This window comes from Myotis nattereri (assembly GCF_964212035.1).
Source record: "Myotis nattereri genome assembly, chromosome: 16".
Taxonomy (NCBI): domain Eukaryota; kingdom Metazoa; phylum Chordata; class Mammalia; order Chiroptera; family Vespertilionidae; genus Myotis; species Myotis nattereri.
The window spans coordinates 53,776,635-53,835,209 of record NC_138091.1 but is presented as its reverse complement, the minus strand read 5'-3'; the positions used below and the strand labels follow the sequence as shown (position 1 = coordinate 53,835,209).

The following is a 58,575-nucleotide window of genomic DNA, read 5'->3' as shown; positions in this document are numbered from 1 at the left end:
GGGTGGCCTGGGTGGGTGGCCTGGTGGGGTGGCCTGGGTGGGTGGCCTGCGGGGGGTGGCCGTCTGCAAGGCTGAGCCCCGGAGCTGGCACTGTCTCACCAGGAAAGCGGGGTGGAGACCACCCGTTCAAGGCCAGTCCTGGAGAGAGGGGGTGGCTTGCAGGCAGTGTCATGGGCCAACCTCATCGAGGGCCAGGGCTCATGCCCCATCCACGTTCCCCGGGTCTCTCTGGCCACCCTATTACACGTGTGGGTTCCATTGTCCTGAGTGGGACGCTGGGGGTCTCCCAGCCCCAGAAGGAATCCAAGGAGGGGGGAGAGAATCACCAACTAGGCCCAGCACCCCGCGAGCAGAAGCGGGTCATGAAGAGCAGCAGCCCCCACCTGGCCCCCACCCAGGGCTCAGCTCCAAGGCTCTGCCACCCTCCGGCCCAGGGAGCTCCTGTCTGAGGCAGTCTGGGGAGGGCCCAGGGCACTGTGTGCTGGTTCCACTGGCCTGGACCAGGGAGCAGGCCAAGCCCTCAGTTTGCAGAGGAGGAAACTGTCCTCTGGTCTCACCTCTATCCCTGGAGCTGTGTCCCCATGACCTGGGGTCAGAGCCCAGCTGAGAGCAGTCCCTACACTGGGCTTGAACTTTGACCTCCACCAAACTCCCAGTCCAGCTCCCAGGCCCCTCCACAGAGATGACCTCCACCGGGGAAGGGGAGTTCCAGCCTAGGAGGCGAGCCAGGCATGAGTGACCCCCAAAGAGGCGGCCACACACGGGAGATCAATCCAGCCTGAAGGAGCAGGCCGGGGCAGACACTGCCGCGCCCCAGGTGACGGAATGGCCGTGTGAGTTAGTGAGTGAGTGGAGCCCACTCGGGGAGGGGCGGGAGGACACTGCGGAAGGTCAGCCCAGGTTGTGCGTGGAGACAGCGGGGCCTGCTGGTGAGCGGACCCACCGACCGGAAGGACAGGGGCCGGGCTCAGATGCCGTCCCGGCCTCCGGTGAAGGTCAGGTTAAAGCCCAGAGGTGCAGGGACGCTCCAGGACTGAGCGGGAGAGGAGGGAGAGCGGGGACCAAGCCCTGGAAAGGCCGTGGTCAGGGCTTCTTGTCCCCGCTCCGGACACACACCTGCTCCAGGCAGGCCCGCCCCAGGCGCCCGCGGGGAGAGTCCACGGGCCGAGGGGCTCCGGGAGGAAGCCAGCGTGCGGCCAGGAGGGCCCGGGCCTCCCGTGGGGGTAGAACCCACAGGGCGGGAGGGTGAGGGTGACGGGGTGGGGACGCGAGGGGGGGCGCTGAGCCTGGCACTGAGAAAGCGCTGAGTCACGTTCAAGGCGAACGGCCCCCGGGGGGGGGGGGGGGCGGGAGCCAGACCTTCCCGGCTGGGGCTGCGGGCTGTGAGAATGTGCCCCAGGGTGGGGGGACGGGGTGGTGGGAATCCGCCCGGGTCGGCCACGGGGCGCGGGGGCGCGCGGGGCGGCGGGGGCGCGCGGGGCGGCGGGGGCGCGCGGGGCGGCGGGGGCGCGCGGGGCGGCGGGGGCAGATGGCCCCGCACCTCCGCGGAGGCTGTCGGGCGCCGGCGTCTTCCGTTGCCTGGAGCCGCGGGGCCGACATGCCGCGGGTGGCACCGCTGACACTGCCTCGGCCGCTGGCTCGGACCCCGCTCCCGGCCGGTGGGGCCGTGGGGCAGCGGAAAGAGAGGCCGGGGCGCTGGCCCAGCCACATGCCTCCTCGCGCCCCGAGTTTTCTCGCTTATCGGCTTCCCCCCGCCTCCACGTCCGTCTCCGCTCCAGGCCCGCTGGCCCCTTATCCACCTGCCCTCCGTCCGCTCCTCTTCCCTGCACCCCCTCCCCGGACAGCCAGCTCGCGGGGCGCGGCGGACGCGCACAGGCGGTGTCGGGCGCCCCCTCGTGGCCGCCTCAGGCCCTCCCCGCCCGGACTGGGGTTCAGCTCCTGGGTTAGCGGGGGAGCGCGCCCCCCTGCGGCACAGCCGCGTCCTCAAAACCCTCCCAGAGGCTTCTGGAAAGCAGCAGGGGCGTCCTGGAGCCTGAAGATGCCCCAAGGGAGAGCAGGCGGGGAGGGCAGGAGTCAGCCGCCACGTGGGACATACTCCCACCTGCTCCCGGGGCCTGCCCTGCCCACGGTGACAGGTGGGGGGACTGGGGTGCACAGAGGGAACAGCGACTCTCCCCGCAGCTCTGCGAGGTGTGCCTGCTCCCTGCGAGCATGTTCCGGTGATGCTCAGGCCCCGGAAGCTCACAGCTGCCTCCAAAGGCGCATGAACCTCCTTCCTCTCGACTCCCCACTCTGGGAACACCCCCTCCCGCCTCCCCCCCAGGTGGTCTCATCCCTGCGGTCCTCCCTCCTTGCCCCTGCCCCTCCCTTGGCCTCCTGGGTTTAGCCATCACTTAGTTGTTTGTTTACTTGCTCATCACAGATGTGTGGCTCACCCTCCGCAGGTGCTGGGCAGCCCAGGCCTTCCTGTCACCCTCCTGACACCGCCTGCCCCCGCAGCCTAGCTTTCCTCTCACTGTTGTCACTCGGCCTTTGCATCTCGCCTGCCTTTGATCTGCCCTCAGCGGGGTCCAGCCCCGGCCTGTGCGCCCTCCCTCTGGGCTGTGGGCCACTTCACAAGCTCCGCCAGGAGGCCCTGGTCCAGCCTGCCAGCCCTCCCTTTCCCGGGTCACACTTGGCCTCCATTCCTCAAGGGGGCATGTCCCCTGGGGACACCCCCAGCCTCTTTGAGGACCTGAGTTCAAGCCAGTTTACTCAGGGGGATTCAATTTGCAGTTGGGAAAATGCTTTTAAAGCTCACCTGGAGGGGGAGAAAAAAAAGGTGTACTCTGAAGTGAACATGCAGGCTCCAGGAAAGGGTATATTTTGTTGTTGTTAATCCTCACCCTAGGATATTTTTCCATTGCTGTTTTTAGAGAGAGTGGAAGGGAGAGAAGGAAGGAGGGAAGGGAAGAGAGAGAGAGAGAGAGAGAGAGAGAGAGAGAGAGAGAGAGAGAGGTTATTCTGTGTATAATATGCCTGGGTTTGTATAACTCCATCCAGAAAGTTATAACTGTGGTTCCTTCTGAGACAGAGTAACCGCCTGGGGGTCAAGGCAGAGGAGGGCATATGTACCTTCTTTGCAGTTTGGATAGAATTACATTGAATTTTAAAACATAGTTTTAAAGCCAAATTGTAGCTTTGGCCGGTGTGGCTCGGTTGGTTGGAGCATGGTCCAGTACACTATAAAGGTGGCGGGATCGATTTCTGGTCAAGACACATGCCCAAGTTACACGTGTGGGAGGCAGCCGCTCAATGTTTCTCTCTCATAATGTTTCTCTCTCTCTCTCTCTCCCTTGCTCTGAAATCAATATGTAGCCTGGCCAGTGCGGCCCAGTGGTTGAGCATTGACCTCTGAACCAGGAGGTCACGGTTCAGTTCTAGGTCAGGGCACATGCCTGGGTTGTGTGCTGGATCCCCAGTAGGGGGCGTGCAGGAGGCAGCCGCTCAATGATTCTCATCGATGTTTTGTGTGTTTTTTTCATCTTCGATGTTTCTCCCTCTCCCTCTCCCTTTCTCTCTGAAAATTGAGAAAATTTTCAAAAATTGCAGGCTTGACCCCACACGCGGCTGGAAGCACACTAGAAGCTTCCTTTGCTCTCTCTTCCGTAAGAAAGTGCGCAACAGCTGTCCGCTCCTGGGCCTCCTTTCATTTTATATATAAAAGGGTTTCAAGAAGAAGAAGGAAAAAAACCACCCCTCTGACCACTCTGTCAGATGGCATTGTTGATGGCTGGTGGTTTCTAAATGAAACAAAAAAGAATCTATTTTTTTTTTATCATTACCAAAAAAAGGGAAAATTTGTTTTCTTAGAGGTGTTAGCAATAGAGAGGGGACTTAAGCTCACAGTCTAGAAACTAGAGAAACTTGAGCATCCCTTGTACTCTGAAAATGTTTTCCTTTTTTGCAATGCATCTCTCATCTTTATTTTTTTAAAATATATTTTATTGACTTTTTACAGAGAGGAAGGGAGAGGGATAGAGAGTTAGAAACATCGATGAGAGAGAAACATTGATCGGGTGCCTGCTGCACACCCCCTACTGGGGATGTGCCCGCAACCAAGGTATATGCCCTTGACCAGAATTGAACCCGGGACCCTTCAGTCCGTAGGCCAACATGCTATCGACTGAGCCAAACCGGTTAGGGCCCTCTCTCATCTTTAAATGTGTAATCCCAGGGAGCAGACCCTGCTGTGGCTGTTGAGTCGTAGCATGCACATTTCCAGTATGGCCGGGCCGCCAGGAAACATGAATCTGGAGGGATGTTACCCTTGGTACACGGGGGAGCACAAAGCCTGGAATTAGGAAGTTACCAAAGAAGGAACTCTGTTCCTCCCTCCGCCCTCCTTCCCTCTGGAAAGGGAGCCTCAGGCGCAGAGGGGGGCTCGGCTACGGTGGGCAGCCTGGTGCCCTGCACAAGGTGGCGAAGCAAAACCCAGGCTCCGCACCTGCAGTTGAACCACCGCTTGCTCCTCTGCGGAAGCAGCTTGTGCCGAGTCTCGCTGGGGAATTACTGCATCAGTGTCTCCCCTGCATGCCTCACACTGGGCTGAGCATGAAGTTAAATTCATCTTTTCATTCTGTCTTTTTTTTTTTTTTTTCTAGCTATGGTGGTCATAAAAATAACCTGCTTTCCACAGTGGCTTTTCTTTCTTTCTTTTTTTAAAAAAATATATTTTATTGATTTTCCACAGAGAGGAAGGGAGAGAGACAGAGAGTTAGAAACATCGATGAGCGAGAAACATCGATCAGCCGCCTCCTGCACATCTCCTACTGGGGATGTGCCCGCAACCCAGGTACATGCCCTTGACCGGAATCAAACCCGGGACCCTTCAGTCCGCAGGCCGACGCTCCATCCACTGAGCCAAACCGTTTAGGGCCACAGGGGCTTTTCCTGACCATCAGATTGGCAGCTTTGCAGAGCAACAAACCCGCCTGGGAGGAGGGCGGGAGCAGATGTCCCCGCAGCTGCGTTGACTGAGGCAGCGACCCACTGAGCCTGCTTCCTCCGCTGCTGTAGGGACACAGCGCCGGTCCCCACCCGGAAGCTTACCGCGAGGATTAGCCAAGATGGGGAGCGGAACGGGTGACAGCGATGGCAAACAGGGCTCTCACTACATCGCAGCTGGCTCCCAAGTTACACCTGGTGCAGGAAATTTGAGAAAATGCAAAAAAGCGCACACAGCCCTGACCAGTTTGGCTCAGTGGCTAGAGCGCTGGCCTGCGGACTGAAGAGTCCCAGGTTCGATTCCGATCAAGGGCATGTACCTTGGTTGCGGGCACATCCCCAGTTTGGGGTGTGCAGGAGGCAGCTGATGTTTCTCTCTCATGGATGTTCCTAACTCTCTATCCCTCTCCCTTCCTCTCTGTAAAAAATCAATAAAATATTTTTTAAAAAAAAAAATGCAATGCGATTGCCCTAGCCGGTTTGGCTCAATGGATAGAGCGTCGGCCTGCAGACTGAAGGGTCCCAGGTTCGATTCCGGTCAAGGGCATATACCTTGGTTGCAGGCACATCCCCAGTAGGGGGTGTGCAGGAGGCAGCTGATCAATGCTTCTTTCTCATCGATGTTTCTAACTCTCTATCTCTCTCCCTTCCTCTCTGTAAAAAATGAATAAACTATATTTATAAAAAATATTAAAAAAATGCAATGAGATTGTATAAAGTTGAAAGTATCTGTTCATTGTATGCATGTGTGCATAACCCATAGACACAGACCATAGGGGCGGGGGTGGGCTAAAAGGGGTCAATTGAGGGAAAAGGGGGACATAAGTTATACTTTCAACAATAAAGATTTCGGGCGAAAAAAGACAGTATTTGTTCACAACCATAAAGGAGTGCCTTCCCTAGACATACAAAGCACGATGCTAGCGATATACTTTCCTGAGCGTCCACTGTGGGCGGGGTGTGGTTCAGGGAAGTGAAGCGCTGGGCGCGGCTCTCCCCGCTGGTCCGCGGGGCCACCCTTGGCCACACCCAAGATGGCTGCGTCCCCAGCCCGTTTCCGGGCCCCGCGGAGCACTTCCGCCTGCCACTCCCAACATGGCCCCACCAGTGCGCTCGGGGGGCGGGGCCAGGAGCGGAAGTGGGTGTAACGGGGACGGAGGCCGAGGAGGGACGCACGCCGACACAAAACACTGGAAGGGGAAGCGGCGCGGGGCCGCAGGGATGATTCCCCCGCAGGAGGCGTCCGCCCGGCGGCGGGAAATCGAGGACAAGCTGAAGCAGGTGAGACCGGGGCGGGGGCGGCGGGGGCGGCGGGGAGGGAGGGCGCCGAGGCCCGGCATCCCCTCTGGAAGGAGGCGGGGGGCAGAGGGGGACTCGCTGCCAGGAGCTGGGCTCGGGGCGAGGCCGCGGGGCCGGGCCGCGGTGACCGGCAGCCGCGGGCTTCTGGTGATGCCGCCCCTCCGCGCCCCCAGGAGGAGGAGACGCTGTCCTTCATCCGAGACAGCCTGGAGAAGAGCGACCAGCTCACCAGGAACATGGTGAGTAACCCTCACTGGGCGGGGCTGCAGGCCTCAGACCCCGCAGGAGAGCTCGGCGACCTGGCGGGTCCGGTCCGGTCCGGTCCGGTCCGTAAGGCCTGGGGTTCTGGCCTGGGTAGGAATGGTATTGGGTGGGTTTCTCCGGCAGCAGTGCGGCGGGCGTGTCCCTTACTCGTCGCCCTCCCCTGGCCCGCCTGCTCCCTGAGGGTGCTGCTGCCCCGCTGGCCTGGGCTTGGTCTCTCCACGCCCCCGCCTTCGTCTCCTGCAAACACTTAGTGAGGCTGACTTGGGTGGGCCGGGGACGGGCGGAGGGCAGGGGTGGCACTTCTGAGGCTGCTGAGGGCAGACAAGACTCAGCCGTCTCCCTCCCCCAGGGCTCTGGGGTAGGATGAGCTCTGAAATCGGACAGATCCGGGATCTAGTCCTCACCCTCCACTTGTCTGTGTGTGGCTCCTGGCAGGTAACTCTGAGCCTCAGTTAACTCATATGATAAGACAGGGACAATGCCACCCTCCCCCTGTGGCTGTGAAGGTCATAGGAGCCAATCCATGGGGACCCATCTTGGTCAGCACCTGGTATACAGTAGGTGCTCCACAAATATGAGGTTTCTTCTTTATTTCCAGAGGGGACTGTAAAGCACAGGTGGAGGAGATACAAGCTTGGTGTATGCATGGAGTAACACAGTCATGGAGTCCTAGTACCGTGGTCGGCAAACTGCGGCTCGAGAGCCACATGTGGCTCTTTGGCCCCTTGAGTGTGGCTCTTCCTAAGCCTTAGGAGCACCCTAATTAAGCTAATAACAATGTACCTACTTATATAGTTTAGGTTTAAAAAATTTGGCTCTCAAAAGAAATTTCAATCGTTGTACTGCTGATATTTGGCTCTGTTGACTAATGAGTTGGCCAACCGCTGTCCTAGTCCTTATGTGGTGAGATTCGCCCTTAGCGAGAGAGGCTTTTGCAAGTGCCAACGATGCATTTGAGGTGACTCCATATGCAACTACGCCCTGTTCGGTCTAGGAAAGCCTCAGAAAGACCAGACATTGAGATTTGGCTTCAAAGGGTGGAAGGGAAACCATCCGGGGTGCTTATCTTGGGGGAAGGTCCTTGGTTGCTTGCCTTGCCTTCGAATCAAATTTCATCCAATGTGTTTGGACCACCTCCTATGTGCTGAGGACACGGGTGAACAGCTGCACCCCCGGCCCTTCCCTCGTGGAGCTTATTGTCTAGAAAACCATAGAAAAAGCAGCGAAGGCCAGAGACCTGGGGGTGCCTGGGAGCCTGAGAGCACGTGTCCCCCCCAGGTGTCCATCCTGTCGTCCTTTGAGAGCCGCCTGATGAAGCTGGAGAACTCCATCATCCCCGTGCACAAGCAGACAGAGAACCTGCAGCGGCTGCAGGAGAACGTGGAGAAGACTCTGTCCTGCCTGGACCACGTCATCAGCTACTACCATGTGGCCAGTGACACCGAGAAGGTCATCAGGGAGGGGTGAGCTAGGCCAGGAGGTCACACTCCTTTCATTGTGTTGTTTTTTTTTTTTTGTAATTGACTTTTTGTTTTATTTTTTGTTAATTTATTGTTGACATTCTTGATGCCTCCCGGACCAGCGGCGTAGAAGGGGAAGGGGGTAGAATATATTTGAGCCTGGAGTCCCCAGTATTCATTCTCTTCTTCCCCCTTCCACATGGGTCCTGCTCTTCCTCTTCCCTCTAGCCAGGCTGACACAGCTCTGTTCCTTCCCAGCCCCACAGGGAGGCTGGACGAGTACCTGGGAAGCATGGCCAAGATTCAGAAGGCTGTGGAGTATTTCCAGGACAACAGCCCAGACAGCCCAGAGCTCAACAAAGTGGTAAGGGGCCAGCCGGGTAAGGGGGGAGGTGTGGGGACATCAGTCCCTGCCCTGGTCTCCTGAGAGACTGAACCAGCTTAAAGGAGAATGTAGTGGAATAAACGTAGTACTAATATAGTACACATACTGTGGTCCTGAAGTACTCTACCTCGGGAATCACAGATATACATTTAAAAAAAATTTTTTTTTATTGATTTCAGAGAGGAAGGGAGAGGAAGAGGGAGATAGAAACATCAATGATGAGAGAGAATCATTGATCAGTTGCCTCCTGCATGCCCCACACTGGGGATCCAGCCCGCAACCCGGGCATGTGCCCTTGACCGGAATCGAACCTGGGACCTTTCAGTCTGCAGGTCGATGCTCTGTCCACTGAGCCAACCGTCTAGGGCTACAGATATACTTTTTTTTCAAATATGGAACGCTTCATGAATTTGTGTGTCATCCTTGTGCAGGGGGCATGCTAATCTTCCCTGTAAGCTGCCAAAGCGAGCACCAGATATACATTTTTATTGCGTTTGCATAACTTAACAAGTTTATAAATTACTTTACAATATAAAGTTTTCTTAAATATATTTTATTGATTTTTTACAGAGAGGAAGGGAGAGGGATAGAGAGCTAGAAACATCTATGAGAGAGAAACATCGATCAGCTGCCCCCTGCACGCCCCCTACTGGGGATGTGCCCGCAACCAAGGTACATGCCCTTGACTGGAATCGAACCTGGGACCCTTGAGTCCGCAGGCCAACGCTCTATCCACTGAGCCAAACCAGTCAGGGCAACAATATAAATTTAACATTTGATTTTTAGAAATGCATTTGGGGTTTTCTTATTGTGGTAAAAAGTACATAATATAAAACTTATCAATCTCACTATTTTTATTAAAAATTTATTTTTATATTACAGTTGACATGCAATCTTATTAGTTTTAAGTGTAGTGATTAGACATTTATGTTCCTTATGAAGTGATCACCCTTGTAAGTCTAGTACCTACTTGACACCATACATAGTTATTACAATATTATTGATTGTATTCCCGATGCTGTATTTTACATCCCTGGGACTGTTTGAATAAACACCAATTTGTACTTGGTAATCCCTAACCTTTTCCATCTATCCCTCCAACTCCCCTCCCATCTGGCGACCAACAATTTGTTCTCTGCACCTGAGCATTTATTTCTGTTTCATTTGTTTATTTTGTTTTTTAGATCCCACATATAAGTGAAACCATACGATATTTGTCTTTCTCTGTCTGATGTATTTCATGATTTTGTATGAACATGTTTCCAGTTCTCTTATATGTTCTGGATACCTGTCCTTTATCAGATATATGATTTGCAAATAATTTCATTCTGTGGGGGTTTTTTTACTTTTTTTGATGGTATCATTTACAGCACAAAAGCTTTTAATGTGACAGTTCAGTTGATCTAGTTCAGTGATGGCGAACCTTTTGAGCTCGGCGTGTCAGCATTTTGAAAAACCCTAACTTAACTCTGGTGCCGTGTCACATATAGAAATTTTTTGATATTTGGAACCATAGTAAAACAAAGATTTATATTTTTGATATTTATTTTTTATATTTAAATGCCATTTATCAAAGAAAAATGAACCAAAAGAATGAGTTCGCGTGTCACCTCTGACACGCGTGCCATAGGTTCACCATCACTGATCTAGTTCTTTCCTTGCAAACCCTTTTCTAACAAGAAGACAGATTGGTAGTGCAGTGAGAAGGTGATCAGCCAGTGTTCATTCAGCATCTGCTTATACAGCCCTGGGTTTCACCTGTGAGCATCCAGTTAGCGAGAACCTGAGCGAAGGAAGGACCAAGGAAGGTCTCCTGCCTTTCTTCTCTGGGTTCAAGGAAGTGCAGGCAGAGGCGGGGAGGGGCGGGCGAACCGAATGCTGCCGCTGCAGTGGGCCCTCCTCCCCCCTCCCCTCGCCCCTGCAGAAGCTGCTGTTCGAGCGGGGGAAGGAGTCCCTGGAGTCGGAGTTCCGCAGCCTGATGACTCGGCACAGTAAGGTGGTCTCCCCGGTGCTCATCCTGGATCTGATCAGTGGGGAGGAGGAGCTGGAGATCCAGGAGGAGGTGCCGCTGGAGCACCTGCCGGAGGGCGTGCTCCTGGACGTGATCCGCATCTCCCGCTGGCTGGTGGAATTCGGCCACAACCAAGGTGAGGGGCCGGCCAGAGGGCCAACATCAGGGCAGGCCCAGGGGGAGGGGCAATTTTTTTTTTTTTAATAAAAAGTTTAGCCATGGCCGGGTGGTTCAGTGGGTTGGAGTGTCGTCTCGTACACCAAAAGGTTGTGGGGTCGATTCCCAGTCAGAGCACATACCTAGGTAGTGGGTTCAATCCCCAGTCAGGGTGCGTACAGGAGGCAACTAATCGATGTTTCTGTCTCACGTCTATGCTTCTCTCTCTCTCAAATCAATAAAATTTAATAAAATAATTTTGTAATGGCCAAAGATAATAGTGTTTTTTTCATTCACTGACATTTGTTGTCTCTGTGCCTCCTATAAATTATTCACATCCTTTGACTCCTTACCTAATCTTTATATTTTTTATCTGAAAATACTTAGCTTCAGAACTTAAAAAAAATCATCAGTTCTATTGGGGGATACTTTCCCTTTAAAGACTTTGCCTGATTTGGGGCAAGGCCCCGTGGGTGGCTGCGAGCCCGAGGAGGTGCTAGAAGGGGTTAGCAAGTAGAAATAGTGGGCGCACTGCCGCCCCGCGGAGCTGGTCTAGAGGGGAAAGGCCGGGACCGGCTGCCACAGGCCCATCGCCTCATCTCTCCTCAGATTTCATGAACGTCTACTACCAGATCCGCTCCAGCCAGCTGGACCGCTCCATCAAGGGCCTGAAGGAGCATTTCCGGAAGAACAGTTCTGCCTCTGGGGTTCCCTACTCCCCCGCCATCCCCAACAAGAGGAAAGATACGCCCACCAAGAAGCCCATCAAGCGGCCAGGTGAGTCCCCACCCCGGTCCTTTAAGCTCCAGCCAGAAGGCGGTGGGACCTGCGTTGCTTTTGGCCACCCTGGGGTTCGCAGCGTCCACCCCTCCAGCTGCAGGCAGACAGGACAGAAAGCCAGTGTCTGCCCCCCAGCAGGGCCCCCCCGAGGGTCTCTTCCTGCTGCTCAGCAGGGTCTGGGAGGAGGGAGGGGCGTCAGAGATGTGGAGAGGCAGGGGAATGGGGCGCAGCCAGGGCAGAGCCCCTTGCTGGGCCCCTGCTCCTCTCCTGCTGTCCCGCCAGGAGGCCAGGCTGCGACAGCCAAGCTCGGGGGATGGGACAGGGCAGCCTTCACCTCCCAGCGAGCCAGGGCGGCTGGAAGTGGTGCATGGCTGAGAAGTGGGTGGGAGACTTTGTACTTTCACAGTCAGCCCTCGAGGAGGAAGCGCGCCCGGCTTTCAGGCCGCACTGCGAGTTCGTGCCTGTGGCGGGCCGTAGGGGGAGGGTGCTGAGGGCGAGAGGCCTGGGCCGTGGGTTGTGGTGTTCTGGGTGAACAGCGCACATCCTTGTCCCTGCATCATGTCCCCACAGTCTGTGCAAGTAAACAGTGTCCCGTGTGCACCCACAGCTTGGCAGGCCTGGGTTCAAGCTGCAGGCACTGCCCCAGGGGTGGCCTGCGGGACCCGCCCCAGGGAGAGGCTGGGTGTAGAGCTTCCCCCTTCCTCTGTCCGGCCCTGCCTGCCCTGCCCCTCTGAGGGTGTCTGTTCGCACTCCTTAGGGTTTGGAAACGTGGCAGAGCAGATGCTGCCCTGGGGGCACAGCCAGGAGAGCGTTAGGGAAGGTGGGGGACCTGGAAGGAAGGCACTGCCTTCTCCCCTCCAGTGTGGGTGCCTGGGCCGCTCCCCCAGAAAATCCGTGACTCCACTGGGCCGGCGGGCTTGGCCGAGGCTGCGGCTGCTGCAGGCGGGCCGCCCCGTCCTCTCTGCGCCTGTGTGCTGAGCAGGGGCTGTGTCTGGAGGCCGCCTGGGCCAGCGGTCTGTGCTCAGTTCCCGTCCGTCTCTTCTCTGATGGCCCTGGGAGGCCCTGGGATCCAATGTGCTCTGCCCTGGGGTGCTGGCCGCCCATGCAGGGACAGGGCCTTCCGGGAGGAGGGCTCACCGTGGACTGAATTCCTCCTTGGCTTGTAGACCCAAGAGGGAAACTAGCTGGGAGGTCCCATGCTCCTGTGGGGGTTCGAGGGTTGTCCGGAGCTGGTGGGCTCAGGACTGGTGTCGGGACTAGGGAACCGGGCCTGGGACATCTGTTCTGTGGGGGGGAGAGGAGCAGGGAGAAGTTAGGTGGCCATGAAGCGCCAGCCTCAGCGCTGTCCATGGCATTTGGGTGCCTGGTGGTCTTGGCAGCTGCCAACAAGCAGCCCCGCTTCACACCCATGCCCTGTGCGGGCTGGGCTCCCGCTCGGCTGCGGGGCGGAACCTGAGGTGCTCCTTAGCGCCGCTCACCGCACAGGGAGGCAGATGCGGAGCTGGGGCCACGTGTTTTTAGCGGCTAATGGTGGCGTGGTGCGAACAGGATGAAATGAGCCCCAGGCCCTGCCTCTATTCACCCGCGCTCCTGGGGCGCGAGGCAGGGGATGGGCTGCGGCTCAGGGCAGAGGCCCTTGCAGGCGGCGCGCTCGCTGTGTGAGGTGCTGGTTTATTTCCCACATGCTCTGCCCTGCGGTGTCTCGTTCCAAGTGGCTGACCCGCGGCTGCAGATGCTGCAGTTTGTTTTTGTTGTTTTGACTTGTGACACTGTTGTTTTCCCCGTGCCAAGAGCATGCGCCCTTTCCTACTGGCCTCCCGGCTCTCTGTGAGGCTCTGTTGGCCCCTCTCGCCCTTGAGCTTTTGCAGTCGCTTTGGTGGTTCGGGTAACCTCAGTGTGTGGGCCAGGCTGCCCCCGGGCCTCCAGCCTTCATCCTGGCACTGCCCTCCCGGGGGGCTCCTTCCCGTCTCACCAGCTCCCATGCTGCTTTCTGACTGCCGTTTGGCTACTTGCCAACACTGAGCATGCCCAGAGAGCTGTGCCTGGCGCTCCGCGGGGCGCAGGCCTCCCAGCCTCCAGGTGCCCGCGCTGTCTTGGGTCGTAACTCCGGGTGTGAGAGCCCAAGCCTGTTTGGATTTCGGGGGTTCTTTTTCCTGGGGCTCCTCTTGGTGGACCTTTGCCCACCTCGTCTCCTTCACCCTCCACGCACCCTCCAATGAGCTCAGTCCAGAACAGAGGGTCAGCAGCAGGACGGGAGGCCCCAGGGAATGTGTCCACCCCCTTCGTCTCCATCTGCTGGGTCCCCGGCGGCCTGGGGAAGGTCTGCTGGGGGAGGCGGGACTGGGCGTGCTCACTGTCGGGGGGCTGGGCGTGGGCTGGGCGTGGAGGGCCGCTGCTGTTTTCTCTCACTCGTTTCCCAGGTCTTATCTCCTCTCTGTGTGGCTCTGGTGACAGGGACGATCCGTAAGGCTCAGAACCTTCTGAAACAGTATTCCCAGCATGGTCTAGATGGGAAAAAGGGGGGCTCTAACCTCATTCCTCTGGAAGGTAATCACCCCGTGTTCCTCTCCCGTTCCCTCCTCCTCCGTCGTGTGTTCACTCCCGCGGCAGGGCAGAGCCTCCAGCCCCAGGAGGGCCTCGGGGGGAACCCTGAGAGGGGACGGGTGGGGCTGCCCGTCCCTGTGCCACTCGCTCCAGCTGGCGCAGGGACAGGTTTCGTGGCCTTGGCCTGGTCCTGTCTGGCTGATGGCAGCTCTGCCCTCCCTGGGGCTCCCCTCCCTCTCCCCTCCCTGTCTCTGTCCTTGTCTCCTGTTTGAACTCAGAGAGAGTTCTTGGCCGTGGGCAGCCCTTTCATGCTGAGATCAGCGTGGCAGGACCAAGCTGGCCTAGGCCTCCTGGTCACCCCAACTTTATAAGGGGGAGGGGGTGCAGCAAGGGGACAGGCAGCAGGTCGGCACATCCCTTTCTCATGTCAGGAGAATAGCCCCCCCGCCCCTGGAGGACCTGGCCCTCCTCCCTAAGAATGAGCTGGGGACGAGAAGGAGGCTGTCCCCAGTCCCTCACAGTGACAGTTCTCTAACTGGGTCTCCCCATGTCCGGCAAGATCACCCCCTGGGGCCAGGCATCAGCCGCTCCACGGCTGCCAGAAGCCCCTCAACTCTCCTTGGCCTCGCGGCTTTCTCTTGGCCTCCGGGCTTGGTCCGGGCGCTGCAAGTCAGGCTTGAAACGGCTGTTCCCAGGGTGGCCTGCGGCAGAGGAGGGGCTCAGAGCCCCTCCAATGCCCCTCCCCGACACCCCCTCACACCCTCCGGAGATCGAGGGCTTCTTCCCGGTCCCCGAGGCCAGCCCGCCCGGCCCCTGGATAAACGCTGCTTGTGTTTGTGCGGCTGACGTCTCGCTAGGTCACCAGCATGATTCCCGAGTTAAGCACCTGTCCGAGGCCCTGAACGACAAGCACGGGCCGCTGGCCGGTGAGTACGCAGCCCAGCCCAGCCCAGCCCAGCCGTGGGCAGCCGCCGCTGCCTTCCCAGCAGCCACCAGAGGGCCCAGAGGATGGGCCAGACCTGTTCTCTCTCCTTCCATCTCGCTCTCCTTCGGGCACGAGGTCTCCTTGCCGCCCTCCAGCTGGGAGTGTGCACCCGGCTCTCAGGGCCCAGGCCAAGGGGAGAAGTGGCTTCTCCTTGGACGGCGGGCAGAGAGGGGAGGTGGCTCCCTGGAGGGCAGGGAGCCCGACACCAGCTTCACCAACAGCTCCGACTCCGGGGAGCCCGTTCCTGGGCGCATAGCACTAGGTCCCCTGCCCCAGCCTCCAGCCATGGGATCCAGTCTCCTCCTGGGGCAGCTGATAGCCAAGGAGCCCTCCCTCTCTGGGGCTCACGCTGCCTCTTAAACTTTAACCCTGTGCCAGCTGGCCTCATAGGCCGGCGCCCACGGCCTTCCTACAGGTTCCGGAAGCCTGGCTGGGCTGGCCACCGCCCTCGTAGGCCCAGCGTTTTCTGAGATGGCTGTCTCCTTGGTGGACACTGCCACCTGCCCCCCAGCTGCCCTCTTTCCGTACAATCCGGACTCCTCAATCCTAAGGCCATCCCCTCTCCAGGGAGTCCATTTAGGGATCCTCCTCTTCCCCTTTATCTGTCGCCCACACCTGCACCTGGCAGTCGGCCATAAATCCCGCCCGTGGCAGAGCTCAGAGTGAAGCCAGGACAAAGGCTGGACCCCAGCCATTTCCCCTTCAGCCGTGGGGCCTGCTGGCGTCCTCAGCTCTCTGCCCACACAGTCTCCCTCCTCCCCGTCTGCGGCCAGTCTGGACCCCGGCCGGGAGCTGGGGAGACCCTCACCCCGCAGCAGGGAGAGGGCTGTCCGCAGCCCAGCAGCTCAGCGCACCGCTGTCCCGCAGGGAGAGACGACATGCTGGACGTGGAGACCGACGCCTACATTCACTGCGTCAGCGCCTTCGTCAAGCTGGCACAGAGCGAGTACCAGCTGCTGGTGGAGGTCATCCCCGAGCACCATCAGAAGAAGACCTTCGACTCCCTGATCCAGGTGCTGCCCCGCCCGGGCTGGGGCCTTACAGAGCTGTCACCGCAGCGTGGGCCTTGCCTGTGTCTGTAGCCTCCAATACAGCCACCTCCTCCCCCGCGTCCTGGGCATCTGTCCTGGCGGTGTGTCTGGTCGGCACTTCCCATCAGAAGCGCGCTGCCTCCCCTCACCGTCCCTGGGAGCCAGCTCTCGCCTCTGGCCCCCTAAGCCATGTCCTCACCCTCAGGATGCACTGGAGGGGCTGATGCTCGAGGGGGAGAACATCGTGTCCGCTGCCCGGAAGGCCATCGTCAGACACGACTTCTCGGCAGTGCTCGCCATCTTCCCCATCCTGCGGCACCTCAAGCAGACCAAGCCCGAGTTCGACCAGGTGCTCCAGGTACGTGGTCGGCGAGGCGCTTGGGGGCGTGGGGAGGAGGGTGACAGAGGCATCCCCTGGGGGAGGGCAGGGGAGCAGCTGGAAGGAAGGGGCTGCACGCCCACTGGCGGCGGGGACAGTGGCAGCTGTGCCGCTCTGTGCCGCTCAGGGAACAGCCGCCAGCACCAAGAACAAGCTGCCCGGCCTCATCACCTCCATGGAGACCGTTGGTGCCAAAGCGCTGGAGGACTTCGCTGACAACATCAAGGTGATCTCCCTCCTCCCACTGCAGGGCCGCCTGGCTGTGGGCAGGGGGCAAGCTCTGAGCGGGTCGGGTCTGCCGGAGGGATGACTCCTGTCAGCACCCATCGCCTCCCTCTCTGGGGGCTCCAGGCCTGAGGCACCTGCCCCCCGCCCTCGTTTTCTGGCATGTGCATCTTGCTCCCCTTTGTGCCTTAAGGGTGTCCTGACACCTGTCTGCCAAGAGGTGGCGCCAGGATCAGGCTGAGGGGCTTGGGTGAGGTGGGGCCTCCTTGGGAGCTCCTCCAGGGAGTGGCTGTTTCCACAGAATGACCCGGACAAGGAGTACAACATGCCCAAGGACGGCACCGTGCACGAGCTCACCAGCAACGTATGTGCTGCCCGGGACCCGGGGGGGTGAAGGGGGGCCTCACCAGAACCTCGAAGTGCTGAGCACACTCAGCAGACCCGGCCTGCCCTCGAAGCCCGAACCCAAAGTGGGATCAGAGTGTGCAGCCACCGTTTTCACTCGGCAGCCCCGGGCCCTGGACGTGCCCTGTCACACAGGGTGTGCGGTGGGAGGGACCTGGCCTCTGGTCCTGCCTTGACCTTCCTGGCCCCTTCCCCACACAGGCCATCCTTTTCCTGCAGCAGCTGCTGGACTTCCAGGAGACGGCAGGTGCCATGCTGGCCTCCCAAGGTACTTGGCCCCTCCCAGTGGGGCCCCCAACCCCGTGCCTCCCTTCTCCTTCTGCCTGGAGAGGTGGGGTTAGGCCCCCAGCGGCACTGCCGCCTCTGGTGGAGATCGCCTGCAGCCTGTGCAGTGGGGTGGCGACGTGGCCTGTGGCCTGTGGCAGGGCCCGGCTGAGCATTAGCAGAGCCGGTTTGACTGCCTTTCCCGCCTGACCTCTGCCCCTAGGCTCCCTCTGGAGGGCACTCTTCTGCCCCGCCCTCCGTCCGATTCCTACCCCTTCTCTGTGCTCGCCTGTCCCCCCAGTGAGTCTCACACAGTGGACACTGGGAGGCTGGCATCTCGGGGGCAGCCTGGTATCTTCCTGAGGTTGGCACAGGAGGGTACACGCATTTCCAGCTGTTGCAAGCACTGAGACCCAGCCCGGTGTGTCTGGGCCCCGGGCCCCGCTCCTCCATCTGAGGGCACAGCCAGGGGCAGTCTCGGCCTGTGGCTCTCAGGCCTCCACTTTCCTGCGTGCTCCCTGGTCCCCGCGGGTCTGGCTTGGGTGTGCCCCGCTGGCTGTCCTGGCTGTCATGGGGAGCGGTCTGCTTGATGGGAGGACACAGCTGTTTCTAACCTGATTTTGCACTTTGCATCTTTCTCCCGTCTTTGTCTCCTCCTTCCCCTGTCGCACTGCTTTTCACTCCGTAGTTCTTGGGGACACATACAATATTCCTTTAGACCCCCGAGGTAAGCGGCGGGGCTCTGCAGCCCCATCCTCCCTCTGGAAGCCCCGGGAGTGAGGTTCCCTGGGGACAGAGGCCCCTGGCAGACTCAGCACCTGTTGGGGAGTGGGGGTCAGAGGGCACATGGTCCCTTCAGGGTGCTTCCCGCTCTCGCAGCTCCTCACGGCACTTTCTGTCTCTGAGGTTACTGGGACACCCTCCAGCCCAGCCCAGCTCCTGCCCGCCCGCCCGCGCCCCACCTTGGCCCTCGCTCTGTGTAGGCAGGCCCCCTCTGTACAGCAGGGCACCATAGAGGAGGTGGGATGTAGGGAAGGGGGAGGCCATGGAGCCTATTCTGACCCCCGTCCTGACAGATGGGATAGGTGGGCCTGGATGCCACCAGCAGGGGGCGGGCGTTGGAGGTCTGCCGGCCTTCCTGCTGACCCTGGGCCGCCCTGGAGCACGGAGGGGCTGGCCCTGGGCTCCAGAAAGAGTCCGAGGCAGCGCTCCATGCAGCGGGCGGGAGCTGAGCCCGCGGACACCAGCTCTGCCCCAGCTCCCTCTGTCCCAGCAGCCAGAGGAAGGAGGCGCAGAGCCCCCCCCCCCCCACCTGCCCTCCGCTGCCCCTGGGGCTGAGGGGAGGCCAGAGAGGGTCCAGGCTGCCGCCGCGGCCATAGCAGGACTCTCTCTCTCTCAGAGACCAGCTCCTCAGCCACCAGCTACAGCTCCGAGTTCAGCAGGCGCCTCCTGAGCACCTACATCTGTGAGTCTGCAGCTGGCAGCAGCCCCGCCCCATTCCTGCTTAGCCCCGCCTCCATTTTGTGCTCTCCTGCTATTCCCATCCCATCCCATCTTCCCCCATCCCCCGGCTCCTGAGCCCCAACCTTGGAATAACCTAACCTATGGTTCAGGGGCGGAGGGGGCTGGGCAAAGGGCTCCTGAGGCTTGTGGCGCCTGGAGCCGGGGAAGGACAGGAGCGACAGGTAGGACTTGGTTGTGGGGCCTGGGATGGGGTCGTTTTGGTCACACTGCCATGTGGGCGTGGCCACATCGTTCCCTGTGCAGGTAAAGTCCTGGGGAACCTGCAGCTGAACTTGCTGAGCAAGTCCAAGGTGTATGAGGACCCAGCTCTGAGCGCCATCTTCCTGCACAACAACTACAACTACATCCTCAAGGCCCTGGAGAAGTAGGTGCTCGGGGCTGGCGTGCCCTCCGTGTGCCCAGGGGGAGGGCAGGGCTTTACTCCTCGCGGCCCCAGGACCAGGGGCGTGTGTGCTGCCTTCTTAGAGCTCGTGAAGGTGGGGTGGGAAGGGCAAGGCCCTCTGGTGGGTGCTGCTGCCCAGGCCCACAGCCAATCCCGTCCCCTCTACTCTGCGCCCCCCCCCCCCCCCCCCAGGTCGGAGCTGATCCAGCTGGTGGCTGTGACCCAGAAGACCGCCGAGCGCTCCTACCGGGAGCACATCGAGCAGCAGATCCAGACCTACCAGCGCAGGTGCGAGGCTGCCCTCCGCTCGCCCCACCCCTGTACCCACCACTCGCTCCCTTCTCAGTCTCAGGACACTGGGCCCAGTCGGAGTGGGGTCAGTAACGGGGACCTGTTGCCCTGTGGACCCCAATCCTCTCTTGTGTTATAGTCAAATTCAGGGGGTGGCAATGGGAGCCCCCCCCCCCTTGCTGGCTCCCTAAGGGGCCTCAGAGGGCAGAGAACAGTCTGCCTGTGAGGGTGAAGCTAAGCGTAGTTGAAGGGCTGGCATCAACGTGGGCAACATTTGGCCCAAGCGAAGAGCAGGCTGCACGAGCCCTTGGCCTTGGCTGCGCTCGCTCTGCAGAGCTCCCTTCTCTGCTGCGGGTGTGTCTCCCTCTGTCCTTCCCCTGGAGGCGTCTTCCTCTCCCTTCCCAGTGTCTGCTCCGCCTCCTTCCCCCCTCCCTGGAGGTGGTAGTACTAGTATTCGAGGTTTATTGACTGCTCTTTCCTGTAAGTTTTAAAAGCGAGCATCTCGAACACTTTCTATTCCCGAGGAGAAACCTCAGTTGTGTTTTGCTTAGTTGTGACCCAGATGGATTCCTGCCCTCCCCGTACGGCTCAGTAGATGAAGAGATAAAAATAAAACACAAAGCAAACAGCCCCAGGAAGCAGCAGCTGCCTGAGCGCCCTCTGCTTTCTCCCCCTGGCAGCTGGTTAAAGGTGACCGACTACATCACTGAGAAGAATCTGCCTGTGTTCCAGCCGGGAGTCAAGGTGGGCTGAGGGCCTGGGCTGGGAAGGGTGTCTAGCAGGTGTCACCCTGTTTGTCATGCCGCTGGGAGGAAATGGACAGGAGTCCCTGTGGGGTGAGAGCAGGGGATGCCTGTGGCCCTCGGAGCAGCAAGCGGGCTGGGCTCGGGCACTGGGGGAGGGGAGGGCAGGCGCCTCTCTCTGAGGAGAGCTGTCTCGGCCCCCAGCTCCGGGACAAGGAGCGGCAGGTGATCAAGGAGCGGTTTAAGGTGAGTCGGGACCCCGTCCCCTCTGCTGCTGCTGCTGCTGTTGGAGCAACACCCCCAAACATTTGTCTCCGGGTCCCTTCTCTCCCCACCTCGCTGGCGGCAGGGCTTCAATGACGGCCTGGAAGAATTGTGCAAGATCCAGAAGGCCTGGGCCATCCCCGACACGGAGCAGCGCGACAAGATCCGCCAAGCTCAGAAGCACATCGTCAAGGAGACCTACGGGGCCTTTCTGCACAGGTGAGCCCCCCCCCCCCCCCCGCCAGTGCCCTGCCTCAGGGACACCCCACGGGAAGGCCTTAGCCTGCGGCGGAGCGGGGGAGGAGGGAGGCCTCCCTGCTGACCTCAGTGCCTGCAGGTACGGCAGCGTGCCCTTCACCAAGAACCCTGAGAAGTACATCAAGTACCACGTGGAGCAGGTGGGCGACATGATCGACCGCCTCTTTGACACCTCCGCCTGAGCTGCGCGCCCCCCGCCCGGCGGCACCTGGCAGCGCGGTGTGGACACATAAACCTCCAAAACCGTGTTAGCCTGCCTCTGGGCCAGGGAGTGTGGTGTCCTCTGGGACAGGGACGTTTCCTCACTGCCTGGCCCGGGGCCCGTGAGTCCTGGTGTGTGCCTCTCCCCGCGCCCTCTCCCTCCCACCCCCATTCCCCACCAAACCAGCACAGCCCTGCACCGGGCTTCCTGCGCACCTGGGGTTTGTGTCCCCACCACAGCCTGCAGGGGCCACGTGAGGGCTTCAGGACGGGAAGGGACGGAGGGGAAGATGAAGGCCTCGCCCAGGCTGCCTGTGAGCACGAGCAGGAGGCAGAACCACCCCCCAGCCCAGTTCACAGCTGGGGGGACGCGCCCCCTTCAGCTCAGGCATGTGGGTGGAGAGGCACAGGCCACATGGCCGCAGAGGGCAAAACCCAGCAAGATTCACCTGCTCAGGGTCCGTGCCGACAACACATGCCCCATTGCCCACATCCCGAGGGCTGGGTGTTCTGCCCCCAGGAGGCGCTCTCCCCAGTCCTGGGGTCCAGCACACCTCAGCACCCAGGAGTCTTGACCACCCCAGGCGACCTGACCCTCGGGGCCCTGAATCCTGGCCCAGGCCAAGCAGCTAGAGTCACAGAAGGAGCAGGTGTGAGGGCAGGGCTGGGTGACTGGTGGCCACTGGTGAGAAGTTCAGGCGTGGAGTGGGGGCCCCACCTACACAGGACAAGAGCGAACAGCTGAGCTCAGTGAAAGCAGACCCTTGGGGAGCACTGTTGCACTTGGGTGATGGGTTTATTTCACACTCGTTGCTTGTGTGCTAACAGAAGGGAGAGCCTGGGGCCTCCAGGCTTAGGGAAGAGTTGGCCTCCCTCCCCATCTCCAGAGACCCTGCAGGGCCCACCCCAGGCCGGCAGCCCCAGCCCTGCCCTGTTATGGCCTCGGCTGCCCCCCGTGGGGTACGGCCTCGCCAGGGGCTGGGTCAGATTTGCACGTCGCCCACATCCAGAGTCCAATGAAGATGAACTGGCTGCACACCACCCCTGCCACGTAGAGCAGGAAGAAGGTGTGGTCGGCAGCCTCGGCCCAGCTCCTCCATGACCCCACTCCTCTGGGGTTCTCTGTGGGGAGAGGCAGAAGCAGGAGCCCAGGCACTGGCAGCAGGTTTCTCCCTCCCGTGGGCTCCCAGCTAGTGGCCGGGGGCTGGCCCACTGCAGGCCGCCTTGAGGTGAAAGCCTTGTGGAGGGGCTCCCAAGGCACAGGGTCACCTCGCGGAGCGCAGTCACCAGGCCTTGGGGAAGCCCACCTCGCTCCCTGCTCAGACCTGCTGCTCCCAGGGCCGACGTGTAAAGCTCAGGGACGGGCCAGCAGAGTGAGCGCCAGGGCCCTCCAGCCCAGCGACCCCTCGCCCCACCCCCAGGGGTGCAGCTTGCCAGCTCTGCCATCAAAGAGCTCCCAGCCTCCTTCCTCACCCACCTTCAGGATTCGGCCCTGCCTCCTCATGAGCTTGCTGCTCCCCTCTCGGGGCTGGGCCAGGGCTGCGCTTGGCCCTGGGGTGGTCCCGGGCCAGGAGCCCCGCCAACAGCACTGTCTCCACGGTGCTGACGAAGAGCAGCAGCAGCTGGATGGTGAAGTAGTGAACTGGGGAGGGGCGGGGCCAAGTCAGGGGCCAGGCCTGTGCCTCCAGGGCTCGGAGCTGAGCAGAGGGAAAGGCTGGGTAGTGTGGTCCTGCCCGGGGCCAGGGGAGGGCACAGGGCTTACTGAGCAGTGGGTTGCAGGAGGAGGAGCTGGGCAGGACCTGCACCAGGGAGGAGTGGAAGACGAGGTAGCCCAGCAGCAGGGTCACCTTGTAGGCCAGGCGCTCCGGGGCCTGCAGGGGCAGCAGCCCCCCGCACATGTCAGCCAACAGCAGCGCCTCCCCGGGGACCAGCAGAGCCAGGATGGCCTTCAGCGCTGTGTTCTGTAGGTGCATCTGGAAGGGAAAGGTTGGGGCTTCCTGGTGGGGTGTGCAGGGGTGGGCAACCGAAGTCTGTCATGCCTCTGGCTCCGCATCCTTCATGCCCCTGCCGCCCTCGTCAGCCACCTGCCGACTCACCTTCACCTGGAAGCAGGGCACCAGCTGCTGGGGCGGGACCTGGGTTTTCAAATCCCGAAGTACATACTCCCTCTTGACACTCACGATCTCGTTCACCACATGGGCCTGGAACTCCAGCTCCATCACTGGGGGAGGGTGGGAGAGAGCAGTGAGCTGAGAAATACCACTGCCCCCGCTCTCCTGGGGGCAGGGGCAGGGGCAAGCTGGTGCCCAGCCGTGATGGAAACTTCTGGTGGCCGCTGGGCAGACTTGGCGGTGACAGTGGCCCATGCAAGGACTTTCCCAGCCTTATCTCCCCCCACACCCCACCCCCACCCCAGTCTTCTCCAGCTAGAGGAAGGGCTTTTTCAGACTCCGACCGATTTCCATTGTAAAAATAAATGCACTTTGCACCACTGCATGGAGGGGGCGCCATTGTGGACTCATCGACCAGTGTCTCATCTCACATCTGAAATACTAGGGTGTAAGGGAAGGGTGGGCCTTCTGCCAAGCTGGACACCACCCGGTGGGTGTGTGGGGTATTGCCTGGGTGGCTACACCTTCAGGATGTCTCCAGGGGTGAGGCTGCAGCAACCTGAGCCGACACCAGCGGCCTGGCCGCTGCATTTGGCCCGGCTGTTGAGGGCAATTGCTTTGCTGGCCGAGGCGGGGGGGAGGAGCCTGCAGTGGGGCGGGGCTGCTGTCTGGGTGGGAGGTGCAGGGCGAGGAGCACGCTCTGCTCCTGGGTGGGTCCGGCTCCCTGAGCCGGGGCAGATGGGTGTGCACACAGCCCGCTGTCAGCACCGGTGTTGCTGAGGGCGTAGAAGCTGAGGGTGCAGTTGCTCTGGTCTCTGGGGAAGTGGAGGAGCTCGAAGTCACAGTTGGTCTCCGTGGTGAGGGCCAGATAGAGCTCGACGTGGCCATCTTGGTCCACTTGGGCCTGTGGGGTCTGGTCCTGCCAGTCCACCCAGAGCCTGCGGGGAAAGACACCACAGCCAGAGGCCCACCCCCTCTGCAGGGGGAGACAGGCATATGCCCAGCTGCCATGCCCTGCCCTCAGGGTCCCCAGAGGGAGGGGGAACACGGGGCAGTGGAGGCGAGGCGTGCCAGTGCTCTGCCAGGGCCGCCGGGAGAGGGCATTCACTGAAGGCCTCGGCGGGTGGTGGGGGGGACAGAGGGACATGCAGTGGCTCCCAGGACGAGAACTCACGCCTCCTGGACAGTGAGTTCCGGTGTCCACAGTGAGTCCCAGGGCAGTGTAAGCGCGCGCCGTGGGTGCACACTCGCGTTCCAGGCCAGGCGCGTGTCCAGCCAGGACTGGGGACACAAGGACCCCACTAAGGCTCTGTGTACGTGCCTCTCGGCTTGGCAGGTTGATGGAGACGGTACTTCTGAGCTGGACTCAGAGTGGGCTCTGCCCCACCCCCAGGGGGCTCTCACCAGCCGGAGCAGCAGCACGGAGGACACTGTGTACCGAAGGATGTCCTGGGGGGGGGGGGGCAGCACGTCACCTGAGGGTTGGCTGCTACATGACACAACGGGGCAGGAGAGCACAGCACTCCAGGGACGGGGTCCCATCCCTTCCCGCTCAGCACTGGGGTCCCGCCCCTCCTGGGCCGGGGGACACTCACCACGTTGAACACGTTTGTCATGAACACCTGCACATCCACGCGCAGGGGCGCGCTCCCGTTGCTGGGAATCTGGATGGTTTCATGAACTTCCAGGGGTGAGTTGAGGTTGAAGAAAGATGGCCAGGCTGAGGGATAGAGGTTGAGATCACCTGGGTGCGTTGGGGCCCAAATTCCAAAGCTCATGACCTTACGGCTTTCACCTACCAACCGCTGGTGCGTGGAAGCTGCGGCCCCGGACCAAGGGCCTGGTGGTGCCAAGTCCGAGCAGGGCGAGCTGGAGCAGGAGCCGCAGAGCCATCAACGGGGCCGCAGGGGGAAGTGGAGCAGCAGTGCCCATGCCAACCTCTGCTTCAGGCACTTCTCTGGGGGACGGCGCAGTCGGTCAAGGCAGCTGCTCTGTGCAATGACCCTGGAGCCTTGGGCTCGGCACCCCCACCCCACCCTGGGTTCTGCAAACACCCGAGACAAAGCCCAGGACCAAGCCCTGCCCACCCTGCACCTGCCTGGGCTTCGCTGTCTGTGCCGCCCCACTTCCACCACCTGGAACCGGTTGCCAGTTCACGGCCAGCACCGAGCCGCCCCCACCCACCCGGCCTCGGTCCTTCCAGCCTAGGCAGGTGCCCTTCCGCAGTGGGGGCCCGCCTGGCTAAAAACACGCCCTTGTCCAAGTGCCCTGCACTCAACGCTGTGAGATGGGCACACCTTGGAGAGGGACCTGCCTCTCCTGAAACACTGGACCGACTTCACGTGAAAAGCCTTGGCTCAAGGACTCGGGGGAGAGGGGGGGACCCAGGGTCGGGTCGGGGCTAGTTCAAGAGCAAAGTTCGTATCAGATTCTCAGGATGGCCAGGCAGCAGTGCCTCAGGGCCGCCGGTGTGGCCCCGGAACAGGACCCGCGGGGTGGGGAGCGCCTTTCCTGTCCCAAAGGAGAACCCGAACTGTTGGAGACCTGGTCCCAGAGAGCTGCACTCCACTCGGGGAGGGGGGCGGACACCCCAAGGCTTACAGTCTGTAGGCACCGATAGGGCTGCTGAAAGGGCCCCAGGGAGCTGGGAGCAGCCGAGGCCCCGCCACACGCGGGCGCACGAACGCTACTAGGGACATAGTGTCTGCGTCCGTCATCGACCCACTGTATCGAGTGCTTAACCAGGGGTGGGCAAACTTTTTGACTGAGGGCCACAATGGGTTCTTAAACTGGACCGGAGGGCCGGAACAAAAGCATGGATGGAGTGTTTGTGTGAACTAATATAAATTCAAAGTAAACATCATTACATAAAAGGGTACGGTTTTTTTTTTTTTAGTTTTATTCATTTCAAACGGGCCCACGGCTGGAACCTGCCTGTCGGTGCCACACGCCTGGGCGGCGGCGGCGGCGGGTTTGCCGACCTGTTGGCACCCGGCGCTTCCCGGTGGCCGCGTGCTCCCCAGCCTCGCGCATTCAGGGATTTCTACGCCGAGTTTCAGCTCCGCTGTCCTGAGCGCGCGCACTCGCACCCCATCAGCCCAAGTTCCCCCGTGAAATCCCAGAGATCTCACCGCAGACCCTCAAGACACAGCGCGGCACGGCACGTGAAACGGTTTGCGCATTTTATTAACAGACGAAACCATCCCCCACCCCCAACCCCCGACCTCCGACTCCAGTCCTTTCACACACGAGCGTCCCCGCTAAGTCTCATTAACTGTCAGGCTGCCGTGGGGGACCTTTTGGTCCCGCCAGGACGGACCCGGGACCTGGCACGAGGCGGGGACCCCGGGAGGCGCCGGCGCAGGGGCGGACGGCCCGGCCGCCTCGCTCACGTGCGTCAGGTCCGTGGACTCGCGCTCCAGCACGCTGCCCCCGCGGGGGCCCGGCGCCGCCACGCACCGGCGGCCCGAGGTCCGGCGCGGGGCGCGGCGCAGCAGGCCGGCGCAGACCTGGCGGAATTCCTTGCGGAAGTGCTTGGAGACCAGCGCGTAGACGATGGGGTTGACGCAGGCGTTGGCGTAGGAGACCAGGTGCGAGAGGATGCGCAGCGCGTAGGTGGCGCGCGTGAGGGGAAAGCGGCCGAACCACACGCAGAGGAGGAGCGCGTGGTGGGGCAGCCAGCAGAGGCCGAAGAGCGCGGCCACCACGACGATCATGCGCGTCACCTTGCGCTTGGCGCGCCGGGCGCCCGAGCCCGCAGCCCCGGGGGCGACCGCGCGCCAGAGGGAGCGCAGCGTGCGCGCGTAGGTCAGGCCGAGCACCAGCAAGGGCAGCAGGTAGCTGAAGACGAAGGTACAGAGGTCCATGGCGCGGCGTCGGGGCGCGCTCCACGCCGGGTGGCACACGGTCAGGTTGGCCAGCCTCGACTGGCGGTAGTAACTCAGGTAGGGCCCCGAGAAGAGCAACGACAGCCCCCAGATGAGCCCGATGGCCCCCAGCGCGTTGCGAGGCGTGCGCAGTTCGCGGGAGCGCAGCGGGTAGCGGATGGCCAGATACCTGCGGGTCAGCGGGGAAGGGAGACGTCAGCCGAGCGACCGGATTTGCGCCTTCAGCCCAGGACCTTTGCACCTCGGGCCCTGCACCCGCTCTCCAGGACGGTCCTCAGTGCACGGTCACAGCGCACACCCACCCAGGGCGACCCAGCAGCAGGAAAGGCGCACGTAGAGGCCACTCATCTGCCCTCTCCGGGGCTACTACCCGGGTGGAGTCGGAACGGGCTGGGGGGCACCGGGAGGCTGCTACCCACCAGGGACGATGCCCGGGGAGGTGGGCGCAGGCAGGCGCCTGAGGTGACAGCCTGGGAAGTCAGGCAAGCAATCTCCTTCGGGAAGCGGGCGCGCCTTGGGCCCCACCAGCGCTCCGGAGCCGACACTCCGCGCTCAGTGGAACTGGGAGGCGCGTGTGGACGGCGGGCTCACCTCGCTCCTTTCCCAGGGGAGAGGGGCAGCGCGTGGGGACCAAGGGGAGCGGGGAGAGACCGTGGTCAGACCCGCCTTTCCTCCCCAGGTGTCCTCCACGCTCTGGCTTAGGGGGCGGGCGAGTTCTGCGCGTTCCTCTCCCTGCCCTTGACCTGGGCCTGGAGGTGGGGTGCAGAAGGGGTGGGACCAAGCCAGGGGACCTCGGGCGTGGCATGGGCCCCCACGAAGGACCCAAATTCCCAAGTCCGTGCCAGAGTCCAGGGCGTCGAGCAAACCGTGGCTTCGAGGCTGAGTTTGACGCCATGAGCGCTGACTTCCCGCACACAAGTACTGGATGGGCGACTCTGAACCCCGCGACCTCCCTCGTCTGTGCAGTGGGCACAGTCACCCGCCCACCCCAATCTCACGGGGTCATTGAGCCTCAAGCGAGACCAAGCTCGGGAAAACGCGTTGTACCCCAAACGCTGCGCTTTGCTGGCTGCCGGTGGCGCTGGAGAGCTGAGGTCTCCAGGCTGCAGCGCCAAGGGCGCAGCTGATAGGGGGACACTGCAGCCCCCCACCTCCCCTAATTACTCCTCTCTCGCCAGCACGCCTGCCTGCCTGTCTTTCCCTCCCTCCCGGCCCCTCTGAGTGGTGGAGCCCTTTCCTACTCTCTGTCCCTTTCCTGGACCCTCGAGTCCCGCCCCTGGCAGTGGCCGGCCCTGGGGGGCCAGGGGCGCGCTGACCTGTCCAGCGAGACGGCGGCCAGCGTGAAGCTGCTGGCGTGCATGGTGAGGAAGATGAGGAAGTGCACGGCCTTGCAGAGCAGGGAGCCGAACACCCAGCCGTCCAGGGTGTAGATGGTGGCCTGGAAGGGCACGCAGCACACGATGAAGCTCAGGTCGGCCACGCTCAGGTTGAGGATGAACAGGTTGGTGGTGCTGACCGCCCGGCCGCTGCGGAGCAGCACGGCCAGCACCAGGCTGTTGCCCACGGTGCCCACGAGGAAGATGAGCGCGAAGAGCGTGGGCACGATGACCGCCTCGGGCTGCCAGCTGCCCCCGCCGCCCGCCTGGCTCGCGTCCTCGGCCCCAGGGCCCCCCGAGTCATTCATGGTGCGGCCGAACCCGAGGCTCCCGGGCGCCCGCAGCCGTCTGCGTCCGGGCGAGCGCAGCTCCGGCGGCTCCCTCCCGGGGCTGCAGGCCAGTGAGCTCCGCCGCGGCTGGAGCCGGAGCCAGGGGCGCGGGACCAGGGGGAGGAGCGAGCCGCTGACGGGGTGGGATGCCCCCAGGGCTGCCGGTGGCCCTGGCGGGTCCTGCGGAGGCACCGGCAGCCCAGCCCCGGGGCGCAGGGCCCTCTGGCGTCGTCGGGGTCCGGGCTGAGCGGCGAACTGACGTCCCGCAAACACTGGAGGGAGGGAACGATCGCAGGGGCGTGTGTGTGTGTGTGTGTGTGGCGCTGCCGGGACCTGGGTGCGCGGCGCCTGTGCTTCCCTGGAGCCTGGTGGGGGCGCCCAACCTCCCCGCACTGGGGGCTCCTCGGAAGAGGGGGTGGTGGGGAGGTGACAAGGGGCGGAGGCAGATGGGGGCCCCCCGGGTTTCCGGAGTTGGCGCGTGGGACTGCCCTGCGGGGTACTCCACGCCTCTGCCCACCGACCCTCCCCGAGAGCGCAGAGGCCCCCAGAGCCTCGGTGGGGATGAGGGTTCTGCTTACTGAACGTTTCTCCCTCCATTTCAATCCAAAAACAGCATTTACTGAGCATCTCCTGTGTGTCAGCCTCCGTCCTTGGCGTGATACCTCGGTGTCCTCAGCTGTAAAATGGGAAAATGCCTTCGCATGTCCAGGCTCTGGTGAGAATGCGATGTGTCTGAGAGGCCCGAAGCCAGTGGTTGAATCTGAATGCATCAGATTCTTCTCTTTCTTCTGACCCTAGTCAGGCATCCAAACAGGGAAAACAATATAAAGTAGCAGAGCTGGCCCGTGTGGCACACTGGTTGAGCATCAACCTATGAACCAGGAAGTCACAGTTCTATTCCTGGTCAAGGCACAGGCCTGGGTTGCAGGGGCTGATCCCCAGTGGGGGGGGGGGGGCATGCAGGAGGCAGCCATTCAATGATTCTTTCTCATCAATGATGTTTCTCCCTCTCCCTTTCTCTCAGAAATCAATAAAAATATATTTAAATAAATATATAAAGTAGCAGAGTTCCATGTACCAGCAGCCTTTGCCCAGATGGCTAGGAGGGCGTTTAAGCTGCAATAAAACTTAGATGTTTGTTTTTAATTTTGACATATCAGTCATCAAGAATTTGTGACATGGAGCTATTACTGTTTCTATAGAATTCAGCCCCCCCCCCCTTTCTCTGGGTGTGAAAAGCACCACCTCCCACCTCTGTAGCTTGATCTCTGCTTCTCCTTCCCCTGCCCTGTTCGTTGGCTCTCAGTCAAGACCATTCTTTTCCCTCTTCCCTCCAGCCCCCAGGATCTCAGCCTCAGGAACCCAGCTACCTGTTCCTGTGGGTAGGAAGTCCTTATTCACACCGCTGCTCTGCCTGCCTTTTAATTGAATAGGAAAATAATAACAGTTCGTGTTTATGAGATGCTTGTCATTCATTTATTCAGTATTTATTTATTTATTTATTTTTTTATTCAATATTTATTAAGCACTTACTCCACTCCAGGCACTGTTCTGGGTCCTTGGGATCTACCAGTGAGTTCTGCAAAGACCAAGGCCCTCCGTGAGCATCCTTTCTAGCAGGGGAGATGCACAATACACAACATAACTCAAGTCAATTATTAATGTAGTCCAAGTTGATAAGTATTTGCAGGCAAAGTAGATTAGGATAAGAGAATTTGGGAGTACAGGGGTAGTGGTAATGGTGCCATCTAAAATGTCACCATTTTAGATGGTCAGGCAGACCTCATTAGGAAGGTGACATTTGAGTAAAGATTTGAACGAGTAAAGCCCAGGTGGCTCAGTGGTTGAGCGTGGTCCTATGAATCAGGAGGTCACGGTGCAATTCCCAGTCAGGGCACATGCCCAAGTTGTGGGCTCGATCCCCAGTGTGGAGCATGCAGGAGGCAGCCGATCAATGATTGTCTCCCATCAATGATGTTTCTATCTCTCCCTCTTCCTTCCTCTGAAATCAGTAAAAAAAAAAAAAAAAAAAATTGTATATAAAAAGACGAACAAAGTGAGGGAGCTAGATCAGTAGATGTCTAAGAGAAGAGCATTCCGGATGGACAGCCAGTGCCGCCCCTGCAGCAGGCACTGGCCTGGGTCCCTAAACAAGGAGGCTGGTGTGACTGTGCTGAATGGACTGGAAGGAGATCGGCGGGAGAGGAGGTAAGAGGCATAGCATGCAGGGCCCTTTTCCATTGTAAGGACGGTTGCTTGTAGCTCTGGTCTGAGAAAAATGAGACGCCACTGCAAAGTTTTGACTAACCCCATCTGACTTACTTTAAAAAAAATTTTTATTGAAATATATTTCACAGACCATGCAATTTACCCATTTAAAGTCTTTGTTTGTTTTTAATTATATACAGAATCGTACAACCGCCACAATCCATTTTGGAACATTTTCTTTCCTCCCCCCAAAAACCTCTACCCTTGTGGCCATTAGTCTCCAATCTCCACCCCCACTCTCAGCCGGAGGCCACCCCTACTTTCTGTCTCTATAGAATTGCCTGTTCTGGACACTGCATGTGAATGGACCGCTACAATATACAGCCTTTTGCGTGGCTTCTCTCAGTGAGCATCACATTGTAAAGACTCATCCGAGCCCACCCCAGAGGCCCTGCAACAGCTGGCTGCCTCCTGAGGGCCGGGAGGGCGAGGGGAGTCCGCCGCTATCCCATCAGCCTCTGCCTGGCAGGGCCCGCTCTCTCCCGCCGCGGTCGTCTCGCCTCCTCTATCCCGTCCTGCTCTGCGGCACTGGGGCAAGATGGCTGCTGAGAAACAGGTTCCCGGTGGCGGCGGCGGCAGCGGGAGCGGCAGTAGCGGCGGCGGACGCGGTGCCGGGGGAGAAGAAAATAAGGAAAACGAGCGCCCTTCGGCCGGATCGAAGGCCAACAAGGAGTTCGGGGACAGCCTGAGCTTGGAGAGTATCCTGGAGTAATCGGGCCCGACGGGGAATGACTACGTGTCGATCGGGCGGCGGGCGGGGAACGGGGACCGGGGAGGAGGAATCGCAGCTTGATGTCCTGGGTGCGAAGGCAAAGCTTAAAGCTTGATGCTCCGAGGGCACGCGTGTGGCCTGTTGTGAACGCGACCCGTCGCGGCGAAGCTTCCTTAGTAGGTCGGTGGGCGTTTTCTCTCGCGTGCAGACGCGCCGGAGGAGTTGGTTTCCAGGCTGCGTCGCGCGTGATCACACCCGAGTGCTGGTGACACCGGCGTGTGGCTTTTTGAAACGAAGTAACAAGTGCGAAGCGGGTAGCGGAGTCTCTGAAATAACACAAGGAGCGTGACGTCTGGACACAGTTACGTTTTCCGGGGGTTGGAGTTTTTGAACTGGAGGTGTAATTCCAGATGGGTGTTAGGACCTTGTACCTCCTCGTCCCTTTTTGGTTATTAAAATACTCCTTTTAATTTTTAGTATTTTTTTTTTTAAATACAGCCAGAGAGAAGCGTTGAGGAAACTGGGGAAAGAAAACTAAAGTTGTAGAGAAAGGCCGTTGGACTTTTCTAAAGTTGGGTATATGATCTTAAACTGTTTTACGATTCTTAAAAAGGAGAGTTTGGTCAGGGCTTGTTCTTTTAGAATAAAAACTTCAGTATCCCTATGCAAACGGGGGCCTGGTTTGGTTGGCAGGTGCCAATCCGGGGCGCGTGCAGCCTCACAGCTGGTGAGGACAGTTCGGGTTGGCAGGTGGAGGCGGCGATGCCAGTGGGGAGGCATACACGTCACTGACGCCCGCACCTGCTGGAAGGCGGAGATGACTGGGTCCAGGTGTAACTCAGTGGGCACCAGCCCACGCACAGTCCGCGCTTAGCATCCAGCAGCCTTCCTGACGCTGTTGGGGTTCAGTAATCCGTAGCGGCTAGTCATGGCCGCCTTTTTTAGTGTGAAAGGAGAAATAGTGGAGGCAATCAATCAGCTTTTCTCTGCGCTTGGCCCCGTCCTCTGGCAAGCAGCTTTGAAAATGGTTTCACTCGCTAAAGCATTTCAGAAATGTGTAATACGCTGTGGTTTGCTACCAATACACACTAATGGGGACACGTTTTGATCTCTTTGGGTTCTTGCCATTGTAAGCTTTTCCTTCACCCTGGCGCTAGTTCTTCAGATTATTAAGGAATCCCAGCAGCAGCACGGCTTGCGGCATGGAGATTTTCAGAGGTACAGGTTAGTATCGTGTGCAAGGCATTGTGGAATTTTCAGCTGAGTTTGCCGTTGTTAATATCCTACTTGGTGATATCAGAAAGTATACCTAGAAAGTCTAGCTCTGAACTTATATTGGATCCTCAAACGATACTTAATTTTCAAATTTAAAGTTTTATTATGAATAAAAAGTGCCAATCTTTTTATCCATTTTGCCTCACAATAGTGCAGATACATTGGAGGCTTCTGCTGAAATTAATAAGCAGTTAATGGTCATCATTGTTTTAATTTGGTCATATTGTGTAGTGTTGGTTAAATGCAAAGCTTTACAGTATTTTAAACATAGAAGGGGAATTTCCGGCATTGTGATTCATTGGTAAACTTTTCATAACAGCCTGCAAGTTGAAAAACATTAAAAAATACAATAGATGCCTAATGTGTAATACAGTTCAGTACTTTGAAAGCAGAAATACCCAGCTGTTTCTATATTGTAGATACAGGCTTTGGCTACCTGATTGTTTTAAAAGTGCTATAGAAACGCTAATCTCAGCTTCTGAGGAGTCAGCTTTATGGTGCAGGGCAGCAGCTGGGGCAGATGAGCAAGGTGGGGGCGGCAGGAGAGGAGGTGGCAGGACAGAGTGGAGGCCCTGGAGGCTGAGCTGCTTCAGGTGTTCATCTAGGTGTGGGGAGCCACTGAAGAGTTAAACAGCAGATTTTTATCACTCGATTTGTTTTTAGATATTAAGAAAATTTCCAAAAACAAATGTAGTGTTGATAGTATAATGAACTCATGTATTGCAGTGGTCAACTTTCTGCTCTGTTCCAATTTGTGTGTTTTTTCTAGTTATTTTATTCAATATTGCATTTTTTTTAAAATATATTTTATTGAGTTTTTACAGAGAGGAAAGGAGAGAGATAGAGAGTTAGAAACATCGATGAGAGAGAAACATCGACCAGCTGCCTCCTGCACACTCCCCACTGGGGATGTGCCCGCAACCAAGGTACATGCCCTTGACCGGAATCGAACCTGGGACCCTTCAGTCCGCAGGCCGACGCTCTATCCACTGAGCCAAACCGGTTTCGGCCAATATTGCATTTTTTAAAAGAATATGTTTTTATTGTAGAGAGGGGAAGGGAGAGGGATAGAGAGAAACATCGATGAGAGAGAAACATCTATCGGCTGCCTCCTGCACACCCCCTAGAGGGGATCAAGCTGAAAACCCAGGCATGTCCCCTGCCTGGGAATCAAACTGGTTACCTCTTGATTCATAGGTCGATGCTCAACCGCTGAGCCAATATTGGCCAGGCCAATACTGCATTTTAATTGGATATATATATATATATATATATATATATATATATATATATTTCATTGATTTTTTACAGAGAGGAAGGGAGAGAGATAGAGAGCCAGAAACATCAATGAAAGAGAAACATCGATCAGCTGCCTCCTGCACATCCCCCACTGGGGAAATGCCTGCAACTCAGGTACATGCCCTTGACCGGAATCGAACCTGGGACCTTTCAGTCTGCAGGCCGACGCTCTATCCATTGAGCCAAACCGGTTTCGGCTTAATTGGCTTTTTGGTGGTAAAAATATACATAACAAAATTGACATCAGTGTGTACCTTTCAGTCATTTTTTATGTCTTTAAATACATAAATTCATTTGTATATGTTTGCCCACAAAAATAGTATTTTTGGTTTTCTAGTCCTTTTCTATGCACTTTTTCATAAGCTTGCTCATATTGTATATACAAATGTGTATCCTGCCTTTTGGCTGAATATTATATTGTATGTATTTCTCCCTGCCTATAAAAATGTTCTACACACATGATTCTTATAAGTTGCAATATTACCCAGTGTATATGTATACACTAATTTATTTGCCTTTTCCTTGGAATTGGTTACATATATAATTGCCAGTTTCTTAGGTTTAAAATTTTTGTTCCCATGAATCTGTTCAAACCTCGTTGTATTTCTGGTTATTTCTTGAGTATAGAATAGTATAGAAGTAAACTGTTGGTTCAGGGAGTATGAACATTTTTAAGGATCATGATAAATGTATCCAAATTGCCAGAAAATTCTTAGCAAATTATATTTCTCCCCATAAAGTATGAGTGTTCCATTTGATTTTTATGTAAAAGGATAAGTGATAATTAAAGCAAAAATTATGAATTGAGGGAGAAGATCTAGTTCATAGATTCAGCCAGACTGTTACTTTTTTTAATAAACTATTCCCTGGTAGCTTTAGGACTAAGATACTGCAGTATCATATAAATATTATTCTGTATTGTAAATTATGCGCTATATTATTTGATTAAGGGTTGGTAAAATTTTGTATATATTTTTACCCTAATTTATACTTTTACTGTGCATCTATATGTTAGGCACTTGCTTAGAAATTTGAAAATAAAGTCATCTTTGCACTAAAGGAGTTTATATTAGTGAGACAGACGTCCTGCTCATTCTTTCAAAACCCACCATCAGCCCACTCCAGCGCAGTGTCAGCAAGGAACGGACGATGACTCGTGTCCTTTACATCCAGCTTGGCATGTGTTTTCTTGGTTGCCATTTTATCTGCGTGACCCTCCCAACTAGAGGATGGGTCCTTTGAGAATGGGTACTGTGTCCTCTGTCTCTCTTTGTCTTCTGTGATGCCAGTCAGACTGCCCTGCTTGTTTTACTTCAGCGAATGTTTGCAAGACGATGTGTGGTGGCTATAGAAACCATAAGTAGAACGTGTTCAACCTGTGGCCTTACCTCATTATAGAACCTACTGTTGAATGTACTGTCAGGGTGTCTGAGTGACTCTTGTCTGTGGTTTCTTACAGGGGCTACTGTTCCCGTAGACAAAGGCGTCTCCGGAAAACACTCAACTTCAAGATGGGGAACAGACACAAATTCACAGGGAAAAAAGTAACTGAAGATCTTCTGACTGATAACAGGTACTGACTGCTCAGTGCTGGATGCTAAGTACTTTTTACAATGTGCCAGACATTGTGCCAAACTCTTTCATTGTCTCATGTGATTTTTTTAAATATATTTTTTATTGATTTCAGAGAGGAAGGGAGAGGGAGAGAAAGAAACATCAATGATGAGAGAGAACCGTTGATCGGCTGCCTCCTGCGTGCCCCCTACTAGGGACTGAGCCCACAACCCGGGCACGCGCCCTTGACCGGAATCGAACCTGGGACCCTTCAGCCCGCAGGCCAACGCTCTTCCACTGAGCCAAACCAGCGAGGGCTCATGTGGAGTGGGCGTTTTTACTATTTCTGTATTGTAATAAGGTTCAAGAACTTGTTCAAAAACTGTGGTGGATGGTAACGTTAAAGTCGGTGATTAAAATCTAATCAGTGCTGGGAAAGGCTTCTGGAATGCAAACTTAGTGTCTTGAAGTGCTTGCTTCAGTCAGTAGATCTCAGATGGAATCTGGCCGCACACACGTTACTACAGATGCGCCCGGTGTGTCAGTGCTGCATGCACCCTGCGTCATGCTGCTGAGGAGGAACCTGCCAGGCACAGGTGCTGGAGGCCTCAGGTCAGTTCCTCAGGCTGCAGCCTGTGTGCCAGATTGGTCCTCCTGTCCTTATAAATAAAGTTTTACTGGAACACAGCCACATCATTCGCTCAGTATTGTTCCCAGCTGCTTTGTACTACCATAACAGAGTAATTGTGACAGAGACCATATGGTCTACAGAGGCTAAAATATTGGGCCCTTTACAAAGAAGTTTCCTGTGAATGGGATGATGTCAGTCCACTGAGCCACACCCACCGGGCTCGATGTATCGCCTCCTAGGCTCTGGTTTCTAACTGGGTGGGACAAGAGAGGTGTGGATTCAAAGGTGAGGCCAGACTGTGTGCTTGGACAGCCTCTGTTTGCTGAAATTTGGGGGGGGGGGGGTCAGTCTAAGTTTGCCATTGAGGTGGGAGCAGGCTTTTCAATAAGAAGTATCTGGTGTTGCCCTAACCGGTTTGGCTCAGTGGATAGAGTGTCGGCCTGTGGACTGAAAGGTCCCAGGTTCGATTCGGGTCAAGGGCATGTACCTTGGTTGCGGGCACATCCCCAGTAAGAGGTGTGCAGGCGGCAGCTGATTGATGTTTCTCTCTCATCGATGTTTCTAACTCTCTATCCCTCTCCCTTCCTCTCTGTAAGAAATCAATAAAATATATTAAAAAAAAAAAAAAAAAGAAGAAGCATCTGGTGTTGGTTAGAAACCTGAGGTGGTCCTGGCTGGTTTGGCTCAGTGGATAGAGCGTCGGCCTGCGGACTGAAGGGTCCCGGGTTCGATTCCGGTCAAGGACACGTGCCCAGGTTGTGGGCTCCATCCCCAGTAGGGGGCATGAAGGAGGCAGCCGATCAATGATTCTCATCATTGATGTTTCTATCTCTCCCTCTCTCTTCCACCCTGAAATCAATAAAAATATATTTAGAAAAAGAAAAAAAAAAAAGAAACCCGAGGAGGAGCCTGAGTCAGGGGAGCCTCCGTCCAAGGTGCGGATTTTGAAGTCATGGCTGATGCTGTGAGAAGAGTAGTCGGGAGGAGAGCCGGGGAGCGCGGGAGCGGGTGCGAGGCCGCAGGCTGTGCCTCGGAGAACGCCTGAGTCTGCTCCTGGCCTTGTCTGTTCAGCTCGCTGCTCCTGTCTCTGGTTTAGGTATTTGCTGCTGGTTCTGATGGATGCTGAGAGAGCCTGGAGCTACGCCATGCAGCTCAAACAGGAAGCCAACACTGAACCCCGAAAACGGTTCCACTTGTTGTCTCGCCTCCGCAAAGCCGTGAAGCATGCAGAGGAGTTGGAGCGCTTGTGTGAGAGCAATCGCGTGGATGCCAAGACCAAGTTGGAGGCTCAGGTCAGGGTCTTAGCCTCAGCTCTGCTTTATTGTGCAGACGGGAGACTTGACTCCACAGAACGCAGGTCCACAGAACAGGGTTCCTTGGGTTCCCATGGATAGTCAGGAGAGGAGCAAAACTGGTTTTGGCTGTTCAAGGTGAAGTTGGTATCTCTTTTTAGTCCTCTCCTGAGGATATGTTTATGGGTTTTAGAGAGAGAGGAAGGGGGCGCAGAAGAGAGAGAAACATGTGAAAGCGATCGGTTGCTTCCCATATACGTCCTGACCGGGGATCAAACCACAACCTGGGTCTGTGCCCTGACGGGGACCCACACCTGCAGCCTTTGGTGCATGGGATGATGCCCCAGCCACCTGAGCCACCCCGCCAGGGCGGCAGCTCTTGTTTGTGAGCTTTTTCATTTTTAATAATTGGCCCTCACTTTGAAAGAAAGCTCATGTTTCTTTTGATATGTAAATGGAAACTTTTCATCTTCTATTTGGAAGTGTTCACAAAATAGTAATTTTTTAAAATGCATTTATTTAAAAGAGATGGATATTGCAAGTTTACATTCACCTTTTGATACTTACGTGATAGCCCAGAAGCTGGTTTTAAGTAAAATGGAGACAACCAGTTCCTTTATTTTGAAGTTCTCTCCTGGGAAGTAAATGAATCAACAAATTCCCTGTGTATCTCATTGGATTAGTGAGAAGCTGTTCTCCTTTAAAGTCAGCCTGGATATCTGTACTCTGGAAGCCCAAGGTGGCAGGACATAGCGGAGGCCGAGCTCTTACCCTGCTGCTCGGGGCTGAAGCAGCTTCTCTCCCTGCCGCCTCCAGGCTTACACGGCGTACCTCGCAGGGATGCTGCGGTTTGAGCATCAGGAGTGGAAGGCTGCCATCGAGGCTTTTAACAAATGCAAGTAAGTCCTCCGCTCCGAGGCTCTGGCCAGTTTCACTCTAGGTCGTCCCCTGCCTCGAGCTGCAGATCAGGTGACGGTTGTTTCTGTGCAAGTTGGTACAGTTCCTTGTTTCTCTTCCTTTCAGAAATGTTCCTTATTCTCGTTCACTCTCAGAACGTGCCCGTTCTGGTAGCGGGAGAAGGCCTCAGAGTGCTGCGCCCTGTTTTAGCCAGCGTGTTGCTTGTGCGCTCACTGTGTTAAAATGAGGCTGCTGTGAGACTGGTGCTCTTTCCTCGCAGAACTATCTACGAGAAGCTCGCCAGCGCTTTCACAGAGGAGCAGGCCGTGCTGTACAACCAGCGCGTGGAGGAGATCTCGCCCAACATCCGCTACTGTGCCTACAACATCGGTGCGGGGCTGCGGCAAGCCCTGGGGGGCGGGTGGTCCGTCTCCGAAAAGGTGGGACTCTCAGTCAGGGCAGCTCAGAATCGCAGGAGGCCGTGCCTTGCTGGGCTTCCACCCTGCGTCTCCTGAGCCCCACCAGCTCCGGGCAGGGACTGGAGTCACTGCACGCGCTGGCGCAGGGCGCGCGCCTTCCTGTGGGAGCTGAACCTCGTGGTTTTGGAGAGAACAGACCACTCCCTTCACCGTTTTCCTCTCGTTCTCAGGGGACCAGTCAGCGATCAGTGAACTCATGCAGATGAGACTCAGGTCTGGGGGCACCGAGGGGCTCCTGGCCGAAAAATTGGAGGTAATCCAGTGTGTACGTTTTTTGTGAAAAGTCTTTGGTTTTAAAAAGTCCAGAAAAAAAGCAATCCATAATCCCATCACCCAATGTAATTGCTATGAGTATATGCATATTTCTATCTTTTTTAAGCAAAACACTTTTCATCTAATATTTTTAAGTATTGAAGTTCTTTGCCTGTTACATTTATTTTCTAAGCAATACAGGCTCATAGACAAAGTAGGAAATACAAAAGATGGGGGAAACAAGGTCACGTGCGTGACCACACACAGACTTTTGTATGTGTCAGAAAAAGGCATATGTTTTAAAAATGGGATCTCAGTGTGCAGTTTAGTAACATTCTTTTACAGTATGTCACATGTGGTTTTCCCCTTCCGTAAATACCTTCCACATCATCTTTTGATGGCCACCTGGTACTCCCTTAGGCCTGTTTTATTTGACCACTTCAGTGTTACTAAGTGTTAAACAGTATTACCATGAATAGCTATGTCCGTATTCTTAATTATTTCCTTAGGATAAATTTCTAAAGTGTAATGAAATATTTTAGAAGCTTTTGATACATATTGATAAATATTTTACGTTTCTACTAATTTACATTTCTGCTTGTGGTGTATGACAGATATGCTTTCCTCCTTAACCCCCTTATCAGAACTCAGTGATGGTCTTTTTAACCTTCTGTGATGTCTTTTTAATATTTGAGTTTCTGTACGCCGAGATACATTATCCCAGGAGGAATTCAGATATAAATTTGTGTGTACTCTATAAGGTATAATATGTTGGCTATAGAAAGAGACACAGACTGATTTCTCTTTATTTCCCTTGGTCACTCATATCCATCGTTAAAGCTTTAACTTTCTGATGCTACTTTCTAGGCATTGATCACTCAGACTCGAGCCAAACAGGCAGCCACCATGAGCGAAGTGGAATGGAGGGGGAGAGTGGTCCCGGTCAAGATCGACAAAGTGCGGATCTTTTTACTGGGATTGGCTGACAACGAGGCGGCCATCGCTCAGGTAGGGAGCACCCTCCTCTCTCCTGTATGTTTCTGAAGAGGTGTGTGTGTGTGTTTAAAGTCACCAAACAAAAGCTTATCTTTGTTATTATTATTATTGTTTAAAGTATTACAAATAGTACATGTCTCTTTTTTTCCCCAATTGACCTTCCCCTGGCCTCCCCTACCCCCCGGCCCATGCCCTCACCCCTCTCCCAGTGTCTTGCGTCCATTGGTTATGCTTATATGCATGCATACAAGTCCTTCGGTTGATCTCTTAACTCCCTGCCAACCCTCCCCAGCCTTTCCGCTGTAGTTTGACAGTCTGTTCGATGCTTCTCTGCCTCTGTATCTATTACAAAAACTTATCTTAATGCTGTTGGGTATTTGATAACGGTCTCAAGATGAACCCTCTTGAATAAAATTATTTTAAAAGCTAAGTTTATATGCCAAGACTGGTTTGGCGCAGTGGATAGAGTGTCGGCCTGCGGACTGAAAGGTCCCAGGTCCGATTCTGGTCAAGGGCATGTGCCTTGGTTGCAGGCACATCCCCAGTGGGAGGTGTGCAGGAGGCAGCTGGTCGATGTTTCTCTCTCATCGATGTTTCTGACTCTCTATCTCTCTCCCTTCCTCTCTGTAAAAAATCAATAAAAATATATTAAAAAAAAAAAGCTAAGTTTATAGAGGAGATATTATGTGTAAAGGGCAAAGGCATTGATGGCGGCAGCCGTCAGCATACACCTGGGAGCAGGGGAGAGGCGGCCGCAGGTAGGGGTGGCTTTGGGCCCAGCAGGTGGAGCAGCGGCTTCACTGTCGTTTTCCTCTCTCTGACCGCTCACCTAGCCTTCCAGCCTGAAGGGCAGCCTCCTGTTCCCGGGCTTTCTAAGGAGAGCCTCGCTAAACCAGAATATCTTGTTGATGTGCGGTCTGTGTAATACTCATGCAGGGCTGCTGGCTGACATAATTGTGGCCTGTTTGTGGGTGTAAACAACCAAGTGAGTTTCAGGAGATGAGATCCTGGGCTCTTGGTTTGCACAAGCGATTAGGCACTTTTTGGACCTCCTCCTCCGTATGCAGCGAAGAGCATCTTTAAAAAGAAAAGCCAGGCCGCTCAGCCCGTCTGCCACCTCCCAGGGCCCTGATGTTCCTTTCCTGAGACGCCCCACAGCTGGGAGCCCGCGTGACTTGCATGCCGGGCGCTGTGTCAGTTGTTCCCACGGGCTGCTTTAAGCCTCCAGCCTTCCCAGTGACTTGCTCCAAAAGCTGCTTTGACTTGAGGGCGGCTTTCAGTGGTGGAGTTTCTTTGTGCCTCTGCGCTGCGTGTTGCCTGAGTTTTCCTTTATTTGCTAAAGGACAGAAGACTAGGACAGTGCTATGACGTTTCCCCTTAAACGAGGAGACTGAGAAACACTTGGAGAGCATTTCCTGGCACCGGAGTGTGGCAGTATCCCTTCTGGACTAGGGCTCTGGTAGCAGCCGCCGTTTAGCCTATGTGATCGGGTTAATGGTTTTGTTTTAAAGTGACACATGCGGGAAGAAAAGAACTGCCCGGTGACAGCCAGGCAGGAGTTCTGGCTAGAATGGGGTGGGGGAGGCCCACAGGGCAAATTCAAGGGGGGCTCCTAGGACTGGCCACAGACATATATCAGATAAAGGACAAGAAAAGCTAACATTTATTAAGTTTTAAAAATTATTTAGCTTCAAGTTTAGAAAATATAAATGATGTTTTAAAGAGATTGATCTGTCTCACGTTCCACTCACTTCCGTTGATATTTCACTATAATAAAAAGGAAACCGGCGTACAGGTCTTCCTTGTATTCATGAGGTGTACTTTTTACTTGTTGGAATTACACTGAGATCTGATTTTATATCCTGTTTATTCACATTTTATAAAGATTTTTCATGTTCTTATCAATCATTTCATAAAACTTAAAAAAATGCCTGGTGGTCACCTGGACAGAGACCCCACAGGGGGAGCAGAGGAGGGTGGTCGTCTTCCTTACTGTCCCGGATACACTGCTGAGTGCTCCTGCCTGTTTGTCTTCAGCCCCACAGGGTGGGCAACGCTCGTTTTACAGATGGGAAGCGGGCCTCAGAGCTGTGTCACTTCCAACCACAGATAGAGGGGAGCCTGGCCTTTCAATCCAGGCCCTTTGGCTCCCCTCATGTTCCTTGGCCTTTCCGACATGTCCTGTTAGAGTCAAGGGGGCTGGGAACAGGACCGTGTCCTTGGCTTTGGTGAGTGGCTGATGGATGTCACTCAGCGTCCACAGCAGCATCCTGGGCCTGGGAAGGGCTCGAGTAGGCACAGCCGGGGGTGAACCCAGCTTCTTGGCAAAGGCATCGTCTCCATGCAGCCGGTTAGTGGGGGGCAGGTCTCCCACGTGGGAGAACTTATCTTTCTCCTGTTTTTTACACATAATTAGAGATGAAAACCTGTAGTTGGGGAGGCCTTTTGCCTTATTTGTATAATAATTCAGCTTCGGCTAAACTAGACCAAATGAGGACATTTTACACCTTGGAGGTGAGGGCTCTTCACCTCGGTGACTCCTGACCTACCCGACACTGGCGTTTGCCACCCTCAGGACCTGGGATGCAGGATTCAGAGGTCCCCGTTCTCCACTTGCTTGGCAAGGCTTTTAGGACTTGAGTACTGAAACAGCAGCGTACTGAGAAGCATGGGAGGAAGAAATAACTCAGGGAGACGAGACATTGGACTGAAAAGACTGGAGCTGAGAGTGAATCCGCTGCCAAAATCCAGTTGCAAAATCCTGAGTCTCAGCCAAGCTTTACGTCTTCACGCCTTCCATGTTCTCTCACTTAGTAATGTCCTCCTATTGGGCTCCCATCACATGGTCACCGCGGACTTGTCCCTGTGGTCGATCGTGAGGCAGCTCTTTGGGAGGGAGGGCAGGTCTGACACAGCTTCAGGTTGGATGGCTCTCAGCTGTGGTTATAATAATTCAGCTTTGGCTAAACTAGACCAAGTGAGGACATTTTACACCTTGGAGGTGAGGGCTCTTCATCTCGGTTAATATTTTAGTGTTTGAGGGGAAAGGAGACCATTGATTCTGCTCTTTTAAAATCCCCCTTTACCAGCTATCCCTGGTTTTCTCTAACCTCAGTGGGCCGGGTGAGGTGTGGTTCCGTCCCCTGGTTCTCCCCTGGGTGTGGTGGGGAATGTGGTCAGACTTGCCTTGTTTGTCTCTTAGTCACACCACCACCTTCCAGCAATTTTTGTAGGCAAGTGAAAACGGTCTGTTTTTAATAGCGGGGGGGGGGGGGGGGGGGTTGGGGGTGGGGATGTCACTAGTTCAGGACGTACAGCAGCCGGTTTTGCTCTGTACCAGTGAGCCTGGAGTGGTGACCTCCAGCCACATCCTGGGACGTTTGAAGTTGCTCTGGAATATATGCACAAGGGCTAGTGAGAAACGCCCTCCTGGGCCTGAGGTTGCTCCGGGTCGCAGGCCCACCTCGTTCCTAGGCAGGGAGTTGCCACGTGTCCGGAGCACCTGCTGGGTCAGCCGCAGACTTGGGAGGTCTGCGTGTGCGTTCTGAGGACCCCGCTCTCCGTGCAGAGAGGCCTTTCTTGTTCCTTTGTCCTCTCAGATGACCTTAGCCTCCAAGACAGGTTCATGGAATAAAAGTGTAAAAATGAAACGTGCTGAAAGCCTCCTGTTCGGAGACGTTTGCCCGCCCAGAGGAGTGGTCTCTGGTCACTGTGCCCAGCTGACCGGCGTCCTCCCCTCAGATCGGCTCTCCCCTTCCTAACAGTCCCAGGGGGCGCCTCGCTCTGCTCAGCACCTGCTGCAGAGGTGCCGCCTCCCCAGGGCGTGGAGGGGACCCGTGCAGTGAAGAGGCTCAGCGGTGTTTTCATTTTCTCTGTGACCCTCCCTGCAGGAGGGCGACGGAGCCTGTGCAGCCGGTAAAACGAAGGTGACCCTTTTCTGACTTACACACCCATTGTCCCAACCACGAACCCTGCCCGTCTTTAAAAGGGTGTTGGTGGCGTAATTGCTGGGCTGCCTGGTATCGGACTAGAGCGGGAGCTCACCCCGCTGCTGAGGAGGCGGCTCTGCTCGGTGTGGTTGCTGCCAAGTCTATTCACAAATCTTTTTTTTAAAAAAAATATATTTTATTGATTTTTTACAGAGAGGAAGGGCGAGAGCTAGTTAGAAACATTGATGAGAGAGAAACATCGATCAGCTGCCTCCTGCACACCCCCCACTGGGGATGTGCCCGCAACCCAGGTACATGCCCTCGACCGGAATCGAACCTGGGACCCCGCAGTCCACAGGCCGATGCTCCATCCACTGAGCCAAACCGGCTTCGGCTATTCACAAATCTTATTCCAATTAAACGATTGTACGGCTGCCCCATTCCACAGGAGTTTTACTTAGAGAACTGGCCAGCAAGTTGGATTAAATGGTTACAAAGAGACCGTCACCCGAGGTGCTGGCGAGAGCTTTGTATGCAGTGTTTCTCCAGAGCCCGCTGTGCGGACCGGCCGCCGGACCCGTGGCTCAGTTGAAGTTGATGACAACCTCAGGGGTGCAGTAGTCACCGGTGGCTACACCTGCGCACGGACGGCGTGCGGGCGTTTGCGTCCTGGCTGGCGTCCATGGACAGGCCGCTCTCGGTCCCGGCGGGTGGCGGGTGGCCGTGCTGGCCTGTGTGGATTTATAGAAGGACTGTCCCCGATGGTTCCTCAGTCAGGAACAACAGGGGAGTCAAGTGACTTATAAATAGAAAGTATGTTGATTTATGTTGGGTAACTCACAGGGAAGTTTTTTCCACACTGAAAACCAGGAAAAACAAGCGCTCTTAAGAGAAGAAAAGATTTTTCTTTCAGCCCCTCCCAACCATCTCTTACAGGAGTGGGCAGTCCCGGCTTTTCTTCTGGGCTTCCTTAGCGGTCAGTCGGCTGTTAGTTTCTGTGGAAATCAAACATGATAATGGAATGCTGATGTTTTCGTGTCACAGTGGGTCTGCCAGTAACACAGGTCGCCTCCTTTCTGCCTTTCGCCCGTTCCCACCTGCTCAGTCGGATTCTTTAGGACAGTGATGCGGTGTGGCAGGTATTCATGCAGTTAATGAGTCACCCTCGCTTTCCCCAGCTGGCGAGCGGTGGGTGAGGCCCTGTGCTGTGCAGAGACGGTCACGGGGAGCAGGCTTGTCCCAGGCTTGTCCACCTCGTCGGCCCGAAAAGGCTCTCGGCAGAGCCGTGTGGACTGTCTGAGGGCGGCCCTTCGGTGCTGAGAACCTGTGTGAAGTGCCAGAGAAACCATGTCTGATCGGTGTCGCTCAGAACAGTTACCCACTTGCTCGCACTAAACGCAGCCCAGCGTCAGCACGTCTGTTGGTTACGTTCGGAGGGTAATTCTGCTGGCGCCCCGGGGGGTTCAAGGCCGTTTGTTCTGGAAGGAAAAAGGGAAAGAAACCTCTGGCCTGCTTCAGTGTGAAGGAGCAGCGCCCAGATCTGGTCCGTAAGGCCCCCAGGGAGGCCGGTGCAGGCTGAGCGGAGGGGCGCGTTGGAGGGGAGCGGCAGAGGTTCTGTGATCGGAAACAGTTTGAAGCATCCGTTGCCTGACGGACAGTTCCAGGTGGTTGGACGGGTGCTGCTCAGTACGCGCACTGTCTATACATAGAATTCCTTTTCCACCTGAAGAGTGACGACGACTCCCAGAAAGATCTGACGTGGTGCGGGGTAGTGACAGCTGAAAGCTCTCTGGTTGGGGCACTTTTTATTGGGTGTAAAAGGGGGGGAATCGAAGCACTGTTACCCCCCCCCCCCCGCCCCATCAGAACACTGTGCTTCCTCAGAGGAGAGTCAGTGCCTCGTTCTGCCTTTGTTCAGGCCGAGAGCGAAGAGACCAAGGAGCGCCTGTTTGAATCCATGCTCAGCGAGTGTCGGGATGCCATCCAGGCCGTGCGGGAAGAGCTGAAGCCGGACCAGGTAGGACCAGCAGCGGAGGGCGGGCTCTTGCTCTGGGCTGGGGTCCTCCTCCTCCTCTGGGGCCCATGCCCAGGTGGGGTCCCGGGGGACTGAGTGCATTGACTCTCAGCCACTGTTGTTCTGGGGGGAGCTCGGCTGACAGAAGCCTCTGGGCTCCATCAGGCCGAGGAGTTCCCCCTCCTGCTTCTCCTCATGGTTTCCTCTGTCACCTGCTAGGCCTTTGCTCCAGTTCATCTCTCCAGCGCGCCCTTTTTTAATAAAACCACTGTGGCTCGTTCAGCGTCTGGGAAACCTCACAGCCATTGTGCCTCTTCCTTCCCGTCACCAGACACTCTGCTTCCTCTCCCTGGGCAGTTCTCTCGCCGCTGGTCCGCCGCCCCTGTTTCTAATCAGTGCCGCGATTCCTCTCGGGCTAGAGCAGGGGCTCCAAATGTTTATGCTGGTGGCCGCCCATAAGTCACATGGAGCATTTACCTCTGATGTGTTCATTTGTAAATTACATACCTTATTAGTCAACTGATTTGTAATATATAAGATGCATTAAATTTTTTTAAAAATATATTTTATTGATATTTCACAGAGAGGAAGTGAGAGAGATAGAAAGTTAGAAACATCAATGAGAGAGAAACATCGATCAGCTGCCTCCTGCACATCTCCCACTGGGGATGTGCCCGCAACCCAGGTACATGCCCTTGACCGGAATCGAACCTGGGACCTTTCAGTCCGCAGGCCGACGCTCTATCCACTGAGCCAAACCGGTTTCGGCAAATTTTTTTTTTAATTAGAAAAAGAAGATCTAGATTTCTCCTTAGACCCACGCTCTTCAGGTTGTGTGCACCGCACTTTAGAGACCGTGGCCCCGCAGGCACAGTGCCGACTCCCTGAGCTGGTGTAGAGCCTTCCCCGCCACGGGTCCCAGCCTCTGCCCAGCCCGGAACTGTGCTGCTTCCCTCGGAGCCCTCTGCCTCCGCTGTCTGCTCACCGTCGCCTTCACATCCCCTCCCACCTCGTGCACGCCTTCCCCTCTGCTCCTGCCCCTCCTCCACCTGCTCATCCTTCGCTCCCTTCTCACACTGCACACACGCCTGTTTGCAGGGCCAGACCACAGCTCGCCGCCTCTGGGAAGCCGGCTGCACCCCCCTCGCTCTCAAAGACCTCTCCATTGTCTACGTATCTAAATGTCCGATAGTTCATCAAGAATTGCCATTTAACATTTGGTGTATTGTTTTATATTTACCTTTTTGTTTTCCTCAAGATTGTAAGCATCGTAAAAGCAACAATATATTTTCTTCCGCATATGTCACAGTATGTTGGGTATAAAATGTTCAATAAGTATGTGTTAGGCTGTAGCCACCTGTCTCCCTTTCCCATGAAGCTGCTTTTGCCCTTCCCTTCATGCACTTAACAGGTACATACAGAGCCCCAGCCTCCTTCTTCACCTGGAATTCACAGCAGTCGAGGGACACCTCCCAGATAGGAATATGGGGACACCTAGGTGCATTCGTGCCCCATTGCTGCTGTAGCATTAACTCACACTTGGCGGCTTTCAGCACACAGATTTGTTATCTTAACAGTTCTGGAAGCTGGAAGTCTAAATGGGTTCCTTTTGGAAGCTCGGAGGCTCCTAGGGGAGAACTCACTTCTAGTTTTCCAGAGAATGCATTTCCTGGCTTCTAGAAGCCACCTGCATTCCTCGGCTCGTGGTCCCTTCCTCCATCTTCAAAGCTCTCTCTGACCTCTGCCTCCGTCTCACTGTATCACCAACTCCCCTGCCTCCCGCTTATAAGGAGCCTGGATTGCATTGGAGCCCCGATATTCTAGGCTAATCAAAAAGCTCTTACCTTCACCACCTCTGCATGCCTCTCCCGCCATGTGAGAGAACCCTTCACAGGGTCCGGAGTTGGGATGGACACCTTTGGGGTCATTGCTCAGCCAAGCACACAGGGCAGGCGCGGACAGCACAGGGGGTCCAGCTCGGGTCGAAGGCCCAGACCCTAACTGGAGCCGTGCCATGGGCTGTCTGCCCTGCGCTAGTGCCGGGGTCTGGCTCGGGGGAGGAAGTCCTGCTGGCTTTACCCTGAACTCTCTCCTCCCACTCACGTCCTGTCTGCAGGTGCCAGTGGCCTCTGAGTGACCCTGTCGCCGAGCCCACGGCCAGTAGAGCCGCTGTTTGAGGAGCCTCCCGGGGCGCGGGGGCCACGCATGGCATGAGGTGCCAGAGCCCAGGGGAAGGCCCGCTGTGTGATCTGTGCCTCTTTCACTTTCTGCAGAAACAGCGAGACTTCAGCCTGGACGGGGAGTCGGGGAAGGTCTCTAACCTTCAGTACCTGCACAGGTGAGCTGTGATGTTTGCTTGCAAGCGCTGTGAATGCATCGTTGGAACGAGAGCAGTATGATCTGTGTGTGTTGTTTCCCTCCTCACCCTGGAAGTGAGGATACTTCCCTCCCCTCCGACTCCTGTGTGGCTTCTCACTTCTGCTCTCATGTCATTTCTAAGGGCTGATTGTGTTCTCTGAATGTTGTTTTTAAAAGTCAGTGTCTCATTCCAATTTTGTGATCAGGAAGTCTCCTCTGTCTCTCGGAGGTTATTAATAATCATGTTTTTAGGTTTTCCTGCTCCCTGCAAAGTCAGGTTCTTCTACGTTGCTTGTTTTCCCTCTTGGTTTTGACCTCTTCTGTCTTGTTAGAGTTTAAATGTCTGATTCGCCCCCCCTGTGAAGCGTGTGGTTGTCTGGTGGCAGCTCTGCGTGCTGCACGGGGCTCGTCAGCTTTGGGCTTCGCTGCAGGCAGGCGTTCTGGCTCTGTCCTTCCACCGTGGACCCGGCTCCAGTCTTGTAGGGTTTTGTCTTGGGCAGGTCGGATCCCCAGAACATCCCTGGCTGCTCTTGTTCCGGAAGCTGGAGTGGGTGGAGGAGGCGAGGAGGCCGGTCAGACTCAGACTGACAGGCCTTTGGTCCCTGGTTCATGACGGAGTCCTTTTTTTTTTTTTTTTTTTTTTAAATATATTTTATTGCCGAGACCGGTTTGGCTCAGTGGATAGAGCGTCGGCCTGCAGACTGAAGGGTCCCAGGTTCGATTCCGGTCGGGGGCATGTGCCTGGGTTGTGGGCATATCCCCGGTGGGAGATGTGCGGGAGGCAGCTGATCGATATTTCTCTCTCATCGATGTTTCTAACTCTCTGTCTCTCTCCCTTCCTCTCTGTAAAAAAATCAATAAAATATATATATATATATATATATTTTTTTTTTAAATATATTTTATTGATCCTTTACAGAGAGGAAGGGAGAGAGACAGAGAGTTAGAAACATCGATGAGAGAGAAACATTGATCAGCTGCCTCCTGCACATCTCCTACTAGGGATGTGCCCGCAGCCAAGATACATGCCCCTGACCGGAATCGAACCTGGGACCCTTCAGTCCGCAGGCCGACGCTCTATCCACTGAGCCAAACCGGTTTCGGCTCATGACGGAGTCCTTGACGCAGCCGTGCCTGTGCCCCGGCCCAGGCCTCTGGTGTCCTCTCCCAGGATGCCTCCTGGCTTCTGCCGGAGGAGGATGGGAACCTCGAGGCCTGAACACTTCTGACCAGGTTTCTGAATGGCTACTGTAAACCCCAGATATTAAAGGGCCTCACCGGGTGGTTGAGTTAAAGTGAGCAGGCCCCAGGCACAGTCTCTGGGACATGCCACCTGCACAGCCACCCGGAGCGACGTCCTCACTCTCTGCGGGAAGCCGTCACGGAAACATGCCTCCCTGTAGTGGAGCACGTCACACCCGCAGCCGGCGGGCCGCACGCCTCGTTGACATGCTAGCTGCAGTGTGCGTGTGGGCCAGGCGTGAGCCAGTCCTGGTCCAGGAACGGGCTTGCTCTCCGTGGTCTTCGTGAGGACGCCTCTGGGACTGGTAGTTCTGCGCTCCTTAAAGGAAGAAACAAGCCGTAACTGAGACTAATAGACATTCTGTCAAGTGGTCTCAGCTCCCCTGCATGTCTGCCCCTGAGCGGCAGCCGGCACTGAGGGCTGAGGACAGGCCCTCCCCCCACGCTTCCCCCAGGTCCCCCGACCTGAGGTTCTTCTCAGAACGTCAGCGTCCTGGGCGTAACCTGAGCTGCCATGTGCTGCATTCCAGCTACCTGACGTACATCAAGCTGTCCACCGCCATCAAGCGCAACGAGAACATGGCGAAAGGGCTGCAGAGGGCCCTGCTGCAGCCGCAGCCCGAGGATGACAGCAAGCGCTCAGCCCGGCCCCAGGACCTGATCCGGCTCTACGACATCATTCTGCAGGTGACCTGGAGGACGGGGGCACGGCATGGCCTGGGCATGGCTGGACACCCAGTGCCTTCGCTGTACATGGTGGAAGGGTGGTGACAGCCAGCAGCCGTGAGCCTCTTGGTAAAAGACAGGAGCGAGAGGTCTTGTTGTACCACTTCAGTGACTGTGCCCCCAGTATTTATTTATTGTTTTACTATTTTTAAAAATTGATTTTCGAGAGAGGAAGGGGGTGTAGAGAGAGAGAAGCATCAATGTGAGAGAGAAACAGCTATCATCCGCCTCCCGCTTGTGCCCCAACCGGGAATTGAACCCGCCACCTTTTGGTGTTGGGGACAAAGGCTCCACTCAGCAGAGCCACCCGGCCAAGGCTGTGACCCTGATGCTTAAACGTGTTAATGTGCAAAGACAGGGAGCCCAAGGGGTCACTGAGCACTTCGCCTGCGTGTGATCCTCGCCCATGTGCTGTGGCGCGTCCTGAGACCAAGGCCACACAGTCGCGGCCCCTGGGAGCTTGCCAGGGAGCAACATGATGAGACATTCACACACACAGGCGTCCGTGTGGACACCAGACGAGTGGCCGCTCTGGAAGGAAGGTGCAGGGCAGAGCCGTCCCCTCTGCCTGAGCTGCTCCGAGAAGGCTCTCGGGGTCGGTCTGCACTGAGTCGGACAGGGCAGGTGGCCCTCGGTGTCAGAGACGATGGAGGTGACGCAGGTGTGGCTGCTGCCAGGTCACTGGACTCAGACTCCCCCTTGATTGAAGCCCAGGCTTTCATTTCACTTTGCCGGTCTATTGGTCCGCAGCCACCTCCTCATGAGCTTTCTTTGTGCTTCTCGTGCAGAATCTGGTGGAGCTGCTCCAGCTCCCGGGCTTAGAGGACGACAGAGCCTTCCAGAAAGAGATAGGCCTCCGGACCCTGGTGTACAAGGCCTACAGGTAAGGACGGGCGGGCCTCTGCCCGGGAGATTGGGCGCTGGCTGCGGGTAACCTGCCCGTGATCAGAGGCCAGCAGCCAGCGTGTTCAAGCGAAGTCTCAGGTGTGGCTGGCGGTTCCCAGGGTCCTTGTTTGCTCTTAGGTGATTCAGGGCAGCCAGAGAGCACATACTAACCGTCTTCCCCCCCTCTCCCTCCTCCCGTGGAAAAGGGACGGTGCCGCCGAAACCGGTTTGGCTCAGTGGATAGAGCGTCGGCCTGCGGACTGAAGGGTCCCAGGTTCGATTCCGGTCAAGGGCATGTACCTGGGTTGCGGGCACATCCCCAGTAGGAGATGTGCAGGAGGCAGCTGATCGATGTTTCTCTCTCATCGATGTTTCTGACTCTCTATCTCTCTCCCTTCCTCTCTGTAAAAAAATCAATAAAATATATAAAAAAAAAAAAAAAAAAAAAAAAAGAAAAGGGACGGTGCCGGGAAAGGGTCAGTTAGCACCAGGCAGAGCCTGCGCTGAAGCTGGGGGAAGGCGGGCTTCTCGCTTTCCTAAACGACTTGTGTTATTTGAACTTGGATGCGGGCTCTGTAGCAAGAGGGGGTCTGGACAAAATGGCCACCTGGAGCCCTTCTTTTTCTGGCCCTCACACCCCCGCACTCTGACTCCCCAGGGTGCCCCTCCTGGCCCCGGGAACCCTTCGTCCTGTCAGGCCGGCAGCCTCAGGCTCTGGTCCCGGTAGACTGGTTCCCATGAGGAAGGGGATTTTGGACTTGGTTTCTGAAACAGATGAGCAGAGATGAGTGGTGCTGGCTGGGGTTTACATTGGGCCTTCCCTGGCGGGGAAGGTGCAGTCAGCCCCGCAGACCTGGACAGTGAGAACGTGGGGTCTCCCAGGCAGCGGTCCTGAGGTGAAGAAACCTGTTTCCAAATTGAACATTGAGCCCTGCCGGGCAGCTCAGTTGGTTAGAGCCTCGTCATGATCGGCCATGGTTGTGGGTTTGATCTCCTGTCAGGGCACATACAAGAATCAACCACCAGTGAATGTATAAATAAATGCAACAGCAAATCAATGTTTCTGTCTTCCTCCCTCTCCCTCTCCCCCCTTCCTTTCCCTCTCCCTCAAATCAATTTTAAAAGTTTAAGTTCAGCCTAAACTCAAGGAAAGGCCTGCCGGTGGGAAGCTGTGCTCCAGCAGCCTGTGCCTTTCCCGCCCTGCAGGTGTTTCTTCATCGCTCAGTCCTACGTGCTGGTGAAGAAGTGGAGCGAAGCCCTTGTCCTGTATGACCGTGTCCTGAAATACGCAGATGAAGTGAGTTCCGATGCCGGGGCCTTCAGGAGCAGCCTGAAGGTGAGTCTCCAGGGGCTGCCTGTGCTTGGGGTGGGCCTGCCCGGTCAGCCATGGGAGCTGCGGGCCGAGGAGGCCGGGTCACTGAGGGCCGAGCTCCGGGCCTGAGGAGGACCAGGTCCGCAGAAGGGAAGCCATTCCTCTGGATGGAGTAAACCTGAGGCTCAGCTGCGCCTGGCAGTGGCCTGGGCAGGTCTTTAGAAGCGGATGTCTGGAGTCACGTCCCTCTCCAGCCCCCACACTGCAGGACTGACCTTGATTTACTGCCTCTGGGGAAAGAGTGGGTGTCTGGGTCGCACCCCCAGAGATTCTGATTCTAACGGGAGGGATCTGGGTTGAGCCTGGGGTTTTTAAAGTGATTTTCACACGCAGCCAAGTTGAGGACAGGTGCCGAAGCCTTTCCCACACTGTGTGCCTGGGCCGGCGGCGGCAGCGCCTGGCCGTGCGCTGGGAATGCACTCAGGCCCCGGCCTCTGCGTGGAGACCTGCATCTCAGCACGACCCGCAGGCGACGGGTGCGCGTCCAAGCGAGCGCACGGGCCTAGCGCTGGGTGGTGTGGTTTATTTTACCGATGTGAAGAGAGCTGGCTGGTTAAGCTCGTGACTGTGGTGATGCAGATTCCTGAAGCGCCGGCCGATCCGAGGATCCGTGTGTATTTTATGAGCAGAGACTGTTTAGAAAAGTGAGCGAAGGTTTATAATAAAAGCGCTGGTACTAACAGACTCCGGCTGTTTGCTCAGCACCGCCCTCGGCGTGGGGCTGCAGCATAAAGCTGGTCTCTGCCTTCAGAGCGCTTGTGCCTTGGTCACCTCCCCAAGACCTGCTGCGGGGCCCGTCCGTGAAGACAGAGCGGGGCCGGGGGTCCCGGAGCAAAGGCAGCAGCTGGGAGGGAAGACGGTGCGGGCGGAGGAGGGGTGGCCAGCGTGACCAGCGTCGCAGTGCGCTGTCACCCAGGGAGGCAGAGCAGCACGAAGGCTCCTCCCAAGAGAGAGAAAACGTTTTACAGACGCCCATCCCACCTCGTGTGCCCGTGGGGTGGGGAGTGTCTGGGCCTGGAGGCGCGAGGGATTCAGTGGGATCCTCGGATAGCGTCACTGAATGCTGCCAAGTGAGAGACCCAGGCAAGAGAAGGGGCGTGTGCTCCCGCCAGACGCCCAGGGGGGGTCCCAGCTTCCAGCCCCTGGGGGTGTGGCTGCTCATTACGTGGCCCCTCTGTGCTTTCGTCCTACCGGTGAGACGGCAGGTGCATTTATGGTGCATAATAAAGCATTTATTAATGCTATCATTAGCCGCATTATTCCCAGGCATTATTACCTACTCCATGGCTTAGCGTTCCGTTCCTAGAACCAGGCTAGTGTCTCCCAAGGGGAGAAGTGCTCAAAAGTCTCAAGTCCCCGGAGAGACCAGCGGCATCGCCAGCTCAGGGGGTTTGGTGCTTCTCCGGCCGCCGGCTCGTGACTGCGGTTTCTGGTTCGTTGCAGGACCTGCCCGACGTGCAGGAGCTCATCACGCAGGTGCGGTCGGAGAAGTGCTCGCTGCAGGCGGCAGCCATCCTGGGTGAGCCTCCCCCACCCCCCCCCACAGCCCCTCCCGCGGCTCCCCCCACCCCACTGCGCTGTGAGGATGGAAGGGAAGGGGTTGTCTGGGTTAACCTGTAAGATTCTTATTTTCCCCGCCATCGCCTCTGTGCATTAAGGCATCCGGTTATGTGGAAGAAGCTAGAGGGACTGTCGTACTGTCCCTTCTGCCTAGTCGTGTCGCGTACAGTGTGCGGGCTCCCGGGCCGGCGGCACCGGGCTGGGCTTTCCCGTCTGCTCTGCACGGCTTCTCAGCAGAGTCTGGGCCCAGGAGGGAGAGGGCTGACTCGCCCACAGGGTGGCCTCTGCTCTTGGGACGAGAGCCCACACGTGTGATGGGTGCTGCCTGTGACCGAGTCTGCTCCGTCCCCGTCCTTACGGAATCCCTGTGACCTTCCAGATGCAAGTGACCCCCAGCAAACAGAGGCTGCCTCCCAGATCAAGGACAACACGGTGAGCCTGGGGGGCCCTCGCGGAGTGAAAGGCGGGTTCCTGACTCACTGGGGATGTGCGCTCATCCTAAGGACATACCTGCTCCCTCCCTTTTACTCAGAAACCTGGAAGCTGCCTGTACACGGCTTGTCAGGTGTCATCTCGATGGTCCCACCTAAGCTTAGGGACTGTGGTGCGAGGAGCAACCCTACTGGGAGTCCCGACTTGGGCGTCTGACAGGCCCATAGGTACCCCGGTCCCAGCCTGCCCCTCTCTAACCTCAGCTCTTTAAATGGGGGCACAGGAGATGAGTGGGGACCAGGTGAGGTCATACCTATAGGCCCTGAACTGGGCGCTCCACACAGTGAGTCCCCCTGCTGGTCTGTGGTTCACCCCGATCCCTCCCTTGGACTTGCTTTCCAGCCTCTGGTTGAACGGTTTGAGACATTCTGCCTGGACCCTTCCCTCGTCACCAAGCAGGCCAACCTCGTGCACTTCCCGCCCGGCTTCCAGCCCATCCCGTGCAAGCCTCTGTTCTTCGACCTGGCCCTCAACCACGTGGCCTTCCCGCCCCTGGAGGACAAGCTGGAGCAGAAGACCAAGAGCGGCCTCACTGGCTACATCAAGGGCATCTTTGGGTTCAGGAGCTAACCAGGCTCCTGGGGGCAGGGAGAGCCGACCCGTCCGTCTTGTGAGAACCCCAGCGAGTTCCATGGTGGTAGATGCGGGTCCGCACTGGCCCAGGGCGGGGGTGGAGCCCTCAGCCCTGCATCCCTGTGGCTTGTGTGTCTGTGCACTTAATCCTTAACCACGTGCGGGAAGGGCACCCTGTGGTCTGGGGCACGTGCGAGGTCCCTCTGTCCGCCTCCTGGGGGGCCACTGCCCGTTGGTCCCGTGTGAGCGGTGGTTGATTTCCTTCGGCCGGTATGTGTTCGGAGAGGAGTTCACACCAGGCACGGAAGGGGTTCGGGTGTTCTGTCCCGCCCTTCAGTGCGTGGGTTAGAAGCAGGCTCCTCGCCGTGAGCACCCAGAACCCTTTGAAAAGTCTGTCCGTGACGCACGCGTTGGCGGCGTCTCCCCAGAGTTACGGTCGGCCTCATCCCCTCACCTCCATGTGGAAGTTAAGTTTCAGAACAAGCAAAGAGCTCTATTTTTAGAAGAAATGTGTTACAGTCAGAAATGATGAAAACAAATCTTATATTAAAAGGCAAAGATGTTGGAGACTGTGCCCGTTTTTTCACGTGCCCCACTCAGCCCAGGCCCGGCCTCTCCGTGGGAAGTGCCCCTGACCTGCGTGTCAGGTGGACCCTGACTCCGGGCGGGGGGTGTGTCCGAGGTGAGAAGCACGTCAGACGGTGTCTGCAGTTCCCAGGCTGTCATCTGTAGCTGCCACCATATTAACCAGTTTCTCTCGTTGCCCCTTTACGTTGTCCTTAGTCATTCTTTATTTCTATTATAGCGTCACTAGTAAGTCACGAAGGCAGTGTGAGGAAGCAAGGGATGTTAGGTGATTTAAGCCTGAGCTGTAGCTGAACCTCTGAACCCCTTTGGAAATGGAAACGCCCCACAGGGAACGGGGAACGTTGGCTGAGTGTGGCTCCGACTTGGCGCCGACTAGAGCAGCTTGAAGAGGAGGTTGATCGCTTCGGGATCTGAGCGCATTCTTACAAGATGGACTCCCACCGTGGGCACGACGGGCCTCGCCTCGCTCCCAGGGAATTGCAGAAGCCAGATGGTGGTGGGAAGACGCCCGGCTGCTCGTCAGAACATACTCGAGGTGCTCACACGTGACCTCTCCTCCCCCAGGATTTGCTTTGGGTCAAAGAGAACTTTTTTTTTTTTGTAATTGAAAGTTTCATGGTCTCTGCCACACCATTTGGGGGATCCTCCCTCCTGAAATATAAACAGTGAGCGTAGGTTGTGGTCTTGGTTTTTGGTCCCCAACTCGGGGCTCACAGGGCAGAGGGAAGTCGGGGGCTTTCACCCCTTCCTCGCCCTCCAGCTCCCAGTGGGCTGGGGTCCAGGGCCCGCATCCCCCTCACCGCCTTGGGCTGACTGGTCACCACCACAGGCTGTGCTCCGCCGCCAGGAGCGTCCGCGGCACTGGAGGCAGGACGGGGCTGGAGAAGCTGCCGTCCTCACCTGCAGAGGCGTCCCTTTGTCTTGCTCAGGGCCTCCGGGGCCTCCATTGCAGAGTGCCTGCCGGCGCCCTGGTCGCAGCTCCTGCGCGTTTTCTGTCTCGTGGCCACACTAGGAAGTCCCTGCCTCCTGGCCTCCCTGCCGGCTGCTCTAGCCAGCACGGTGTGGTCAGCCAGCGGTGCTGGGACAGGACATGTTCGGTATTACAAGGACGTATTTGCCTAAGAGGACAGCTGGCAGGGCCTTCTGCCCTTCGCGTAGGCTCCCTGGACACTAGACAGGCTGTGTGGTGGGGGACGGGGTGCCAGAAGCAGGGCCCATCCCGCCCGCAGGCCCAGGACACGGCTTCCGCCCCATGGGGACAGGCTCAGTCAGGCCCTGGCCGATGGGTTCCAGAGCGAAAGCAGCGCCCAGGGTCCGCCTTCCCAGGGAGCAGGCGACGCAGGGAGGTCCAGGTGTGAGGAGCGGGTGTGGGTGCTGCTTCGTTCCCAGGGCGTCTTTCCTGCTGTTGAGGTGCACGTCCCCGCCCAGGACGGGCGGTGGTTCGGCAGCAGTTGGGTCCTGTAAGGGTCTTCTGTCTCCTCGGATCAGGGAGGAAACTCCATTCCTGTTTTAGGGCATCCTGTGGGCTGCTGCGTTCATGTTATTTCCTACCTACTGGTGAGGTCGTCCTGATCTGCAAAGCACTGGCCGTGGAGAGCTGCGTTATTATCAGATAATGCTCAGCCGCGGGTTGAAACGACAGTTTGGCCACGTTTATCCGCCCTTACCCTGTGGGTTCCGTTCAGAAAACCTCGTGAGCAGTGGGACTGGGTTTTCTCTCCCTTTCACATGCCTTGTTCCGATGTCCTGTCTTGTCTCGGTTTCCCATTCAACCAGGTGAGATGCTGGACTCCCTGTTTGCAAATGAGACTACTGGGCTTGGTCTGTCTCCTTCACCTGCTGGCACCGGAGCCTTTCACTGGCGCGTGGGGTGGCAGCCTGGGGTGGCGGGCCCTCCACCCGCAGCGGCCTGGACCGGCGTCGGGCTTTGCTCCCGAAGCCAAGGCGATGGCGCGCCCTCTGGGGGAGGCTGGGCCTGCCTGTCCCTGGCTCACTGCGGGGCTGATTTTTCATGCTCGGCGTCACCCAGTCCACGCCGAGCTAACAGCTCACAGAATCTAAACAGCACGTTGCTCCAGCCTCGGGGAGCTTGGAACCTTCAGAGGCCTAGGAAAATGTCCAAAGATAGCAAAAATATGTGTTGCTTCTAAATTTTTGTTTTGAAGATACTTGTTGCTACAGAGGAGATGGAAACCAGGTTTAGCTGTAAAATTTATCGCTGTTCCAAAGCCAAGATAAATTGGGAACTGCCCGCATCCTGACATCACCGCCTGGAAGATTCCAGCCTGGTGTGGCTGTCAGAGACCACGTGGGGGTGGGGCCAGGGGGAGCACAGTGTCCAGCACAGCCCCTGGCTGCAGGGCCCACCTCCCCGTCTGGCACAGTGACTGCACGTGTTCAGCCAGCCAGGTCCGCACTTGGTACAAATTAAAAAAAATAGAATCGTCTTCCTAGTCGGTTTGGCTCAGTGGATAGAGCGTCAGCCTGCGGACTGAATGGTCCCGGTTTCGATTCTGGTCAAGAGCACGTGCCTGGGTTGCGGGCTCGATCCCCAGGAGGGGGTGGGCAGGAGGCAGCTGATCAATGATTCTCTCATCATTGATGTTTCTGTATCTTCCTCTCCCTTCCTCTCTGAAATCAA

General features: G+C 56.8%; 4 protein-coding genes across 12 annotated transcripts; 2 read left to right on the top strand and 2 right to left on the bottom strand.

Moving 5' to 3' along the window:
- Positions 1-6,147: 6,147 nt before the first annotated feature.
- On the top strand, positions 6,148-23,333 carry EXOC7 (exocyst complex component 7). 7 transcript variants are annotated; one of them, XM_081109879.1, is made up of 21 exons: positions 6,149-6,267; positions 6,459-6,524; positions 7,828-8,012; positions 8,268-8,373; positions 10,319-10,541; positions 11,171-11,338; positions 13,796-13,888; positions 14,743-14,811; positions 15,738-15,883; positions 16,107-16,259; positions 16,408-16,506; positions 16,807-16,869; positions 17,112-17,178; positions 17,863-17,901; positions 18,574-18,639; positions 18,942-19,062; positions 19,273-19,368; positions 20,052-20,115; positions 20,319-20,360; positions 20,464-20,597; positions 20,716-23,333. In XM_081109879.1, exons 1-21 carry the CDS (start codon positions 6,208-6,210, stop codon positions 20,816-20,818), a joined length of 2,163 nt encoding a protein of 720 aa, XP_080966005.1. In that variant the 5' UTR covers positions 6,149-6,207; the 3' UTR covers positions 20,819-23,333. The 7 variants fall into 7 exon arrangements, with proteins under 7 accessions (XP_080966010.1, XP_080966005.1, XP_080966007.1 ...); XM_081109881.1 differs by lacking the exon at positions 14,743-14,811; XM_081109880.1 differs by lacking the exon at positions 17,863-17,901.
- ZACN (zinc activated ion channel) lies at positions 21,772-24,971 on the bottom strand (the record flags this gene model as incomplete). Its single annotated transcript, XM_081109886.1, has 9 exons — positions 24,748-24,971; positions 24,544-24,668; positions 24,353-24,397; positions 24,123-24,229; positions 23,717-23,886; positions 22,934-23,058; positions 22,600-22,810; positions 22,315-22,479; positions 21,772-21,959 (listed from the first exon to the last, which is right to left on the bottom strand). Exons 1-9 carry the CDS (start codon positions 24,878-24,880, stop codon positions 21,772-21,774), a joined length of 1,269 nt encoding a protein of 422 aa, XP_080966012.1. The 5' UTR covers positions 24,881-24,971.
- Positions 24,972-26,208: 1,237 nt separating this feature from the next.
- Positions 26,209-28,519, bottom strand: GALR2 (galanin receptor 2; the record flags this gene model as incomplete). The annotated part of the gene is made up of 2 exons (XM_081110738.1): positions 26,209-27,004; positions 28,152-28,519. 2 exons carry the CDS (start codon positions 28,517-28,519, stop codon positions 26,209-26,211), a joined length of 1,164 nt encoding a protein of 387 aa, XP_080966864.1.
- A 2,813-nt stretch (positions 28,520-31,332) lies between these two features.
- SRP68 (signal recognition particle 68) lies at positions 31,333-56,608 on the top strand. 3 transcript variants are annotated; one of them, XM_081110324.1, is made up of 16 exons: positions 31,337-31,506; positions 32,678-32,744; positions 35,554-35,667; positions 37,376-37,571; positions 38,388-38,470; positions 38,749-38,858; positions 39,118-39,200; positions 40,067-40,207; positions 46,043-46,141; positions 48,412-48,476; positions 50,269-50,425; positions 51,253-51,347; positions 52,556-52,685; positions 54,165-54,240; positions 54,661-54,713; positions 55,116-56,608. In XM_081110324.1, exons 1-16 carry the CDS (start codon positions 31,347-31,349, stop codon positions 55,341-55,343), a joined length of 1,857 nt encoding a protein of 618 aa, XP_080966450.1. In that variant the 5' UTR covers positions 31,337-31,346; the 3' UTR covers positions 55,344-56,608. The 3 variants fall into 3 exon arrangements, with proteins under 3 accessions (XP_080966452.1, XP_080966451.1, XP_080966450.1); XM_081110326.1 differs by lacking the exon at positions 37,376-37,571 and having other exon boundaries at positions 31,333-31,506; XM_081110325.1 differs by lacking the exon at positions 32,678-32,744 and having other exon boundaries at positions 31,336-31,881.
- Positions 56,609-58,575: the final 1,967 nt, after the last annotated feature.

Coding starts and splice junctions, on each gene's coding strand:
- EXOC7 (XM_081109879.1), top strand. CDS start 6,208: ATGATTCCCCCGCAGGAGGCGTCCGCCCGGCGGCGGGAAATCGAGGAC. Junction 14,812..15,737: donor CAAGCACGGGCCGCTGGCCG/GTGAGTACGCAG, acceptor GCTGTCCCGCAG/GGAGAGACGACATGCTGGAC. Junction 20,116..20,318: donor TGTTCCAGCCGGGAGTCAAG/GTGGGCTGAGGG, acceptor CTCGGCCCCCAG/CTCCGGGACAAGGAGCGGCA.
- SRP68 (XM_081110324.1), top strand. CDS start 31,347: ATGGCTGCTGAGAAACAGGTTCCCGGTGGCGGCGGCGGCAGCGGGAGC. Junction 46,142..48,411: donor AAGAGCTGAAGCCGGACCAG/GTAGGACCAGCA, acceptor CACTTTCTGCAG/AAACAGCGAGACTTCAGCCT. Junction 54,714..55,115: donor CCCAGATCAAGGACAACACG/GTGAGCCTGGGG, acceptor CTTGCTTTCCAG/CCTCTGGTTGAACGGTTTGA.